At 37.5% G+C, this 55,587-nt stretch overlaps 4 protein-coding genes across 4 annotated transcripts; 2 read left to right on the top strand and 2 right to left on the bottom strand.

The window, feature by feature from the left end:
• The first annotated feature begins 10,735 nt into the window (after nucleotides 1-10,735).
• On the top strand, nucleotides 10,736-13,964 carry LOC113915834 (keratin-associated protein 6-2-like). Its single transcript, XM_027581773.2, has 2 exons — nucleotides 10,736-10,938; nucleotides 13,607-13,964. The coding sequence occupies exons 1-2, from the start codon at nucleotides 10,736-10,738 to the stop codon at nucleotides 13,962-13,964; spliced, it is 561 nt and encodes a 186-aa protein (XP_027437574.2).
• A 7,484-nt stretch (nucleotides 13,965-21,448) lies between these two features.
• Nucleotides 21,449-26,898, top strand: LOC113915835 (keratin-associated protein 21-1-like). Its single transcript, XM_035722485.1, has 3 exons — nucleotides 21,449-21,516; nucleotides 26,433-26,512; nucleotides 26,642-26,898. The coding sequence occupies exons 1-3, from the start codon at nucleotides 21,449-21,451 to the stop codon at nucleotides 26,896-26,898; spliced, it is 405 nt and encodes a 134-aa protein (XP_035578378.1).
• Nucleotides 26,899-31,300: 4,402 nt separating this feature from the next.
• On the bottom strand, nucleotides 31,301-32,941 carry LOC113917918 (dnaJ homolog subfamily A member 2-like). Its single transcript, XM_035723694.1, has one exon. The coding sequence runs from the start codon at nucleotides 32,939-32,941 to the stop codon at nucleotides 31,805-31,807; it is 1,137 nt and encodes a 378-aa protein (XP_035579587.1). The 3' UTR covers nucleotides 31,301-31,804.
• A 19,358-nt stretch (nucleotides 32,942-52,299) lies between these two features.
• LOC113915836 (keratin-associated protein 6-3-like) lies at nucleotides 52,300-55,229 on the bottom strand. Its single transcript, XM_035722473.1, has 3 exons — nucleotides 55,159-55,229; nucleotides 52,674-52,753; nucleotides 52,300-52,514 (listed from the first exon to the last, which is right to left on the bottom strand). Exons 1-3 carry the CDS (start codon nucleotides 55,227-55,229, stop codon nucleotides 52,300-52,302), a joined length of 366 nt encoding a protein of 121 aa, XP_035578366.1.
• Nucleotides 55,230-55,587: the final 358 nt, after the last annotated feature.

Here is a 55,587-nt window from a genome sequence, read left to right as displayed (position 1 = left end):
ACTTCAGTGTGTATGTCTATCACAAAATGAGCTTTTAAAAGACATATATAACTATACCATTATCACACAGATGAAATTTTTTAAAAAATTCCTTTGCATTCCCTAAAACTTAATTCATGCTCGGATTTTCTCAATTGGTTCACAAATCTGTTTTTATAGTTATTTTTTCACATTGGGACTCACATTTAGGCATAATGTCTCTTAACTCTTTTTAAAGATATAATAGTTTTTTTCCAATCTTTTTCTTCATGTGTTTGGTTTTTTTAACAAAATCATATTATTGTCCTGTAGAATTCTTAAATTTTGGATGTGGCTGATGTCTTCCTTAATTTTTCTTTTCTTATGTTCCTCTTTCCCTTATACCATCTCTATCTTGGTAGGTAGCTGTAGAGGGTTGAAGTGATTCTTCTTATTTTTTGACAAGAAAAATACTATATAGATGCTTTGTATTCTTTCTTTTCTATAATATTAGGAGGCACATGATGTCCGGTTGTCCCATTGCTTCACATTTAGTAATGTTGGGATTAATTGAGTTCATGATATAATCTTCCCCAACAATTTTTATCTATTAATTTTTGCACTTGATGATAGTTATATAGACCCATTACTGCTAGAAGTTCTATCATGTTGATTTTAAACATTCTGTCATTACATCTCAGACCACCATAACTATAGTCATGGCCACCACGATAGTAACATATGTGTTAGTAGTGCAAGGTTCAATTGAGGATCATGAAATAAGTTTCCTGAGTTTGAATGTCACCATTTGCATGGGACCTTTTATATAAATAGTAGGTATGGCAAACCACAGACAATGTTGACCTCATATTTCAGACTAATTTGCAATAAAGCTCCCTATGAATCTTTATTTCTTTCATTTATGTGAAGTGCATTCCTTAAGCCATGACTATTTATTTATAATGCCTGGTTTTTCACAATCTATTCACTTTCCTTGAATAATAGGGTTCTATTCTATTGTAGCAGGTTTGTTCACTCTGTGAACTATATAAAAATATATTTAATGTCTTGGATCAGACTCCATGTAATTCCATGAGCATATAAGACCTTATTTTTTTTTCCTATTTTTTATTTGAAGAATATTAACGTCTACTACATAATCATATATGAGGTGGGCGGTTAGAAGAGGAAAGTTACTTGGAGACACATGTCTATAAATTTTATGAATTATCTTTACTACAGCAAAAGATTTTTCATCCCTAGGTAGTGTTTCTCACTGATGAATGATGATGAGTAATTGACTAACTACAAGTACATTTCTATCCTATTATAAAGACACCTCTTTTTTCATTGATATTTACATTAATTTTTAATATTTGTGTTTGAGTATATTTGTGAAGTTGACCACTTACCTACACAACTTAGCATTTTTCTTATATTCCTTTCCATTAATGCACGATGGCTCCACAGTTAGAGAGTCTGTTATCTATTATTGGAAACTGATGGCATTTTATGCATTCCTCTGTCACAATGTGATCAAGTACCACTGATATAGATAGGAGAAATGAGGAGGCTTAGTTCACCGGTTCTGGTGGAACTGTGTTCTATTTTATCTTTCTTCCTTACCACTGCTAGGTCCCCAGGGTTTCTTTTGTTTATTATATTTTGGTGGAGAGCTTCAGAGAGTTGGTTAGCTGAATAGTGGTAGGAGACACATGTATTATAGGACAGATGTGGTTGTGCTTGGGAATCAAATGGGTGTAGTTCATGGTGCATGTAGAGAAAATTTCCTTGTCTATAGGAGACCATGCTATAGGTTTTCATTTTTAATGAACATTTAGTTTTCATAACTGAACTGGGTTTTTTTAAACCAACATTGGCTGGATCCAAGTGTGAATCATAAAGGGAACTGGTATGTATCCAACTAGCTGAAAACTACTGAAGCAATGTATGCACACAATATCACTCAAGAAAGGTATAATATATGAACATATAAGAGAATTGATGGTGTTTTTCCAATTATGTATAAAAAAGTAATTTTGCCCTATTTTAGTAGACAATTTTAAACACACAGTTGTCTAATTCTTTCATCAGAATCACCAGAGGATTTGATATCATGTACTTGTCTTCCAGGTACTCCTGGACATAGGTAAAGGATAGTGAAGTACAAACCCTTTACTTTTCATTGCTACAAAATTCATCTTCCCCTCTGAGCTTAACAGGAGAAGAGTTTGAACAGTATCAATTGGACAAAATAAAATCACTGAGGCTCTGGAGGCTCAAAATAGAATCATTTATCTGGAGGAGATGTGTATACATCTGAATAGCCATGCATTTTCACATGCTATTAATTTTTATAGTAAGCTCCTAATTTGAAAACATTTTAAAAGTTACATGAAACATTGACAAAAGATTATCAACCTTGTTCATTCATTAATTTATTTTCCATTTATTCATTAAAAAAACTCAAATTTGTAGTACTTCCAGGCACTGTCTTGGGTGCTGGAACCTTGTGAATTCTATCAGTGGCATTGTTTTCTTAGTGTAATTTAATTTTTCTCTCAAAACATAGGCTGTGGTATTTTTAAAAAGCCAAGAAAATTCCATTACATGAGATGGATACATAGATTAAAATATTTTACCTACTGAGAAAAATGAGAAATAACTTCTAATACTATATAGCAAACCATAAATGTCATTTAATCTTATGATCCAGTTTTAAAAATTAATTAATATAAATTTGAAATTCCTAAAGAATTGTTTGGCCATCTATATTATTCTTAGGGAATAATATCTGCAACCCATAACATGTTGCTATTTCATATTGATAAAATGGCTATGCCTTCTTCAATCATTTGGGGAAAAGTTTATAGTTTCAAACAAAGATCAAAATGACACAAAACATTAAGTCAAAATAAGTCTTCAATACACTGATGTTGAAATTCCATTCTTCTAACTTTTTTTCTGATAAGGTCTGATGGAAAGTTGTATTTAATATAAAAATAAATTTTGATATCTTCAAAACAGAAATTGGAAATATGAAGTTCAAAAATCACTGTTCCATGAAAGCACTGATTTAATTTCTTATGCCTGATGTGCTGATGTGGTAATGGGGTGGCACTTTCTAGAAATTCTTAAAGACAAAGATGATATACACATCCACTCTGTGGGCTACTATTAGATATGGGATATGGAGGGTCACTTAAAGGATGTGAAGTGGAACATCCAAGTACAACCACCAGGAAGCACAGTTCAAAATACACAAATGTGGGGTGTAAGGAAATAGCCCAAGACAGAGGTGTGTAGAATAAGATGACTGGAAATAGGAATGTCATTGTGGGATTTTTATCCGTTAATTAAAAACTCAGCATATGGGCTAATGTTTAAATATAATCAGGTGTTTGCTGTGATTACGGTTTTATCAAAAACAAATTTCATTTAGAAATAATTTATTCTTAGGCTTTAATTTTTTAGCATATTAAGAAAGGCAATGTTTGTCATAAAAATACACACACGTACATGCAACAGATGTAATAAAAGTGATGTAAACAAGTATTTTCAATACACCAGATTTTATTGAAAATTAAAATAAATTTTTTTTCACAGAAAGAATGTTGAACTAAAATGTATGCAGAGCATAATTGTAATGCAGTAACAAGAGAAGTTGCTTTTATAAAGCAAGACATTCCAGATGATTTTATTCAACTGAGCTGATGGATATAGAATTGCAACTATTCTCTCCTTCCCCAGTATTCTAGAATGAGACAATCACTATTTCATAAAGAGAAGAACTCAGAAAGTAGATTCAGGAAACACAAGAAGAAGAGTCTTGGAGTACCTCTCGAAGTTTTTCAGTAAAATCCATAGGACTAGTATCTGCTACAGGAAGATGGGCAGCAGCAGCCATATCCATACCCACCAGACCCACAGCCAGACCCACAGCCAAACACACAGCCCAGGCCACCAGAGTAGTTGCCCTGGTAGTACCTGGTGGCAGGAATGAGAGGTACCATTGATAATTGGAACCAGCGTCTTCAGTCGAAATGTCTACCATCTTCTCAGGGCTTTAATTTATCTTCGGTGGGGGGTAGGACAAACCACAGAAAGTACGGAACTCATAATTCACACCAATTTATGCCAGAAAAATTCCTTAAGCTCATGCTTTTTCTTTTAGGCAAAGAGACTCTCATGGGCTAGATTTTTTTTTTTTTTTCTTTCAGGTCAGAATTCTCACAATCAAACCATATGAGTCTAATAATAAATAATTGCTGTTATTTTCAAATCTGCATCAAACTAGACTAGTTAGTGAAATTTCTTTGACCAGATTTTGTAGGATTTCTAAAGAATGCTGATTCCTCACTTGAGTTTATAGTTTCATGGGTAGGTATTTTAACTAAAGTAAAAATTCTGTCAAAATGCCTATTTTTTTGGTATGATTCTTCTCCCCAAGGAGAATATTCCTTCAATTCTTTGTAGTGAGTAGATGGACAGAATGTATATTCAAATGCCCTTATAAAGACACCAGTATTTTTATATGTAATTATGTTACCTTTTATTATTTTTGGAAAATTTTATAATTTTGTTATAAAGTGAAACATTGAAAAAAAAGTGAAACATTGACTTACATATTTGTTTTTCCTATCAGGTATTAAAAGGATGTGGAGCAATTGGAATCTCTGTAAACTCTTGGTGGGAATGTAAGGTGGTGCAGCCACTATGGAAAAAAAAGTATGGTAATTCTTCAGAAATTTAAAAACAAAACTACTATATGGTCCAGCAGTTCCACTTCTGGGCATACATCCAGGTATATATCCAAAATGATTGAAATCGGGATCTCAACGAGGTATCTGCACTTACTTTCATTGCAACATTATTCACAATAGTCAATATATGGAAACAACATAAATGTTTTATTGATGGATGAATGGATTAAAAAATGTGGTAATACATATAATGGAATATTATTCAGCCTTAAAAAAGAAGGTAATTCTGTCATTTGTGACTACATAGATGAAGCTGGAGGACATTTTGATAAGTGAAATAAGTCAGTCACAGAAGGATATAGTGCATGATTCTTATGTGAGACATCTAAAATAGTCAGATTCATAGAAACAGAGAATAGAATGGTGGTAGACAAGGATTATGGGGAGGAGGAGATGGGGAGTTGCTGTTCAAAGTGTATAAAGTTTCAATGATGCAAAATAAATATGTTCTAGAGATCTCTGTACAGCATTGTGACTAGTCATACTGTACTGTGCACTTAAAATTTTGATAAGAGTGTAGATATTATGTTAAGTGCTCTTACCTCAATAACAAAAAAACCCCAAAAGAGCAGGACGAAATTTTGGAGGTGATAGATATGCCTATTACCCTGATTTTGGTGATGGTTTCATGGATGTAATAATATGTGGAAAATCATTACATTTTATACTTTAAATCTGTGCAGTTTTTTTGTGTATATCAATTACATCTCAGTCAAACTGTTAGAGAGACGGGCAGAATGGGGGGATTTTTTGCTTTTCTCTGTTACAGTGTGTCAAATTTATTTCAGTATAGTGCTCCTCTAGTCAGTCCAAGTAGATCTGGAGACTTCTCTACCCATTCATCTTCTGAGTTCCGTCCATCTTAACTGTTGCCCTGGGGGGAGGGGAGGCATCTGGAGTGAAGTATCCTCACAAAGCAGCCACGTATCAGCATAGGGGACACATGATGACTGCAGGACTTTTGAATTCTATTCTGAAGGCAACTGGAAAGGTATGTATGATGCAGACAGAGAACATTTCTTACTTATGAAAAAGCTAGATTCTCTCTTAGGAGAGGCTATGAGCCAGGTTATGCTTTAAGATGAACATTTAAATTCAGTATTTGAGGTACTTCTTACTGACGTTGGCCAGAAGAAAGAGACGAAAGAAGTTGGTCTGGAAAAAGCTAAAGGCAGAAGGCACAATGATGATGACTGAAATCTAGCTATATACAATGATATTCAAATAGAATTTTTCTTGAAAGGTAGCATAGATAAACATGGTTGAATTTTGATAAATTTATTTAATTACATATTAAACAGTTATCTTACTCTAAGAGGTGGTTTTGATCTACCCTACCTAAGTATTGAGAGTGATCTGTAATACTCATTGTCCCCAGTCTCTTAGTCATAATATAGTTGAGTGAGGGACGGAGAATGTCCCTGTTTTCTTCTTATGATAAAACTATGTTCCATTCTAAGTACTCCACCGAGAGCACATAAAAAGACAATCAATACTTTCTGAGAAAAATAACATTATTAGTGCATCAAGACCCTGGAGATATTTTATATCCCTACTTTATCATTTTTTGCTAAAGTAGAATATGAAATTCCAGGGAGACATTTTCAACATCATTCATTGTCATTAATCTTTTTGTTAAAAATATTTATTAGGCACAAACCCTGTGCCAGCAACTCTTCTCACTGCAAGGCTATGATCCTTTATCAGTGATATTGTGTGAAATATCTTTTTTATTATTCATTACTTGAATATGTGTCAGTTATACAGGGCCTTTGAGAAACACCCACCATCCCAGAGGGAAAATGGGGGGAGAATTCCTTGAATTGTCTCAGTTGCTGAGACAATGAAATAGAACTTCTTAAAATATAATGTAATATAATATAAAGTATACACGTTGCCTAAAAGTCCTTTAAATGATAATACATTTTTGAAATATCTAGAGTGCTTTCAGCCACATGTGTGGATATCTGAGAATACTGTCTGGATGTTCAGAGACATTGTTCCTCATTAGTATCTTATGGAGATTGCTTTTCCTCATTTGCTTGGGGAACAAAGCTAGAATAATTGAGAAAAGTTTTGTTTTCTTCAAATTAGAAGTTGGAAGAACAAGGTTAATATCCTTAATGCAAATGAAAGGTGATGATCCAGTTTGCTGAAACGTTGTTCACCAAGAAGGGAGCCAGATGGCTTTTTCTGATAGATCCCTAAAATGAGAACAGACCTACCAAGTATGCAGGTATCTTTTACTCTTTTGCTGTTGAACTCAGAGGGATAGGAAGAAGAAGGAGAGGCAGAATAAAGCACTTATACACATCCAAAGGCCCATATCTGAATGATATGACCTAACTGGGGTTTTAGAAAAACAACCAAAGACAAATATCTCTAGTACATGTTAATAGAAAATGGTGCTATTATTGTATGAAATGGCATTTAACTTGTTTATGTAGGAACAATAGTGCTGCCTATAGGTATATATGAAAGCAAAGTTTTAGAGGATGTTGTTATAAAGGAATGATGGTCATATCCCTCTTTTTTGGAAAATGATCATCTCAGAATAAAGACAAAGTCGAGGTCCAAAGGCAGTTCCCCACAGAGTTATACAAATCAATCTAAATAAAGTGCAATAATACGGAATACGAAAAACATTTTTTAATGAACTTAACATTTTGCATTATGAAATATATTGATCAAAAATAGAAAAGATAGGGGTGCCTGGGTGGCTCAGTTGGTTAAGCCTCTGCCTTCGGGCTCAGGTCACGATCCAGGGGTGCTGGAATCCAGCCTGCATCACGATTCCTGCTCAGTGGGGAGTCTGCTTCTCCCTCTGCCTCTGGCCCTCCCCCTACTCCTGCTCACACATACTCTCTCTCAAATAAATAAATAAAATCTTTAAAAAAATGGAAAAGATATGTTGTTAACACAATATCAAAGATAAAACTTCTTTGTAATATTTGACACATTCCTGGCTATTTTCATCCATTGAGAAGTACATCAGATCTGAACTTTGTGTTTTCCAGGTTACCAGGGATGAGCTTGTCACACTTTGTATAGGGAATAGAATTACCCTTGTGAAAAAACATGGAAGTAGAGTCAGGAAATCATAGGTGAAGGAGTCCAGTAGACTGAGCTGCTCTGGATGTTCCTTAGTAGAAGCCATAGGCCACTATCTGCCCCAGCAAGATGGGCAGCCTCAGCCATGCCCACATCCACTCTACCCACAGCCAGAGTCAGAGCCACAGGGCAGGCTGCCATAATGGTTGTTGTAATAGTGCATGGTATCAGGAGGAGAGGTTTCCATTGTGGAGCAGGGAACTATTTTCCTCAATTTGAATGTCAACATCTGCATATGGAACTTCACACACCTTCTACGGTGTATGAGGCAGTATGACCTCATATTTCAGGCAAAGTTTAATAAGAAAGCTTCATGAAACACTTGTGTCAGTAACAAGGAGATGTCCTTATAGCAAATATTATTAACTGTTTTTCTTGGAATCCAATAATCTTGTCACATGTCCTTAACTAGATTCTTGTATTTTAGGGATCTTTTTGCTCTGGTTTTGTTATTAAAGCCTACACTCAGGTTCCTTGAAATGTTGATACTCAAGCCCTTAGACCCAATTTTCCTTGTTTTTTTCTTAAAATAGTAATTTCTATGGCATATTTAGATATACAGTCAAGGAACTGAAGTATATCTATTTGAGTGAGGAAGTGATAAAAGTGAGGAATTATCTGAAGTAAAATATCTTTTAAATTATATAATTCCTTTCCATCAGGCAAATAAGTCCTCCCACCAAATAATGTTTTCTACTACTTACTGATGATGAACTGACTATATTTACATTAAAGTGCTAATGTAAAGCTGCACTTTTTTCATCCTGAGAATTTTATCTATTTGTGAACCATGACTTTCTATAGGAGTACGCCATTATATTATGCAATGAAGGATTTATTTAGAAATTCAAATATTCATGCTGGGTGTCCTCCCTCCTCTACCTTTTGGGTTCTCATATACTCAAATTGGCTTTAAAGTCATCATTGAATTTCTCAAGGAAGGTTTTCTTGAAATAGTGGCAGAAGAAACAAGGGACATGGATTTCTCATACCTGCTTCTGCATTCAGTCTGTTGTGGTCACATGTCATACATAGACCTTAGCTGGAAAACTCTAGTGTATATTAATGGGCTTATTAGATTGGAATAGGCAAATATATATATTATGAAAATAGTTTGGGGCTTATGAACCCCTTGAAAGGGTCTTTGGATCCCACAGATGTCAACAGGCCACAATTTGATAAGCCCTGGTCTAAAGCAGTGTTCTTCAAACTTTTAAGAAAGAAAGGTAGAGCAGTAAATATTTGGAGCCTGCATCCAAAATTTGAATATAACTATTTATTATTTGTTTCATGCATTAATTACTGATAAATAATAATTGAATATAAAACATATAAAATTATTTATACCAGTAAGAACTCACATTATGATAGGTTATGCTTTAACATGTTAGAAAATTTTTAAGATTTTGTCATATGGAGATTTGAAGTTTTGGTTCTAAGTTCAGTTTATTATAATTATTAGAAAAAAATGTATTATTTATTATACTCACCAAATCATTTTTTTAAAATTTTTTGAATCAATCTGAATCCCATTATCTAGTTATATATTTTTGAAATTTGACTAATAAATATATATCCTCCTTAATTTCAACAGTTTGCTTTTACAAATTATTTTGAGAAGCTTTGTTTTTATGTAAATAGGGTCAAAACCCTCTTCAACTCTTCATTTGGAAAAATTTAAAAACATTACATTATTCTATTTTCACATTTTAATATTACATAGATATCAGTGTCTTACAGATGGTACATCTATATAAAACTCAGTAACATGGGGCGCCTGGGTGTCTCAGTCCGTTAAGCATCTGCCTTTGGCTCAGGTCATGATTTGGGGTCCTGGGATGAGCCCTACATCAGGCTCCCTGCTCAGTGGGGAGCCTGCTTCTCCCTCTCTTACTGCCCCTCCCACCCACTTGTGCTCTCTCTCTGTCTCTCAAATAAATAAAATCTTTAAAAACAGCAACAACAATTCAGTAACATGACAATAGAAACAATCTCAAATAATCTTCACAAAATACTCTCTTCCCAAAACAGCAGTGTGCCTGGCATTCTTTACACACTGAGTATTGAATGAATGAAAACCTAAATGAACATATGAAATGGACTTCATAATCAAAATGATCTCACATAAAGAGATTTGCTAAAGACAGCCAGGTTCTCAGGGCTGGTACAGCACTCCCTATGTCCAATTCCAGGCTGGACCTGAATTCTAGATGAATGACATCAGGCACCTGAGAAGCTTTCTTGTGAAGCTACCAGAAAGCAGACGCCTGGAAAACTCATAGAAGCACCACTTAAAATATGGGTGTGTTTCCTCTGTGTTCTAGGGATACAAGGGCAGACAGCCAGCTCCATGCAGCTCTCAGAATTCAGGTGTGTTTTGAACTATTTGGCCTGTGAATTAAAGAGAAGCCAAATTTATTGAGGAGGAAGCAATCAGCTGTGTCGCCTGGAAGCTCAGCTTTAAATAGTATGGGAAATATGTAGAAGGACAAAAAAAAAAGAGAGAGAAGAAAAAAAACAAATGGAGGAAAATAGCATCACTCCCTTGGGAGAGTAACTACACACACATTTTTATCTTATAATCATCTGTGTGCAAAAACGACAGTGAAAATAAATAAATGTGAAAGCATATCATCTTTGCAAAAAAGATTAAATTTATTGAAAGAAGTACTTAGAGATCAAGGAGAAACTTCTGTTGCATTTTAAAAGATATTCTTTATGATCTTGCACAATGGAACCAGAGAAAGATGATATCTGTACTTCTTTCATGATAGCCTAGATTTAGATTTTTGCTATTTTGCAAAGATGGGATGGGATAAACAAGACCAGCAGCAGAATCCATGTTTCATGGGAGGACAAATCTGGTGGGTCCAGTCGTTCTAGAATTTTCCAGTAGACTCCATATGACCAATATCTTCCATAGCAAGAAGGGCGGCAGCAGCCATACCTGTAGCCACCATACCCGTGATACCTACAGTGCTGTAACCACGGCCAAGCGCACCATAGCCTTAGCCCCCACAGCCGTTGCTGTGCTAGGTCATGGTGTCAGGGAGGATGGTGCAGAAGAAGATACTTCCCTGAGTTTGAATATCACTATCTTCATAAGGTCTGTTATATATCCTTTGTAGCAGGTATGGGAAGTCACAGGCAATGTAGTCCTTATTACAAATGATTTTGCATTAACTATGAACCACGCCAACAGCAAAACTCTCATAGATCTCTTATTTCATTAAGCATAGCGAGGCCTCCATAGCCACAACGACTTTGCTGCTGTGTCAAGATTTTCACAGTCAGATCATGTATATTGAATGACAGCTCTCTGACTTGGTTTCTCATGGGGGGGCTCAAATTTAAATTCCATAATGAAATTCTATGAAATCCCAGAAACTATGCAAACTGCAATTGATTGCAATTGTTTTGCGTGTATTAATAACCTCAAATTCATCTGCCCATTGCGGTTGAAAAAGTTACTCTTGTTTAGCTTTGGAAAAATAGAAGTGTTAGGGGGTGAATTTTATTTAAAGTACGAGATATGTAATATTGCCCAATATTTCTTTTAAAGATAAAACAATTCATTTTATTTTAAATACATAATTCAGGTAACATTTTATTTTATTTTATTGGAGAGAGAGAGAGAGAGAGAGAGAGCATGAGGGGGGTGAGGAGCAGAGGGAGAGGGAGAAGCAGACTCCCCACCCAACAGGGAGCCCACTGTGGGGCTCGATCCCAGGACCCGAAGATCATGACCTGAGCCGAAGGCAGACTCTTAACCAACTGAGCCATCCAGGCACCCCTCAGGTAACATTTTTTAATAAAAAAACTTTTTAAGGGTACAAATATGCTTTATTTTCATATTTTACCAAATTCTATCTCGAGTCACCATTTCCACTAGATGGTAGAACATTTATTCTTGTCCCTTCCAGGTAAATAACAAAGTTCAATGACATTCTAGTCTGCAGAATGAAAGCTCAACTGAATTAAAGCTTTCACCACTCCTTCTCCTGAGGTGGACTCCAATGTGCAGACGGATGCTATTGATTGGAAGGGAGTACCTTCATCTGTCCCTGCGCTGACACGTGTGGCTGCATAGTGCATATTGCCATTTCCCATTAACTAAAAATCTCCTCTGGTCAATGCATTACTTGCCATTCAGTGCATGGCTCTACAGCCAGAACAATTTTTCATTGTGCTTGGGAAAATAATGAGTCTGCACTCAAATCCGTCTGAGTAGGCACCAATTGTTATATTCTCTACCTGCTTGTGTTATGTTTGTTGGGTCACTCACAGGACTTGCTCCTTCTCGGGAAAATTAGAGTGTGCTTTTCTCTACTTTTAGATGCACAACCATAAGGTAAATTTTCTCTTTCCTTCAGCTGCAGTGACCCAGGACCCCTAAATGAGGACTTAACCATGTCTGAGTTCTCCTGTTCAACTCATCCACTCTCCACTAAAGCTTATATCCAGGGGAACAGGGGATGAAATAAATAATAATAATAATAGCAAAGATTATTCTACTACTTACTATGTGCCAGACATTGTTGTAAGTGCTTGACACACACTAGCTAATGTGACCTTCGAAATTGTCTTGTGGGGTAGGTGTTATTATTCCTAACTCATTTGCAGACAGAGCAACCGAAGCACACTGTTATAGTGGTCACAAAGCTACAAGTGATAGAAGTAAGATTTGAACCCAGAGAGCCGATTTCAGAAATTTTATTCATATCTATTATGGTCTATTGACTCTCATGAAGTCATCTTACTAAGAATATAAGATTAGAGGGCTGTTTCACTTGATCGTTGAGTTAAGTTCTGAGCTGTATTGCATTGAAAAAACAAAACAAAACAAAACTGGCCATTAGTAATATGTTTGTCATAGTCCAAGATACTTTACCAAGACTTCATTGTTTGTTGGTGAAAATCTATTAGTGCCATGAAAGATACCCTTGCCAGTGTTATTATTTTAAATAAAGAAATGCCTATATATTAATCTTAGAGCCAAAGCAGAAATATTACAAATATGTCAAATTTTAAAGAAAACTTTTTCATGAAAATGCAATTTCATAAAGGAAATAAAATCTCATTTCTATTTTCTGGCTATAGATTCAGGACATAAATTTGAAACCATGAAAAAATTGATGGTTTAAAAATAGAGTCATAAAAGAAAATATTAATGTAAGTGAGAAAAAAAAGCAAAGTTTTCTCAGGCCTGGTGTTCCAGAATTTCAAACTACTGGCTTTTTGTAAATAGACTCATGAAATTGAGTGATACCTTTTGGCTTTTCCTAGTAAGCCACTTCTCATGGGAAAATAAGGAAAATCTCTAAAGGAAAAAAACGAGTTTGGAACAGAAAAGAAGAGATGGAGAATCTCAATTTAAGGCAGATTATTATGACCTGTTGAATGCCAGCCAAAAGAAGACTGGTTGTTTGGTTGTTTTGAGGTTAGACTGTCTACTACAAATGCTATTTCTTGTCATAAAGACTGGTTACAAATTGCTAACTTGAAGATCTTGTAAAAGTAGGGTTTTGAAGCTGGGACAACTGATTCTTATTAATGACTCACAAATGATTCAATGTGGCTAAACAATAGCAAATGCCATTGCCCCCAAAGCCATACCCGAAAACCAGGAGTCAACAAGTGACTCACAGAGGTCTTGCAAATTAACCAATGGGATGACTTGTGTGATGGATCCCACTCACATGGAGGGTATATAAAAGGTCTCTGCAGGGGAGTTGTCCACACTGAAGTGACACTCCTCTCCGTCTCTACCCAAGCAAAACCTCAACAACCAACACCATGTGTGGCAGCTACTACAGAGGCTGCGGCTACGGAGGCTGCGGCTACGGAGGCTGCGGTTACGGGGGCTGCGGCTACGGGGGCTGCGGCTACGGGGGCTGCGGCTACGGGGGCTGCGGCTACGGAGGCTGCGGCTACGGAGGCTGCGGCTACGGAGGCTGCGGTTACGGAGGCTGCGGCTACGGGGGACTGGGCTGTGGCTCTGGCTGTGGCTACGGCTGTGGCTCTGGCTGTGGCTACGGCTGTGGCTACGGCTGTGGCTACGGATATCGCTCCCGCTCTCTCTGTGGCTCTGGATGCGGCTCTGGCTACGGCTCTGGCTTTGGCTGCTACTAATTGAGGTCGCCCTGGGAGACTCTCACCCTCCACACCTGGACGTGGGATTCACCAGTTCTGAGCCCCACACGTTCTGAGCCTTTCCCTTGGGTGATGATATCCTGTATGATGAAAGTCTAGCAGGGTCTGTTGTTGCCTACAACCTAACCTACAGATTCCCTGAATCAACGCAGGAAGTGGGAGATGGTGAAATTCACCTGTGACCCCCACAGTTCTGCTTTCATCAGGATGATGGTGTCAGAGCAACCGCCTCGATGATATTCATGCTGGAGCTTGTTTCTGTGTTGACCTAATAAACTTGTTCAATCCCAACAGCAGCCCTGGTTTTGTGTCAGTCATTTGATGCCTAGGATTAACTTTTGTTTGTTTGTTTCTGTTTTCAAGAAAGCTAACCATTACTGTATTTGGGAGATATTTTTCTCTTATTACTTTAGGTCAGTTGTCTGGGAAAAGTAATTTTTTTCTTGTAAACTTCAGTTTCCTTCTCCTCTGATACTGAGGGAATAATGTCTTATGCTAGGTAACTGTTAACACTAAATCAACTATTACTTATATGTTAGGTTAAGCATTGCCTGACAAATAATACATGATAAGAAAAGAACTAATTTCCCAAACTTTCATATCCATGTTCCTTAAAATAAATGAACTTTGTTGCTATATCCTTTTCTTCTTTTTTTTTTTAAGATTTTATTTATTTATTTGAGAGAGAGCAGGAGAGAGAGAGAGAAAGAAAGCATGAGCAGGGGGGAAGGGTAGAGGAAGAGGGAGAAGCAGGCTCCCACTGAGCAAGAAGCCCCATGCAGGACTTGATCTTGATCTTAGGACCCTGGGATCATGATCTGAGCTGAAGGCAGACGCTTAACCAACTGAGCCACCCAGGCGCCCCTATCCTTCTCTTCTTTTAATCTTCTACTTTAAAGATATCATTTTAAAAAAGGTATACATTTTTTAAAGGTATGCATTTTAAAGGTATGAAAGACATAACCCAAGGAGTAGTTTAATAGTCTTTTACATCCCAAGCTGGTAATAAATCATAAAACTGTTTGGCATGCATGGTGGGCCATAATATTTAGTTAGATAACTCTATTTCAGCTACAGTCTGAGAAGTTTCAGGGTCTCATGAGATTCCAATTCAAGATGTTGGATGGGGCTGTGGTCACTCCTAAGGCTTAGCTCGGGAAGGATTCACTTCCAGACTCATGTTTTGTGGGCCGATCTCAGTTCATTGTATTTGTAGGAATGAAAGGTTCATTTCTTTGCTGGTTTTTGGCCAGAGGCCCTTGCCAGCTCTCTGCTGGAAGTCACCCTCAGCTGCAAATGGTTGCCCACAGTTCTTGGCTAAGTAAATTTCCAACATGGTTGCTTGTTTTCTCAGAGCCAGCAAGGAAAAAGAAAGACTCCAGTAAGATGAATGCTATGATCTTATGTGACAAAATCACACACAACCATTTATATTAGACATATTTCATTGGTTACAAAGCAAGTCACAGGTCTTCCTCACACTCATAGGGAGGGGTCCCACAAGAGCATTTGCATTAAGAGGCAGGAATCGAGGGGGCATGTGGAGAGTCTGCCCACCACAGACTCAATGTTATTCATCTTTCATCATAAGAATTAGCAAATTGTCCTTCGTTTTCAGTGCTCTTCAACAACTTAGGTAATATTAGCACCATCTCGTCCTCTAATTTGGTAGAATTCTGAGAGATCATCTGGATTTTGGCTTTTGGATGAACTATTTTGTTAATAATTTTCTTTATTACTTCCAAGGAAATTGGACTATTTTTGATTTCTAAATCTAATGGTATCCATTTTAGTAATACATATTTTCCTAGGGAATTATCTATTTCCTATAGGTTTTCAAATTTATATGCATAGAGATCTGAAAAGTTGTCTCATATGATGTTTAAAATTTCTTCTATATTAATGTTCCCTCTGGTATTTATTTTTAATATGGTTTCTGTCTCTTTTTTTTCTTCATCAAGTTAGACGTTCTGTTAATTCTTTCATTTGGTTCATTATTTAAATAACCTTTTTTTTCTGATTCTCTGCCTCATTAATTTTTGCTTTACTATTTATTATTTCTCTCTTTGTGCTTTCTTCGTTTTTTCTTAAAGTTTCCTTTGTGTTATAAAATATAATTATGAAATATTAATTTATTTCCTTTCATTTTTACTGATGAAAGTGTTCATGCTATGAATTTTTCTCTAAAAACTGCTTTAAATGTTTCTCATAGATGTTGTTATGGGCCATTTTCATTATTATTAATTATTTTAAAATCTGTAATTTCATTTGTATGACCTTTCTCACCCAAGAACTTTTTAATGGAAGGCTTTTTATTTTCCAAGTTAAAGGGTGTTTTGTTTTTGTTTTTTTTCACTGTTTGATTTTATTTTTAAAGGGCTTTCTGTTCTTTGTTTTTGTTAGCATTTATTAGTTTTTTTTAAACGATTTTATTTATTTATTTGACAGAGAGAGACACAGTGAGAGAGGGAACATGAGCAGGGGGAGTGGGAGAGGGAGAAGCAGGCTCCCTGCGGAGCAGGGAGCCCGATGTGGGGCTGGATCCCAGGACCCCGGGATCACGACCTGAGCCAAAGGCAGACGCTTAACGACTGAGCCACCCAGGTGTCTTGACTGATGTGTTTCAAAACTCAATACACTTTAATAAATTTAAAAAATGACATTTGAATGGTTTGTAGTTTTTCTAGTGATTACTTGGGTATCTTTGTATCTATAACAATTTTAATGTGGTAAGTTCTCTTTTTTGGTTCAACCTTTTATTATGTGATATACTAGTTGTATTCATATTCTTAACTTCCATTGTTGTCTACACAGCAGCAGCTTAACTGATTTTTCTCTCTCCCTGTCCTGCTACTGCCTTGTCTTTTAGTTGGTTTATTACTACTTTGTCATCACGACATATTTATATATTATTAATCTGCAAATCTAATCCCTGTGTTTGGGTTATATATTACACTAAATATATATCACAGCATGCACACACATATATAGTCACCTATATGTATATACATAAACATATCCATATGCCTCCAATATTTTGCTGCTCAGTATAACCTTTTGGGTGCAGAATTTCCTAATTTTTTCTATGCTGAAAACTGTTGTTCTAATACATTGTTACATGAAAGACAGCTTCATTAGATATAAAGTCTTAATGCTTGCTTTTATCAGTTAGTCTTTAAATGCTCTCTCTTCTGTCTTCGAATGTAACTTTTTGAAAATTCTGATTACCAGCCTAATTCTTTATCCTTTGTAAATTATTTGATTGCCTAAAAGCCTTGAGTAAGCCTTCTTTAAGACTGAAATATATTCATAGCATATATCTTATAATTAATAATTTTAAATTAATATTCTGTTACCATTAGGACCTGTCAATGAGTATTTTTAGATCAAACAAAATACAATAAACACCAAAATGCATCATAATTAAATATTTGAAAAGTAAAGGCAAAGAAAAAAGTCTTGAAAATAGAGAGACACAACAGATATCTAAGAATAACAGCAATTTGAATGACAGTTGCTTTGTCATCTGAATGGAGTAATAGAAAAAAGTATAGTAGTTTTCAAATGGTGAAAGATAAGAACTGTCATCCATGTATTTTATATCTTGGAAAACTATCTTTCAAGAACGAAGGTGAAATAAAAACATCCTTAGAAGGAAAAAAATAATTTGTCATTAGCAAACTGACATTTAAAGTTTGACTTGAAAAAGTTCTCTGAACAGAAAAGAAATGCTAAAGGAAGGGATCTTGAAACATCAAGAAGGCACAATGAAATAAAACAAGAATATGAGGACCTATAATAGACTAAACTCTTCCTCATGAGTTTTAGAAATCATATTTGGTGGTTGAAATAAAAATTATAACACTATAATCAAGGCAATAATATTAAAAGTAGACATGATAAGGGGATCTAAATAAAAGTAAATGCCCAACACTTTACTTGTGGCCATAAGTATTGATACCAGTACACTGTTATAAGTTGCATATTAATATTATAATACCCAGAGGAAGCATTATAAAAACTATGCAAATATATGCACTCAAAAAAACCATAAATAAAGATGCTCAAATGTTCAAAAAACATAGAAAGGCAAGAAAAATAAACAGAGTAACAAGAACTAGAAGAAACAAATAGAAAACAATAATAAAATGACAGACTTAAATGCTAGCATATCTGTAATTACATTGAATGTGCATGGTCTAAATACATCAGCCAAAAGAGACAGACATTGGAAAAGTGGATTAAAAAATCCAACATGACCTATCTCTATTCCGTTTACAAGAAACTCACTTCAAATTCATTAACATAGGTAGGCTGCAAGTAAGAGGATGGAAAAAGTTATGTCATGCAATCGTTAATAAACTAAAGCAGGAGGTGGTCCTTTTAACAGCAGATAAAATAGACCTCAGACCAAAGAAAATTACTAGAGACAAAGAGACATATTACATATGGTATAAGGATTAATCCACCAGGAAAAATAACAATTCTAAGTGTGCACCAAACAATAGAGTTTCAAAATATATGAATAAAAAGTGATAGAATTGAGAATAGAAATAGAGAAATTTACAATTACACTTGGGTATTTTCAACTCCCCTTCTGAGAAACTGATAGAAGTAGTATGCAGAGAATAACCTGGAGACAGATGACCTGAGCAACACAATCAGCCAAAAGAATTTTCATATGTAGAATTCTTCACCCAGCAATGAGACTATATATATTTTCAATGAAATTATATATATATTTTGAGGCCAGTCTTTAAGGTTTGCCCTGCATCCAGGAGGGCTCATCTTAGTTGTCTTTCCCCCTGGTTCTCTCTGATAAAACCAGCTAGCTTATGGGTTCGCTTACTGCTGTCACAGAACAACAAAATTCCTCTTAACTGCTTATGCTCAAAATTTCTGTTGTTTTCAAGCATACCCTTAAGCTTGAATTTCCCACACACTATTCTAAATAAACTAGTTCATTTGAGGAAAGGTTCAGAGCGCTCTGTTTTTTTGGCTTGCTTCTTGCTTTTTGCAAAATATCTGAGCAACTACTCCAGAACTGGGGATAGGAACAGTTGCTTACTTCTTCTCTCATAAAGACACATCTGCATTACTAGCAATCACTGGGCTTGGGCAGTAGCCTCTAGTTTTTTAGGCTTGATGCACTTGTGATGAAACCTCCTTCCTATGAGTAGCCTGGAGTGTTAGAAAGAAAGATAGGGCCTCAAGATTGTTAGCTTGTTGGGTGATGGATAGAGCTTGGCACTACAAGTGGGAACTGGGTAGATGAAGGGAAACACATACCTCTTGGCCATGTTCACTTGGAATTTAGCCACTGCAACATAGAACAAGAGAGCATGAATATACTAATGGCCTGCCCAAAAAGGAGAGATAATGTAGCCTTTAACAAGGGGAGGGAGTACTGTTTTTGTGGCTTCCTCTGCCCAGAGCTGAGCTTCTGCCACGTTAATTTGGGGGAGGGAGGACGGAAGGAACAGATTGTGATTTAAGTAGATCAAGACTCTCACTAAACCTAGATTGAGTTGATTGTCTTGAATGAATGTTTCTTCATTTGTTTTGTGTCTTTAGGGCAATCTCCAAAGACTTGAATTTTTTCAAGTATGTAATATATCTGAAGAAGGCCTGATATTGATGGCCACTTTTTTAAGTATGGTGGGATTGAGTCAAAAGTCATAGCTTCTTCTTCTTTTTTTTTTTTTTTTTAAGATTTTATTTATTTGTTTGACACAGAGAGAGACAGCGAGAGACGGAACACAAGCAAGGGGGAGTGGGAAAGGGAGAAGCAGGCTTCCCGCCAAGCAGGGAGCCCGATGCTGGGCTTGATCCCAGGACCCTGAGATCATGACCTGAGCCGAAGGCAGTCGCTTAACCAACAGAGACACCCAGGCACCCCAAAAGTCACAGCTTCTATATGGCTTCCACTCTGAACTTTTGACCACTGTAACACAGGGCCCTCTGCTAACCTGCCTTTTAAGACTCCTGTCCACTATGGCAGGACCAAAGCCAAGCTTATTAGAAAAGGGACTTACCTCAGTGTCTCTCCTTCCAGTTTCACTGCCTGTCAATGTTTGGAAATGTCAGGGTGGCACAGCACTGTGTTGCTTTTTTCCATTTGATGGAGGCTAAACAGACAACCTTATATTATTCCTTCCTTTGGATGCCTTCAGGAAACATGCATTTTGTAGCTGGTTAGGAGTTTAGCCAGCTTCGTGCTTTAATAGCCATTCAGAATGTAATTTTGTATGGATCTTAAAGTAGTTGTAGAAGCCCTTAATTCTAACATTAGTTACTAAAAGTTTAGAAGATAACGTTGCCTTATATCATTATTGATGTCATCAACACTTACTAAGTGCAATGAATAAAGAGATGTTATTATGAACATCTTTGCTGAACACGAACCAAGCTAGAAGGATCAAGGTTACTCTTTCCAGCCTAGAGTTTGGATTAGACTTGTGTTTGGGAATTTGGTCTACCTTAGTCACTGCTTTGTTATGAATGATAAAAGGTTGTGGGCTTGAAGGCAGGCAAATATCCACCTCTGTGAAAAATTTAGTGAAGCAGACTTAAATTTGGTCATCTCTCTGTGCCAACATGGGAATCACAAGCAGAATAGCTACCCGTGCTGCCACCATATACGGATTGAGTTCGAGGATGTATTTTGTCAGTGAGTGAAAAGAAACAGCCATAATACATGATTTAGCGGAAAACAGTAGCAGCTGCCTAGAGTCACAAATTGAACTGCTGAGTATCAAGAAAGAATGAAATTGGATGAAGTGTTAAGAAAGGGGGGGGGGGGACTGGTTTTTACCAATGATTTTAGTCAAACACTGGCTATACTGAGATGAGGCTTTGATAAGATCAAGGTATATTATAGTAGCTTTTGGATCTGCTCATGAAAACACATTTGCAAAAGTGCTGGTTGAATATAGCTTTCAGTCAGGCCTAACACATCCATATCATCAACTGTAGATTGCCAAAGGGTGAGTAAACTCTTTCTCTGTCTTTCACACATACACAGATACATACACATACAGCAACAAACATTATGTGTGTGTGTGTGTGTGTGTGTGTGTGTATACATATATATGCTGTGCATTTGCAAAATAAGATTACTTTCAATGAAAAATGAATTTGGACATTTTCCCAAATAGAAATGGTTAAGGTGGCTTATATTTAATCATGTACTAGTAACACAACACCAAGGCTTTTGTTTCAAATTGTTGGAAACTCCAGATAATTGATTAAAGAAGTTCTGATGTGGTGTTGTAGGCTAAGGTTTGGTTGTCATTGTTTGAACAGCCCATAATATCATTATTATAAATAATGGAGAAGATACACCTAGTGCCTCACAGGATAATGATCTCAAGAGATCAACAGTCTAGAATTTCCAGGAAGAATCTAGAAGACCAGACTCTTCCAGAGCAGCATGGATGGTAAGAGGCATATCCATAGCCATCATGGCCACATCCCAGGCCTCCATGGCCATACCTCAGGCTACCATAGTAGTTGCTGTAGAAGCTCATGTGTGAGGAGAAGGCTTGGAAAAGAAGAGTCAGTTTCTAGAGTTTAAAGTTTATAATCTACACAGGACCTTATAAATCAACTGAGTGGTATCTGGGGCAAACCAGAGGCACTGTTGGATTCATGTTTCAAACTAACTGGTATTAAAACCATCTCCAGAATTTCTCATAACTAATATATCCAAGACAACTTTGCTGTGTCAGGAGGCCTGTAATGAAATCATGTGCTTTTGATGAGAGGTTCTTTTACTCTGGTGACTTATTTATTCCAGATTCCAAATTTAGACTATGTTACTGCTACCATCACATCATATAACCCATGCAGATTCTACCTGTTGAAAATCCTAGTTTTATTTAATAATATCCTTCTTATACCTGCATATTTGCTGCCTTGGGAACAAAAGGGTAGTTTCAAAGGGAAAGAGAAGGAGGGAAAGATTGTGGGAGAGAAGACATGGTGCCAGGATTCACGTGTAAACACTGAATGACTAAGTGTTTTATCATTTTTTGTGGGGCCATGTTATTAGCTTTTGTTTATACTTCACATATACATGTATCTATAATCTTATACATGACCCCAAACCATGGCGGAGACCTTGAAGTTTGACCCCATTAACCCTGAATATATAGAAAAGGAAGGACTTATTTTACTAGAAATTTGAGTTTTAATGGTTTCCAGAAACTCTCAAATGATTTATTGATGTCATGCACCACTGGATATGTTGCACTGAAAAAGACACATCTCTTCTGGTATTCTTTCTCAAAATGTACAACCTCAATCTAGGTGTGATAAAACTTCAGACAAACCCAAACTGGGAAATAGTCTACAAAACACCCAACTCTTTCAAATTGTCTAGGCCATGAAGGCCATGGAAAGACAGAGGAACGGTCACTAATTAAACACACTAAAAAGGTCCTACAACTAAATGCAATGTGAATTGGATTATGGAACAAAAAAAGACATGAATGGAAAAAAATGAAATAAAATCTATAGTTTAGTTAAGAGTATCACATAAAGTTAATTTCTTCAAAAAACTTGATAAATATACTATGGTTATGAAAGACATTAACATTAGGGAACATTGAGTGTTGGGTATATAAGAATTTTCTGTCCTATTTTGGAACTTTCTCTAGGTCTAAAGTTATTCCAAAATATGACATTTAAAGGAAATATAAAAATAATCTTTCATTTTATTGATTTGATCATTTACTAATTCACTTACCAAACTTTTTTGAGAACCAATTACATACTAGGCACTACTTTTTTATTTGAAGATTTATTTATTTATTAGAGAGAGAGAGAAAACACATGGGGGGGGGAAGGTGAAGAGGGAGAAGGAGAGTGAGAATCTCAAGCAGGCTCCATGCCTAGTGTGGTGCCCTCTGAGGGGCTTGATCCCAGGAGCCTGAGATCATGACCTGAGCAGAAATCAAGAGTTGGATGATTACCCAACTGAGCCACCCAGGTGCCCCAATACCAGGCACTATTATGAGCACTGGGATGGAGCAATGGGCAGGACAGACAAGGACACTATTGTGATGGAGCTTATATTCTAGATTAAGCAGGGGCAGGAAATTCAAGACAGACAAAGACTGAGTGAATTAGATAACTTCTTACAGTGATGAGTCTGTGTAAATAATAAATCAAGATGAGCTAAGGGAAACTTAAAGGGTTACTGGTGAAGGATTACTTCAGACTGAGTGGTCAGAGACAGCCTCACTGAGAGAACCAAGAGAGAAGGATAAGCCCTTCTCGATTATTACTTCAAGAGCTCAAAGGCAGAGCCTTTAAGGTGGAAACAAATAAGCCCATCTGAAGAGCTGAGAAGCCACTGTGATCTATATATTTAATGGAGAGGAACAGGGTTACCTGATGAGCTCGTAGATGTAGTCAAGGCTGTGACATGCAGGGTCGTGTCATCTGTGTTTTCTAAGATTTGGGTTGCCAGATGTAGCAAACAAATATTGAAATTCAAATTTAATCGCATGTCTGGTACCCTAACCATCCTAATGTGGGCAGACATTGAAGGACTACGGTCAGGGAGGGTCATGATCTGATCTGTGCCATGCATGCTTTGAGGCCTAGAAGAAAAAAATGAAGAAGTCTGGGTAGTATAAGGAATCATCAACTTAATTTTGTCTTGTTAAGTTTCTACTGACAATTAATCTATGAAGATATATATATATATATACACACATTTATATATATTAAGATTGGAAATATATGAAATATTATATATATAAAATATGAATACAGTAAGATTGGAAATATAAATGAGACTGGAGAAAAGAATGTATCCAAAGTGACCCATCTAACAAGAGTTTAGGTGGAGACTAGAGACCACACGTGGGGCAAACAGCTAGCGAGGCATTCTCACGTTTGAGGGAAAAATCTGAGGAGAAAAGAGAAGGACACTTAGAAGGAGCAGCTGCTGTGGTTGGAATTCAACCAAGTGTGCATGGCAGGATGAAGGTAAAGTGTGGAGAACCTTTCAGGAATGAAGAGAGAAGTTGGTGAATCTGAACGCTGCTGAGAGGCTGAGTAAAATACTTGACCTCTAGATTTGGCAGGACTGAGGTCCTGATGATCTCTGTAAGAGGGGTCTCAGGAGAGTAGTCGAGATGAAAGATCAAAACACAGGAACAGAGAGATAAAGGTTCTTAGAATGCTGCCGTGGAAATACACTTGTGAAGTTCTGTTATGAAGCAGAATACAGAAATGGGGATTACTCTGAAGAGTGTGAAGAGTGAAAGAAAGCTTGTTTAATTTTTGATTATGGAATATATTTGAGAATTGAATATATTTAGAACAGCATACCCACCAGAAAAGATAGGAAAAAAAAAAAAAAAAAGAAAAGAATGGCATGCAGTGTGAAGCTCTCATTGCTATGATCAAAGAGAACAACTTAATTCTTCAGAAGAAACACATTAACTTTAGGAATTAATTCCTAAAATTAAGAATCTAGGGAGAAAAAAACCCTAGCAAATGTTATTAGAGACATCATTTGCACAAAATGCAATGCGTTCGATATTCTTTTAAATAAAGTACAAAAAACCCCAGGTTAATTATAGTTTTTTAAATTAACTGAAGCAATTCAGGTCTACCAAATTTAGGCAATGATCTAAGAACTTAAATATCCTTGAGGAAGAATAAAAATCATGCTATTTTACCAGTGTTTGCTAAAAACTTATTGCCCACTAGACTCTGAACTGTGAGAATTGAGTCTATTGCGATTTTCTCTATGGGAAATTTGAATATGATTTGGTGAGGATGTCCTCCACGTGTCCTCCAACTCCATCTCAATCCAGCAGATAGTGGCTAAAATTTTGCAATAGTGTGGTGCTTTACAAAAATGCACCTACCAAGAAACACACATGGAAAGCACATTCAAAGACATATGATCACTGAGTAGATGAGTATGTTGATGTGATCATTTGTATGAAAACTTTTTTTGTTTCATTAAGATTCTATTTTCTTTTGACTCATTTGAAATAGTTACCATGTAAGATGAATTGCATTATTTGAAAAACCTGTGTCCTTATTCTGATGATCTCCAGAGAGAGTTGATTAAAATGCCGTGGGTGTCTTGAGCCATCTTCCCTGTGATATAAACCAGCACCAATTCCATTCTATAAACCCAGCCTAAGGTTCCCTGAAAGAATACATAAAATGATATTTTGCCTAAGATCTATAATTAAATATCAGAAATCAGTGTGGCTGTATAGAAAATGCTGTCTTCCCACATGCATTTTCTTAAAGACACAGAAGTATATATTTAAACTATAACATAAAACTACCTCTGCTTTTCTTTGGCTACTCTATGGGGTGAGCTATCACACTGGTTTGCGTGAAGATAGTTATAATTCAAGGGTTAGGCAAGAGAGCTTAGCATGTGAGGTTACAAAGAATACCGATTGGACATTTGGAGAAAGAAACAGTTTTCTAATTTATTGTTAACAAAAATATGTCATGCTAAGCTTATTGGATAGTTACTTCAAATATAGACTAATTGCCACATATACAGTTAGGACAAGAAAAGAAATATAAAAATGGGATTGCACAGAATAACTTGTATTTTCTTGTCTTTCATAGAAGTTGGACATAAATGAGAATAAAACTCATTGGTATAAACAGGAAAGTAGAAGATGCTTTGTTCAGACCTGTTTCCCTTGATTTTTAATGAGTTAAATTATTATCAACATCATGAGCATGTAAGATACATTATGCTTTCAATATTTCAATATAGAAAAAGACATTAAATCCCTGAAGAAATTATTTGGATCAAGAGAAGAAAAACTCATGAATAAAAAGAAATGTTAAGACGAGCCATGAGAGATGATTCACTCTGAAAAACAAACTGAGGGTTCTAGAGGGGAGGGTGGGTGGGGGGATGGGTTAGCCTGGTGATGGGTATTAAAGAGGGCACGTACTGAATGGAGCACTGGGTGTTATGCACAAACAATGAATCATGGAACACTACATCAAAAACTAATGATGTAATGTATGGTGATTAACACAACAATAAAATTTTAAAAAAATGTTATTCTCTGTGAAAAGCTATACAATAATATAATTATTTGGGGGCCAAGATCCAAACAAATGCATTCTTTTTTTGAAATAAATGATGATCACAGGATGTTAAAATGAAGGTCTAATTTGGGGCAGGACTGTGTAGAGTGCATGAGTATCGCCCCTCATTCAAGCCCTAAACTGGATAAAAAGTCCAAACAAAGCAAATCACCTTAATACCTCTGAAGCTTTATCTTATGGTTGAGAAACAAACTAATGCAATTAATCATAAAATTAGCCAATGACATGACACGTGTGCTGGGTGACACCCACATTGAGAGCATATAAAAGGCCTCTGTAGGGAGAAATGTCCACACCACACTGAAGTGACACTTCTCTCCTCCAACCAAGCAAAACTTCAACAACCAGCACCATGTGTGGCAGCTACTATGGAGGCTGCGGCTACGGAGGCTGCGGCTACGGAGGCTGCGGCTACCGAGGCTGCGGCTACGGAGGCTGCGGCTACGGAGGCTGCGGCTACCGAGGCTGCGGCTACGGAGGCTGCGGCTACGGAGGCTGCGGCTACCGAGGCTGCGGCTACGGAGGCTGCGGCTACCGAGGCTGCGGCTACGGAGGCTGCGGCTACGGAGGCTGCGGCTACGGAGGCTGCGGCTACCGAGGCTGCGGCTACGGAGGCTGCGGCTACCGAGGCTGCGGCTACGGGGGCTGCGGCTACGGGGGCCTGGGCTGTGGCTCTGGCTGTGGCTACGGCTGTGGCTGTGGCTGTGGCTACGGCTGTGGCTACGGATATCGCTCCCGCTCTCTCTGTGGCTCTGGATGCGGCTCTGGCTACGGCTCTGGCTTTGGCTGCTACTAATTGAGGTCGCCCTGGGAGACTCTCACCCTCCACACCTGGACGTGGGATTCACCAGTTCTGAGCCCCACGCGTTCTGAGCCACATGGTTGAGGGCTGATTATTCTACATCACAGGTGTTTGACATGACTTTTTCTGAAGACTTGAACTCTGGTGCTCTTTGTCTGAACTGCAAGTCCTTACTTTCTTGGTTATAACTTGTGAAAAGTAGAAGAATGTGAAAATTATCCTGTGAGCTCCTGCCAGCTGTCTCATCTGGATGATGTTGTCATAGATCCTGCCTTTTGATTTTCATACAGATTATTTTTCTCCATTTTTCTAATAAACTTCTTCAATCTGGCATAACAATCTCAGTTCTATTTTCATTTAATATTAACAGCTATGTTTTGAGCTTTTTAAACATTATTTGTACTAAAGGAAACAATCGCCTTCTTTAGGGGATATCTTCTTTTCATATTTCTAATTCTGTTGCTCTACCAAGTCCTTGATTTGTGACATCAAAAAAATACCAATCTTTGCAGCTGTCAGTTTTCTACTCTGGTTAAGCTGTAATAATGTGTGATGTTGGGTTATTGTTAAGGTAAATGGGATAGTATTTGCCAATTTAGTTAAGAATTGCCTGGAAACACTATATATTCCAAGTGCTTTTGCATCAGAATCTTCATCTATTGAAATTCCTTATAAGATATGACTGTTGGAAGGAAAAATAAAATAAGGGAAAAACAGGGAGGGAGGCAAACCATAAGACACGCTTAACTATAGGGAACAAACTGAGGGTTGCTGGAGGGGAGGTGGGTGGGGGATGGGCTAAATGGGTGATGGGCCTTAAGGAGGGCACTCTGGTGATGAGCCCTGGGTGTTATATATAAATGATGAATCTCTAGATTCTACTCCTGAAGCTAATACTATACTATATGTTAACTAATTTGAATCTAAATAAAATCTTTTTTTTTAAGATTTTATTTATTTGCTTGAAAGAGAGAGAGAGCATGAGGGAGAGGGAGAGGGAGAAGCAGACTCCCTGCCGAGCAGGGAGCCTGATGCAGGACTCAATCCCAGGACCCTGAGATCATGACCTGAACCAAACACATACACTTAACCAAATGAGCCACCCAGGCATCCCTTAAATAAAATCTTGAATGAAAAACACCAAGATATGAGTGTTGACACACAATTCTGGTTTTCTCATCTTTGGTTTGGGCATATTTAAGCAAGAAGTGTTTCTTATGCTTGTTCAGCTCAAGAGGTAGAGTCGTTCAAATCCACCCCAGCCTGTTTCAACCTAACAAGTCTTGCTATGGTTTAAGAAATTATTTTTAAAAGATGACACCATCTTTAAAACCCATTGTGTGTTTATGTTTAAAGCTGCTTTGTGGCATCCTCCATACTTGTTTGTCCCGAGTCATTTCTTCCCTGTCAGGTGTATGGTTTCACAGTTGTTGTTGCAGTTGCTTACCTTTTCCACTAGTGTGTGTGTGTGTGCGTGCGTGTGTGTGTGTGTGTGTGTGTGTGTGTGACTCATATGACAAGACCCTATATGTCTTGTCAATTATCTTTTCTTGAAATGTGATTTCTCGATCTTGGACATGAATGAGTTGAAGTGTTGTATTTAAGGTAATGGATAGGCCCCAATTCATGGGGCAGGTTGTCAGGTTCAAGTTTGAAATTGTTGCCCTCACAAGAAGGATTAAGATCCCTGGAAATATCAAACCCCAAAAGAGAGCATATTTTCCTCCACGTATACCTGTATGAGCTCTTATCTTTCCTATTTATTTTTGAAGCTTAGAATTTTTGTTTAATATTAAGTAGAAATTAGTTGATCTATGCTTACACATCTAAAGAAATAGTAAATTTTACAACTATTTTGGCTTGTTTGGTAACTCATAACAGTTGGACACAAGTGATGTGTTAGATGTAGCATCACAAGCCAAGACTTTTTTTGTTTGTTTGAAGGTTTTATTTATTTATTCATGAGAGATAGAATGAGAGGGAGAGAGAAAGAGAGAGAGAGAGAGAGAGAGGTAGAGCGAGAAGCAGGCTCCCCATGGAGTAGGGAGCCCGATGTAGAACTTGATTCCAGGACCCTGGGATCATGACCTGAACTGAAGGCAGACACTTAACCGACTGAGCCAACCAAGTGCCCACAAGCCAAGACTCTTTTTGGTTATGATTTTCCATAATTTTCCCCCAACATACACTTTAATGTCACCTAGAATTGATTAACATTCTTAGCAGCTTTACTATATTGAAACTGATGTTAAATGCTACTATTATCATCCCCAAATAAATATCCTTTTTTTTTAAGATTTATTTATTCATTTGACAGAGAGAGACACAACAAGAGAGGGAACACAAGCAGGAGGAGTGGGAGAGGGAGAAACAGGCTTCCTGTGGAGCAGGGAGCCCGATGCGGGGCTTGATCCCAGGACTCTGGGATCATGACCTGAGCCGAAGGCAGACGCTTAATGACTGAGCCACCCAGGCACTGCAATAAATATCCATTTTTGTACTCACATTGGATGGTCCACTTCTTTAAAGTCTTCAAATTATGAATATCTCCAGTTGCAATTGAAATACATGGGCATCTTTTACACTTTACACTGTTCCTTATTTGTGTCTCTCTTTTTTACAGTGACAAACCTCTACCTCAGCATCATTGTGTTCACCCTATCCAACAGTATACACAAAATACTTCCTAAATTACCACCCTAAAACATAAAACATAGGTCTGCCTCTTACTGGCTCGTGATTTTTGACAAATTATGGACCCTCTTGGAAACTGGTGTTCTTATAAAAATGTTAGGTATAATGATAGAACCAGTCTTCCTGGATTGCTCTGAGAATGTTAGTATCTAGTAAATGTAACTTTTTACTATTTCCTGCATGGTTTATTTTCTGATTCTTTGCATATAAAAGAGTCATTTTCTATCAAATTTGTTCTAGGCTGCTTATGTAATTCATATTCCAAAGCTCTGGGTAATAATATATATTTATAATCTAAATAATAATAAGTAGCATTTTTTAGCTGTTTATCATAGGACAATCACTTGCCAAGTCCTTTATGCACATTATCCTACATAAGCCCCAGAACAACTCTATGATGTGTTAAAATTGCCCTGTTTTACAGCTGAATAAAAAAGGAATGAGTTAATTTTCTCACTGGCAATTTTAATGTGGCAAAGAGATGTCTCATAATTACCGGTTTGTTGTCTCTGTGCATGTGAATATAAAACGTTGTTGGTTTTTCCTGCCTGGATAATTGCAACGACTTTTTCCCCCCCACTAAATGCAAAAGAATCTCCTGGGATAAGTTTAGTTACTAGTACCACTTATTATTGACTAACATGAAATTAATGTATTAATGACCAAGTTTATTTTTAACTCTTTTTCCCCAGTAAAAAGTCTTCCATTACTTTCTTCCTTCATCCTTTTTTCTCCACCTGCCACTTTAATTATGAAATTCCAACTCTCCTTCGCTAGATTATCTAGAATCTTTGAAGTACATGATTTTCTCTACTTGGCATAATTGTTGTCTTTTTATGCTTTTGCTCCAAATTTTATCTATCTATCTATTTATTTATTTATTTATTTGAGAGAGAGAGAGAGAGAGAAAGAGAGAGAAAGAGAGATAGAGAGCACGAGAGGGAAGAGGGTCAGAGGGAGAAGCAGACTCCCCGCTGAGCGGGGAGCCTGAAGCGGGACTCGATCCCGGGACTCCAGGATCATGAGCTGAGACGAAGGCAGTTGCTTAACTGACTGAGCCACCCAGGAGCCCCTGCTTTTGCTCCAAATTTTAGGAAAGCCTGTCAGTCCTTTCCCCCATCTCAGCTTATGTTAAATTTTCTATCTTCAGTAAAGGCCGTACATTTCCCATGACAAATATATATTTCTCCTGTTTAGATTTTGCTATTTGCTTGTAACAGTGTTATCCATTCCATGTCTCTCAAACATTATGAATTTTAGAATTAAAAAAAAATCTGTTAAAGGGCTCTCCCTTCTTTTGCAATGGTGCTATTTGGACAGGTGGGCCTATTCTGAATCCTTAGATCAATTCTTTGATTTTTGATAGCATGTTCTTTTCAAACTCTTTTATCCTTTAAAAGAATAATCTACATACCCAGTACTTAGGCTTAGTACTTGTTCCATCAGAATTTATGTGTGTTCATATGCAAATCTTTCATACACAGACAACTGTAGAGAAAAATGTTTAGGTTTTTAATTTCATTTAGCCTATTTAGCAATATCTATTATTCTTTTTTAAAAAGATTTATTTTATTTTATTTTATTTTATTTATTTATTTATTTTTATACCAACTGCTTTTTATTATCACGTTTCAGAAACCTTTCGCAAGATGGTAAAAAAAAGGGGGGGAGGACTTTACAACCACAGCTAATTTTTTTTCCCCATTGTTCCCAGTCAGCTCCAAACCCATTGTGTGCAAAGCCCATTTTTCCATGCATCTAAATGATAGATAGAGGCTATGAAATTCTTTATTCTATTTGTAGCAGCTTACGCAGATGCAGCCAAACACAAAGCTTCAGGACAAATTGTACACAAACTTTACAATGTGGGATTTGGATTTAAAATGTGAAACATAAAATCTACACAAAACTGATAAAAATCAAGCGCAGATACCAGGACTGAAACTTATAACCCATGTGTGAAAGGGAGTCTTGTTTCCTTTCAAGTGCTTTATTCTGCTACAGAACAGTCAAAATGAAGATGTAAAGCTTTGTGGTTAGTTTAAATTATACACTCTGTAGATGCTATACCAATTTTAAAAGTTACACATAGACCAACAGATGTCCATCAGTTCATCTGGACTGACCAGACACTCCAGCTGGATCGCTGAAAGCAAACCGGGCAAACGTGGAAAGAAAATCCACCTGTGCAATCTGTCTGCAGAGTTTACTGATGGGCACATTGTACTCCTGGCCCATGATGGCTGCTGCTTTCTTCATCAGAGCTATTGTTATAGGCTTCATGCCTCTGACCACCTCCCGAGCCCCGAGTGCTATCAAATTCTTGAAGCTCTACCTCCTCTGTGTCTCCAATTATGTTTGGAACTTCTGGTCTAGATGGCAGAAGATCTTCTAGCTCAGAAAGCTTGTCTGGGCTGATCCAGTTGTTTTCAGGAAACTGCACATCAAACTTTATGTAGAGATCACCTTTTTCAAAGGGATTACGATACTGTGGCATTCCTTCCCCTCGAACTACACGGACACATCCTGATTCAATTACTTTTCCGGGGGGGTATTTCACCACAATCTGACGTCCATCAAGGTGCTTAAATGTGAACTGAAATCCACATAGAGCTTCCCCTCCTGGGGCCTGATCTGCTTCCCCAGTGAATGTAATTCTCTGTCCATGTTTCATGCCTTTGTCTACGTGGACTTCAAGAATCTTGACTTCTTTAATCACCTTCTTCCCCTCACATTTTTTATGGCGGTCCTTTTCATTAATTACCTCTCCTTCTCCATTACAGTCAGAACACACAGACTGCATCTGTTGTACCATTCCTGGAGCCAGCTGTCTGATCATGATGCGTACGCCTCGACCCCGACAAGCACTACACTTCTGAACAGCTCCAGACTTTCCACCTTGGCCGCTGCATGCACTACAGAGTACATTCTTGCTAAGTTGTAGTTTGGTTGTCTTGCCATTATACAGATCTTCTAAAGACACTTTAAGTGGATGCATCATGTCTTCTCTTCTTCTGCCATTTCGATTTCTACTCTGATTGCCCATGAAGCCGAACAATCCCCCACCAAAAATGTGAGAGAAAATATCATCCATGCCACCACCTCCACCGCTACCTTCCCGAAGACCTTGTTCTCCATATCTGTCATACAATTCACGCTTCTCAGGATTTGACAGTACTTCATATGCAAAACTGATTTCTTTGAATTTTTCACCAGCATTTGGATTCTTATCAGGATGGTATTCCTTGGCTAACTTTCTGTATGCCTTCTTCAGCTCGTTCTCACTGGCGCCGGGCGGGACGCCCAGGAAGTCGTATAGCTTGGTGTCGGCCACGTTTGCCATGGCGGCCGGCCTGGTAGCGCTTAGGGAAGAAGGCGACAGAGCGGACGGAGCGCAGCCAGGCCCACAGCGGCGTCGGCGGCAGCGCAGGCTGAGGGGCTCGATCCAATGACCCTGAGATCATGACCTGAGCCAAAACAAAGAGTCGCGTTCTTAACCAACTGAGGTGCCCAGGCACCCCAGCAATATCTATTATTCTTAAGGAAGACCTTATGGTGTGGGCAAGTGGAGGTAGTCATTTCTAACACTGTATAAAGTATTTTATTGCTTATGTTTATTGTGGCTGTTTTGCTGATCTATGCTAGATGTTAGTGATGTTCTACTTCAGATTCTTTCTATTTTCTCCCTAGGTGAATTTTTCTCTTTCTTTCTTATATACATAATTTTAATCTATTTACTTTTTCTTTCATTCAGTCTTATCAAATAGCATGAAGAAATACTCTCAAGATTCTTGCTAATGGATGGCAATAACTATTTACAGTAACTTCTATTGGTTTCTTGAATCATTACAGATTTTTTACAGCATTATTATCATATTCCCTTCTTTTCTGAAGATAGTAGCTTGGTGAATTGAAGTTATTTATGATCATATTTTTGATCCTAAGGTCAATATAAATGCTATGTTCTTTTTTGATTGCATATTTAGTATATATACTTTATAGCAATGTTGAATCAGTCAAGGTTGCTGATTGTCAACAATAGAAAAAATATCAGATATTGAATACATAAAGGAATTAGCTTTATCAGATTTTTTGGAAAGGCTATGGAGCCAGGAAAAATGAAATAGCAGTTTTTAACATCCCATTATGGGGCTTCTAGAAATACACCACTGTGACGGTTCTTGAGTAAAGACATTGCAGACTGCAAGGATGAAGTTTGGAAATAATTATCAGAAATTCTATGCCTTCCCCTCCTTACATGTTATATATATGCCACTACTCTCAATATATGATGATTCCTCCCATCACCTATTTGCTCATGGTTCTCCTTCCTGAATTTGGGCTCCATTGCGAAAGTGTGCTACAGTGACATAGACATATCTATCTATCTGTCTATTGACCTGTCTATCATCTGTCTATCCAACTAATTTCTTTCTAAAGGGATAAACTTCCAATTTCTTTTTGAAGGGACTTTGGGAATTTATCAGAGTAACTGAATACTAGGAAAAGAGAATATCTAACTTTTTAGAGTGGGATCTGAGCTCAGATTTGTATAGAGACCCCAAATACAAGAATTACCTCTTACTAGGTTGAAGACACACAAAGACCAGATGCCAATCAGAGTTCTGGTCCAAATATATCTCAAAATGGGATTAATGGTCCCATAAACCCAGTGTGTAGTAATTTCTGCAGTCTTGTGGGCCTAAATAGCATGGATATACACAGAAGCTAACTAAATCTTTACATGGTTCCCTCACCAGTAAATTACAGTGGGAATGTTCAAATGGGAGGCCCTGAAGAAATATATAGAAAGAGATAAGGGAGTGTTCATTACAGGAATTGTCTCACATGATTATGCAGGCTGAGAGTCCCACAGTCTGCCATCTGTAAGCGGGAGAACCAGGAAACCAGTGGTGTAATTCAGTCTGAGTCTGGAGGCCTTGAGAACCAGGAGCACCAATGTCTGGGTTCAGGAGAAGAGGGGTGTCCTGATACAGGCAGAGAAAAAATTAGCTTCTTTTCTGCTTTTTTTTCTTCTATTTCTGCCCTCAACAGATTGGAAGGTGCCCATTCATTTTGGTGAGGGTGACCTTCTCTATTTAGGTTATGATCTCAAATGTTAATCTCTTCTAGAAACATCCTCACAGACACATCCAGAAATAATGTTTTACTAGCTATCTGGGCTTCCATGAGCCCAGTCAAGTTAACACATAAAAGTAACCATCACAGCATAGAATGACAGATTATTGCCACCATTAAAGACTTAAAGGATATAGGAATTGTGATACCCATCGTATACACATTTGATTCATTACTGTTCCTCCTGCAGGATTCAGTTTTTGGCAAACACCCATGTGCGAGTTGCAGCACAGATTGCTAGGTTTCTGGAGCAAGGCCATATTGTGGCAGAATATATTCACAGCTCAAAAAGAAGCTCCTGGCATACTAATGGATCCAAGCAGAGACTGAACATCTGTCACTATGCAACATCAAATGACGATGGTGCTGACCTTCATGACTGGGTTCTCTCAGATCCACCAAGCTGTAAATTCTGGTAGACTTAGCAGCAGGAATCTAATGTTAAGTGGTAGTATAGATTCAGAGTCAGTTTGAACAGGTGCTAAGGTAATGAAGGAGTTGCACTTGTTACCTACTAAAGCCTTATCTAGCCTAAAGCCTAACTGTAGCACTAAAGCCTTTCTGTAAGCTCACTGTTATAGCCCCATGGGGATGTCCTGATGACTAAATGGCAGAGCAAGAATATACCTAGGCATGGTTCATGGATGGGTCTTCTCAATGTGTTGGAATTAGCCTGAAAACGGACTGCGTTGCACTAAGGATTGCTCTGAGAATGAATAGTAAGGGGAAATGTCCCCAGTAGGCAGAACTTTCTTGCAGTATACCCAATCATTAATTTTATGTGGAGGGAGATGTGGTCTGAGGTAAGAACATACGAAGACATCTGGACAGTTATTAATAGTTTGGCTAGTTTTTCAAGGGTCAGTTACGAATAGATTGGCTAGTTTTTCAGGGGTCAGAAAGAGTATGCTTAAACAGATCTGGGGAGGAATTGTGTAGATGGACATATCAGAGTGGATAAAAATTATGTAGATATTTGAGTTTGATGTCAATTTTCACCATAGTGTATCTATATCAGAGAAGGTTGTACAAAACAACCAGGTGGACAGTGACTCAGCTAGGAAATGTCTAACAGCTTCTGTTATCTGTAATACGAGCACATGTTCAAGTGAGGCTCAAAAACAGAATTACCATAGTAGCAGAGATGGGTCTCCTTTTACAAAACGGATTGGAGTTGGAATACCTAATTTGCAAGCATCAAAGGATTTCACTGAGCCTTTAATGGGACACCACACTTAGAGGATTCCAACCAGCTTTTGATGGCAAGTTGATTTTATCAGACTCCTTCCATATAGATGGAAGTTGCTATTTAATAAGAATGATAGATATTTAGGTATGGGCTTCCTTTACTGTCCACAGGGACATGACCATCACCAGTCTCTGAGATATGTGGTGGCTTATTTATCACCACAGAATCCTGCACAACATTGCTGTGGACTGAGACTGTTTCCGAGAAGAAGATGAAATAATGCATCCGTGGCTATGAGATCTGTTCGTCTTAGCACATATCACAGCGACCAGTTGAAACGGCTTCTTAAAATGCAGCTAATGAATGAGCTAAGGATTATACTCTGTGACATTTGGCATTACTTCTACAATGTAGAATATATTTTTAACCAATGCTACCCTGTCCCTAAAATCTAGAATATAGAGATCTGGAAAAAAAAATCTGTTGAAGAAAATTATTCTCTTTCACCATCACTCCATGGGACCCACTTAATAAATTGCTATAGAGTTTTTGCTTACCTGATAACACTGGGCTCCACATACCAGTAGATCAGCAGAGAAATTAATTACAGTATTGATTACTGTGAAGAGATATAGTTCTGCTGTATAGTGGGAGTTTGAAGAGACATGTCAGAAATTTGCAGGATTTATTGGGGTTGCTTCCATTCCCAAAGGACTGCTGCATAAGGGTGCAAGAACTGAGAGGAGGGCTCAGACTTCTCAGGGATATAGTTGTAGCTACCTAGACCAGCAGAGGTGCCAGCAAACTATGAGGACCTATGTAGAATGGGTAATAAAGGGACAGAGATGATGAATATCAATTACTGCTCAGAAACCAATTTGTAGCTGACAGTGACTTTAGTTTGTCCAGCTAATCTTTTTGCTGCTGTTTAATTTGGTTTTGTTTTTGAGAATTCATGACCAGCTATTGTCTTTAAGAAGTGGCGATAGAAGAGATTGAACATAACATGAGATATGCCTGCACCTGAGTGGTGCAAAGAGAAAACTCTAGAAGATGCTTGTTGGTGCCTCATCAGTAAAAGCTCTGCATCCATTTCAGTCATGCTGGATGGTTTCCTCTTGCAAGCTGTTCAAGTTCTCAGAATGATGCCTTTGTCCCTTCAAGTGCCAATGAAAATTCATGTTTTTGGAGCAGACTTTTGTTGATAGAAAAATAGCAGCTATGCAGCCACACACACACACACACACACCCACACACACATTCTTACACTCAGTAGTGATGAAGATAAATGAATATATGTAAAAAACATACTATACACTTGCAAATGAACTTACATTTAATAAAAAATAAACAAATAATAAATAAAATCAGAATTTTCCCAAGATTGGATTTGTGCAAACATACAAAAATGAATGGATATTTTTACCCCACAAAATCATTGGATATTCTAGATAATTCATGAGTTGGTGACTCTTTTATCACAAGTGGCCTAGGATTTAGGTATTAATGTCAGAATAGAAAATAATGCCAATATGATAGAGAATCTTTATATAAGTAACAGGAACTATTCAAGCGATCAGCCAACTAGAATAGCTCAGTAGAAGCCAGAACAACAGTATTTTCCAAAGCAGCGTGGACGATGGGCATAACCACAGCCACCACAACCACATCTATAGTCACAACCCAGGCCACTGTACCCATAGCCCAGGCCACCATAATAGTTGTCATAGTAGCACATGGCGTCAGGAGTGGAGGGTTCAGTTAAGGAGCAGAATCAGTTCCTTGAGTTTGAATTTCATAATCTCCACAGGGCCTTTTATACAACCTGAGTGGTATGTGGGAAGACCACCGGCAGGATTGACTCATTTCCAAACAAACGGATATTTTTAAAAAAATCTGAAGAATTCTTTGTAACCAATGTATTCAGGACTCTGTTGGTGTAGTGCCATGTGCCTCTAAAACAGAACTTATTTCCTAATTACAGTGTATGCTTACTTAAGAACCCAGCTTCCATAAGAGCTTATGAACAATACAAACTTCATCTCTACTTGTTATTATTATTATTGTTGTTGGTTTGATTTGAATTTTTTGAAGTTTTTATTTAAATTCCAGTTAGTTGGGTGCCTGGGTGGCTCAGTTGGTTAAGCGACTGCCTTCGGCTCAGGTCATGATCCTGGAGTCCCGGGATCGAGTCCCACATCGGGCTCCCTGCTCGGCAGGGAGTCTGCTTCTCCCTCTGACCCTCTTCCCTCTCGTGTTCTCTATCTCTCATTCTCTCTCTCTCAAATAAAAAAATAAAATCTTTAAAAAAATAAATAAATAAATTCCAGTTAGTTAACATACAGTGTACTATGAGTTTTAGGTGTACAATAGAGTGATTCAACTCTTCCATATATCGCCCAGTGCTCATCACAAGTGTGTTCCTTAATTTCTGTTTTACCCATCTCCCCTCTGGTAACCATTGATTTGGTTTCTTAAAGATATGATAGGTAATTCCTTTTTTTAAACTTTATTGAAGAATAATTGACAAATATAATGGTATACATTTAAAGTGTAGAATATGATGATTTGATGTACATATTCATTGTGGAAGAGATCAAGATAAACAGCATGTCTATCACCTGACATGGTTAACTTTTTTACATGTGTGTGGTAATGAAACCACTATGGAAACATAAAGATGGATGGACACAGTAGTGCTTCAGCAAGCCTTGACTTTAAACTGAACAAACTTTTCTCTTCCTTATTCTTGAAGTTTGCCCCTCCCCTTCACTTGTTTATCTGAAAATCCTTTGTTCCAGAAACTTACTCTTGATACATTTCACTGACCCCGATGTATACTTAGTAAGGAGATTCAGATGGCCAGTGCCAGTGCTAGTCATGAAACCACCTCGAAGTCATGACATGTGCATTTGGCAGCACCTACCAGATTCCTATCGAAACCACCCAGGTCCTGTATTTTCCTACAAAACCCCTCAGCCTGTTACCCCAGTGGGTCTGCAGTTTTGAAGGCATTAGCCTGCTGCAGCCTCCTTTGCCTAGTGGCAAAGTAATAAAACTATTGTTCCTCTTATTTTTTTTAAAGATTTTATTTATTTATTTGAGAGAGAGAGCATGAATGGGGGTGGGGTGGGGAGGGCAGAGGGAGAGGGAAAAGCAGACTCCCAGCTGAGCAGGGGCCCAAGGCGGGGCTCCATCTCAGGACCCTGAGATCATGACCTGAGCTAAAGGCAGATGCTTAACCCACTGAGCCACCAGGTGCCCCTCTGTTTTTCCTCTTAATCCTCAAACTCCTTATATTATATATAATATACATATATGTTATAACAATCTTATATTTCAGCTCTGGAGCACAGAGGTTGGTTTTGACAACAGCAAGAGTGTATAAGATCTTCTCTCAACAACTTTAAAGCATACAACTGTTATTGACTATAGTCACCATGTTGTACATTAGTTCCTCAGAACTTATAAATGAAAATTTGTACCCTTTGAACCAACCACGTCACTCCATTTTTCCCTTTTTTGCAGCCCCTGGCCAACACCATTCTATTGTCTGTTTCTATGAAATTGCCTTTTGTTTTGTTTTAGCTTCCACACATGTGTGATACCATTTATTTTTCTCTGTCTGGTTTATCTCACTTAGCATAATGCCCTCTAAGTTGATTTATTTTTTTGCAAATGACAGAGTTGCCTTCTTTTTTTTATGGCTGAGTTTGTGCCATTTATCTTTATGGTCCTTAGACATAGAGAGGAAATATATATTCTACCAGAAATCTCAGTTTAGAAAGCTATTCTACTTTGTTGGTTTTTTTTTCATTTTTTTCACTTTTTTTTGTGACAGACACACAATAGCAATTAAATTCTGAAATAAATATATTAAATTCTGATAATGAATACTTGAAAAACAATAAAAATCAATAAGTTGAATAAACCTATTTGTTAATTGGGGGAGTTAATTTTATTTTTAAAAAAATTTTATTTAGTTGAGAGAAAGAGAGAAAGAGAGAGTGCGTTAGCAGGGGGGAGGAGGCAGAGGGAGAGGGAGAAGCAGACTCCCTGCTCAGCAGGGAGCCCAATCTCAGGACACTGAGATCATGACCCGAGCTGAAGGCAGGTGCCTAATCAACTTAGCCACCCAGGAGCCCCTGGGGGAGTTAATTTTAAATTGAGTGGTCAGAGAAGACATCTGAGGAGATGGCACTTTCATTAAAACCTGAATGAAGAGAAGGATTCAAGCATTCCCGCTGCAATTTCCAGAAAGAGGCATCAGCAGTACAACGGCAAAGGTCTTAAGGAGGGAGACAACTTGGTCTGAGTGCTGAAGAGTCACTGTATTTGGAATATGGAAAATGAGAAAGAAAATGGTAGGAAATGATGTCAGAGAGAATAGTTTATTGCAGGATATTCTAAATGCAATGGGAAGCCTATGGAGATATGCTCCAGGGGAAGGGTGTAATTTAATTTTTCTTGAGCCATGAGATTGGGATATTGGAAGAGAATACATTTGGTGTCAGGAGGGGTCATGGACTCTTTTGTGGGGAATACTAAATTTCTGGTGACTATTAAAGATAAAAATTGAATTATCAGGTAGACAGTTGACTAGACATCAATAAAAGGGTGAAGACAAAGAACATAGGAAGGTCAAAAACAATGCTCTGAGATTGGGGTCAAATTATGGAGAAGATAATACAAAAATTCCTGGAAAGGTGAAGTTGGAGGCAAAGTAAGTGAGTATAGTGTATTGCATTCAGAGAGAGAGAATGTATCAAGAAAGAAGAGTTCAACTGATCTGAATTTTCAGAGCTCTGGTAAAATGAATACAGAGAAACCATATTTAGATTTGGCAAGACATGACAGGTACACTTCAGTGGAGTGGTGGGTCAAGAGTCTAAATGTTTGAGGGAAAAGAACATGAGACAGTGGAAGCAGTAGTCTTAGAAATACATTTTTGAAATGTCTATGAAGAAGAATAGTGAATTAAGGAGTTACCTTGGGAAACTCAAGGGAATTATCTTGGGGAAAGATTTGTTTGACATTTTCTTTGTTTTCCACAAGAGATAATTAGCATTAATTATATTTCAGAGCATTAGGGCAGCAACACTTAAAAAATAATTGGAATACCATGGTACATACATAGGCAGAGCACAGAGGATTTTTAAGGCAGTGAGGCTATTCTATATGATATTTACAATGGTGGCTACATGTCATTATACATTTGTCAAGAACCATAGAATGTGCAACATCAAGAATGAACCCTAATTTAAACTATAGCCTTCGGGTGATAATAATGTGTCAATGTAGGTCCATCATTTGTAATGACTGTACGTACCATTCTGGTTCCAGATGTTGATAGTTATGGGAGAGATGAGACCTTCACAATCATTTTAACTAGCTGCAAAAGTACCTGCTAAATAATTATTTTGTTAACTAATAGTATTTAGTCATACACCTTTCTGGCCCATGAATTTATTCAGTGTATAGGACTTAAGTCTAAAAAAATGACAATCACATTATTTAAACTAGTGTTCATTAAAAAAAAATGATTCTTAATTGAATGATAACTGATTGATGGAATCTAAAGTATGATAATTTGAAACAAGTATCTGATGTAGTTGAGATATTCCAACAGTTATTATCTCAGTGAAGGAGGGACTGAGATGATATGCAACCATAATAATGTCTCTAGTTTGTGGAAATACACTTATCAATAAAAATAAATAGAAAATACACTAAAATGCATGGTAAATGGATAAGTGATTGTGTTTAACCTGATTATTTGTATAAAAACATTGCTCTGTTCTATTTAGAGGCTGTTTTCCCTTGACTAATCTGTATTACTTATCAAAACAGATGAACTGAATGAATTACAAAGATCTTGATTACTGAATTCCAGAGAAAGGTTAACTGAAGTTTAAATGGTTTCCAATCTTGAACAGTCTTCCCTACTGGATAACACAATCTTTACACTCTTTGGTTATGCTTTAAGGTTATATGAAGGGATATGTACTAAAATTCTTTAAACACGGAACATCATTGTATTGTGACCACCTTGGTCACTGATTATGGATTTATGTGCATAATCATACTTCCTTTCTAAATCTTCCCAAAGACATAAAATCTAGCTGTTTTCAGACAATAGCAAAATTCTCTTGGCTTTTCTGTATGTCCTAATAGCCTGGATTATCATCCTGGGACAACAATGAAGTAAAAACAAAAAATCAATGATTATTTAAGAGAGTTCCTTGTGCCTGATTAAAAATTGATTACCTGTTTAACATTGTATGCCTTTACAAATGAACTTTCCTTTCTATAATGGAAAAAATCAAGTATCTGAAGGTAAAAAAATTCACTCAGAATATTAGCTGATAATTGTATATCCCCAAATGTGTACAGATCTCCCTGTTGACCAGTGAGGAATTAAAAAAAAAAAAAAAAAAAAGGGAGGCACTGACATTACAGATATAGTAAAGCCCATAAGCATGTAACTAGCAAAAATTCTTAAATTTCTCAAAAGTTAAAAAATGGTATCAATTGAAAATGTCAGTTGATAGAAGTCTAATTAAAATGGGATCCATTATTATCACTCTCTCTGGTGGTAGGTTCTGATCAGAAATTGCAATCCATAGGATAAACTGTTTTTAGTGTCCTGAAGAAGAATTAGGCATAAAAAATAAAACAATAATTTGTATAAGTAAAAAAACAGATACACAGTTGGCTCAGAGTGGTTCTTCAAGACATGTGAATAAGCTGGCTCTTTGTTAATTGTATTACAGAGATGATCAATCATTGCAATTTTTTGTGCTGCATCCTTTCAAAGGTGGAGAGACAGCTGAAACACTGAAGAGGAAAAAAATGTTTTGAAACAAAGTAGAGGCAAGACTCATTGGCCAAAAATGAGTGCTATTGGTTTTTAGAAAGACAGGGAGAAGACTATAGATTTTATTTTGTGCCAAGAGCAAGTCAAAATTGGCCTGCTGCAAATGCTACTTCTTGAAATGATGCATGTTTATTGAGGTTAAAATGAGATTTGGTGTAATGCAGGGATTTGTATGTATGACTCTCTCCTGTCATTATTGACATTGAATTGTTTTGGGGGAGTCCTGAGTCACCAAATAAAACAAACTTCTTTAATTCTTCTGAGGTTTTATCTTACGGTTAACAAACTAATTAGATTAGTCATAAGATTAGCCAGTGGCCTGACTTGTGTGGTGGATCGCACCCACATCAAGGATATATACAAGGTTTCTGCAGGGGTATTGTCCACAGTAAAGTGACACTTCTCCTCTCCTTCTCTACCCAAGCACAACCTCAATAACCAACAACCATGTGTGGCAGCTACTACGGAGGCTGCAGCTATGAAGGCTGTGGTTATGGAGGCTGTGGCTATGGATGTGGCTCTGGTTGTGGTTCTGGCTTTGGCTATTACTATTGAGGATGCCATGGGAGACTTTCTTCTCCCACACATGTAGCATCATGATTTACCAGCCTTGAGTCCCATGCCCTTGTGTTCCTACACTAGGTTGGGATAATTCTGATTTTCAGAATGGGGTGGTCCCTGTCTATCTAAAACCCATAGTTATTTATTCCCAACCTTTGCTTCCTGAAAAGCAGAATGTGATATTCATCTTGTGAAACCAGTTACCTCTTTTTACCAGTCACTGATACTGCCTTAATAATTTTCCTGCATCATTTTGTTTCCCAGTGTTCCCTAATAAATTTGGCTAACCTGAAAGAAAAACCTTGGTTTTCTTTCTATTTATTACAAGTAATAAAATTTATTGTATTTATTTATCTTAAAAGATTTATTTGTTTGAGAGAGAGTGCAAGCAAGAGTGGGGGGAGGGGCAGAGGGGGAGAGAATCGTCAAGCAGATTCCTGGCTGAGTGCGGAGCCTGATTTGGGCTCCATTCCAGGACCCTGAGATCATGACCTGAGCTGAAATCAAGAGTCGGAGGCTTAACCCACTGAGCCACCCAGGTGCCCCAGAATTTATTTATTTATTTATTTATTTATTTATTTATTTATTTTAAAGATTTTATTTATTTATTTGAAAGAGAGAGTGAGAGAGCACATGGGAGGGGGGAGGGTCAGAGGGAGAAGCAGACTCCCCGCCGAACAGGGAGCCCGATGCGGGACTCGATTCCGGGACTCCAGGATCATCACCTGAGCCACCTGAGGCACCTGAGGCAGTCACTCAACCAACTGAGCCACCCAGGTACCCCGCAATTTATTTTATTAAAAAAATTGTATTTGCTTGATTCCAAGAAAGGTTGCAATTACCTGTTTTTGACATATATATATATTTTTTATTTTTATATATATATATTTTTAAAGATTTTTATTTAATTGACAGAGAGAGAGAGAGAGAGACAGAGAGAGAGGGAACACAAGCAGGGGGAGTGGGAGAGGGAGAAGCAGGCTTCCCGCTGAGCAGGGAGCCCAATGTGGGGCTCAATCCCAGGACCCTGGGATCATGACCTGAGCCGAAGGCAGTCGCTTAACCAACTGAGCCACCCAGGCGCCCCTGACATATATTCTTTTGCTGTTTCTACATCAGTTGCTCTACTAGTTCTATTATGTCTCTGTTGATGGGAGTTTTTAGACTAAATGAGGTAGCATTTGTCAATTAGTTTATTGTTGCTTAACTCACGGTAAATATTCTGCATATCTTTTCCCTTCACAAACCATCATCTGCAAAGTTCCATGCCTCCCCAAATCTTTTTTTTAATCTTTTATTTTTAAATTACAGACAGAAAAATTCACTCCCTTGATGTAAAGCTCTGTGATTTTGAAAAATGCATGGTGTTGTGGTACAACCATCAAAATCAAGATATAAAACAGTGCCATCATTCTCCCACAAATCCCTCATGCTTTTTTTTTTTAGTAATTTCAAGTTTTTATTTAAATTCCAGTTAGCTAACATATAGTGTAATATTAGTTTCAGGAGTAGAATTTAGTGATTCATCACTTACATATAACACCCAGTGCTCATCACAAGTGCCCTCCTTAATACCCATCACCTATTTAACCCATCCCCTGTCCCCATCCCTTCCCGCAGCTCTCAGTTTATTCTCTGTAGTTAAGAGTCTGTTTTATGGTTTGCCTCTCACTTTCTCTCCCCCCTCTGTTCATTTGTTTGTTTCTTGAATTCCACATATGAGTGAAATCGTATGGTATTTGTCTTTCTCTGATTGACTTATTTCACTTAGCATAATACACCCAGTTCATCCATACCATTGCAAATGGCAAGAAAAGATGCTCAACATCACTCGCATCAGGGAAATACAAATGAAAACTACAAGGAAGTATCACCTCACACCTATCAGAACGGCTAATATTAAAAACACAGGAAACAGATATTGATGAGGATGTGGAGAAAGGGGAACCCTCTTACACAGTTGGTGGGAGTGCAAACTGGTGCAGCTACTCTGGAAAACACTATGGAAGTCCCTCATGCTTTTTCCAAACCCCTTTGCAATCAAGCCTTCCTCATACTCCTAAACCCTATAAACGACTAATTCTTCAATCTCTCTATACTTTTGCTTTTTCCAGAAGGCCATATTGTGTTGGAAGTCCCCAAGACTGCCCACAGTTTTGGAAATTTGCTAGAAGGATTCATGGGCTCAACATATACGTGTGCTCTTGGCTAAGATTTATTACAGCAAAGTAGAAATGATACATAGATAAGGGAAAAAGAACCAGGCAGATTCTGGAGGTGTCCATGTGAAGATGTTATGCTTTCTCCCTCCAGGAGGGGCCACACAGAGCTTGCTCTTCCCCCAGCAACAGAAATGAAGCATTCTATGGGTGATATTTCTGCTCACGGAAGCCCATTAGATCAAGCCCTGTATCAGGCTCTGCGCTGAGTATGGAGCCTGCTTAAGATTCTCTCCCTCCCTCTCCCTCTGCCCCTCCCCCGTTCATGTGTACTCTCTGTCAAAAACAACAACAACAACAACAACAACAATAACAACAACTTAGGATTCTTTGTATAAAAAAAAATCTCACTTAGGAGAGAAGGAAGACCTGAGCTGAAATCAAGAGTTGGATGCTTAACCAACTAAGCCATCCAGATGCCCCTAGGGTCTCAGTTTCTTGCCGTCTATTGGCCAGAGGCCACTTTCAATTCCTTCCCAAGTGGGCCTCCATTAGGCAGCACACGACATAGCTGTTACCTTAATCATAGCCTGCAAAGAAAGTATGTAAGAAAGATGGACATTATGGTCTTATGTAACATTATCATGGAAGTCATATTCTATTACCCTTTTACACTTTATTGATTAGAAGATGCCACAGGTCCTGTCACCCAGAAGTGGGAGGGTTAATACAAGGGTGTGACTATCAGTAGGTGGGGAAAATGTGGGCCATCTTAGTATATATGCCAGAGTGGGGCTTGTCTCAGTTTTCTTCCCCCTTAAGAACTGATCACAATTACTAGGTCTTTGTACACCATATGCTTTTTGACAAAATTCTATATATCCTGTCGAAGCACAATAAATGAAAATTATTGACAATATCAGCATTCATAGATCTCTGGCCACGTAAGGGAAGTCAACTTGTCCCTATTGAAATTGGAGGCAGCCTGAAGTACCAATTAAAAAATTGTAGAAATCTATAGAGCAAGAAACATAAAGAGCTAAAATCATTATAAGAAAAAAATATGTTTCCCGCTCTTTACCAGACAAGAAACTAAGGTTTACAAAGGTCACAGATTTTTCTTCAGTCACAAATATTGGAATCAGTACAGCAGAGACAAGATGAATACTGAGGAAAATTATTTCCCAAAGAAAAGTAATTGTTACCCTATTAATAACCCAAAAAAACAAAGTCAAACTTAATTTTAAAAAACTTTCTCTTTCACATTTATGAAGAAATTCAAAATTTATTAGGAAAGCAGAGAAGCAAATTTAGCATAAAATTACAAAAATAAGAACAATTCCAACATCATCTTGTTGGAACATGAGTTCACAGGTTGAATTTCATATTCTTCCAGACACCAGTGGTAACAGTTCCAGATATTAGACTCTTACCAAATCATATTAGAAGTTTGCAGTGTAGGGTAGAATAAACGTCACTTGGGGGTCAGGCAAAAAATTTGTGTGACTCAGAACTGCTGAGTCATTAAGTCATTAAGTGAAGGTGTAGAGGGTGAGAGTCTCCAACGGCATCCTCAATTAGTAGCAACCAAAGCCAGAGCCACAGCCAGATCCATATCTGAAAAGAAAAAATACATATTTGTCATGAAAGAGTTGACTTCCAAATGTAATACATTTCCCCTTTTCTGAGGAAAATATTACGTAGGCAGGAAAAATATTTTCTATTTATACATAAAGAGACAAAAATCCTGTAGTTATGAGAACTGCCACTTGAGTACATTTCTTCATCACTACTTTTTCGCAGTTGTAAAACGGCAATAGTTTTACCACATCTCAGACTTGTTCTGAAGATGATGTGAGATAATGCACGTAAGGGTTTTCACATAGTAACTGCTCTGTTGTAAACAGCTTGTAAATGCTATTTAATTGTTATTATTATTAAAATAACAATTATAAATTGTACACAGAGTTCTGACATAAGAATTCCATGAACAGCACCAGACAAGATAAACAAAGAATATTCCTATATATAGGAAGAAGCAGAAAGAAACCATGTGTATAATAGTACATGATAACACATATACAACATTTATTAAATTCCAGGCATGGTTTAAATGCTTTACATATCTTAACACATTTAATTCTCATAAAAGCACCAAACTGTAGGTGGTGATTTTTATGTAAGAATAACAAGGCCTAAGAATTTACATAATTTGCCCAATGTTATAGGCAGCTAAGTGGCAGAATCTAAATCTCACACAGTGCAATATATTTATACATACTTTTTGCCTCGTGAGAGAGCCTAGGAGTTGCTATCCCTGTTATAATAATGGATTATTTATAATAGAAATCCATGAATTTAGACTGATGTAAATAAATGAACAATGAAGTGGAAAAACTTCCTTGCAGGATGCCAACTAATATATTTGGGAAAAAAAGATGAAAATCAGAAAAATCAACATTTGCAATCCATCATCATAATAAATAATTCAGGCAAGAAAGAAAAATGAGTGCTAAGACTAATGATAAATTTGTGGATTTGAATGGAATATTTATATAGTCACAAAATATCTCTACCAAAATACTTCTTAATGGCTAAAAGAATAATAAAAGTAGCTTTCAGGTAGAGAAATTTGGTACTCACCATATTGATCAAGTATAAAATTATCCCCATCATAATGGAAGAAATCAACCTCAAGTGCCGACCAATAGAGCCCAACAAAAAGCAAACATCAACACTTCTTTTATTCACTTGACAAAATGTATAACCCTGTTCTGATCACAAGGAAACATTAGGGAAGTCAGAACTGAGGAATATTCTAAAAGAAAATATCTCCTATAATTTGTACAAATATTAAAGTCAGGGAAGAGGCTTTAGATAGTGTGACAACTGGGTGCATTTGTGACCTCAGATTAGATTATTTTTCTATAAGAGCATTATTACAGCAATTAATTCTTGGAATGAATATTCCAAGGAGAAGAAGAGGCAGATTGGGGTAGGGAGGAGAGCTGAGTTGGCAGTAGACTCAGTGGAAGGCTCAGGAAACAATATGGGAGGTTCTAAAGCCGGGCAAGAAGGTGTGTCATTATACCCTCCAATGATCAATCATGGGAGGCTGGTTTGCAGGAAATGGGCGCTGTCTTGCGTTAAGGGCACTCTTCAACTGAAGGTACTCTGCCTGTAACATCCCCAGCAACTAGAGAGTCATTTCTTCATTGCTGAAGAGAAATAGAGTACAATTGTACAAAATAATCCCAGAAGACGGGGACTAAAGGTGAATGCACAACATTTAAACTTACATATGTTAGGGGTGGTCCTGTTACAAATATAAAATATTTAGTATAAAGCTCTTAAGTAATCCACCTATTACCCAGGATTCTCAGTGATACAATTTTGACACTTCATATATTGAATTTTGTTCTCAGAATTTATTGTAGAACACAAAGTTGCCCCCTCCAAAAAGAGCACAAAGTTGCCTTATATTCACTCAATGCTTGCTTGATCTAATTTTGGCATATCTAATGATCTTAATCTCTGGCTTAAAAATATTGGTTTTGGAAATATATGATTATTATAATTGATACAGTCAGAAAAAATAGATTGTGGTATATTTTAGTAAATGATTATCTTGCAACGTTAAAAATGTATTAATGTATTAATATCATGAAATAATAAGAGGCTGGAAAGTGCTTTAGATTTCATGAAATGCTAGATTATAACAGACAATAAATTGCAAAGTATGATAGTTTTCACTCATTGGATTCTATATCAGAAATAAAAGCTATAAAAGACACTTAAAAAATTGACCATGGACTATGAATTACATAATAGTATTGTTCAGGAATAATTGTGTGTGTGTGAGTGTATGTGTGTGTATCTGTGCATGTGTGTGTGTGTGTGTGTGTGGTGAGAGACAGACAGATGCAGAAAGAGAGAGACAGACAAAGAGCAGACAGACAGACAAAAGAGTATGTAAAAAAACCCAACAATTTCCAAATTTACATGAAGAGTATTTAGCTGTTCATTACAACTCTTTTCCAACTTAATTGAGGGTTTGAAATTTTTCCAAAAGTAAATGCTGGGAGAAATGAATTGATACAGAGAAAAACATTATTTTTTTTGCAGTACTAAAATCTGCAGTGAGTCATTTCTTTAATGCCTAAATGTACATGACTCCTGTTTGAAAGCTTGAATATGAGCATAAAGGGTAAAAGAAATAAAAGGGAAAATAAAAAACATAAAAAATAAAAATGCAAGAGTGTAAAAAGTAGGCAACCTCTAGGTAACACAGAGCGAAAATAAGAATACATAAACATGATATGTACGCTTGCTTCTGTATTAAGAAAGCAGAAGAAAATGAAAATACTTATAAACGGGGTGACTGAGAATGGGTGAAGGGATAAATACGGGAGTGAGACTATTTCTGAGTATATCTTTTTATATAGTTTGCTTTTCTGAACCATGGAAATACTCAATATATTTTAGAAACAGAAAAAATACACCTGAAATCGAATATAAATGGAAACAAAAGAACTCTATCCATAAAATGAATAGAATAACTACTCAGGAAGAAAATTAATTCATATAAATGTTGAGCACAATATTCTGTCCATTCTTAGTGGGACCCCTTTTAATGCTAAAAACGCTGCTAAGAAATTTTAGCAGGTTGCTTGGGAGTATTGCTTTCAGTGTGCAATTCAGAGAGTATATTGTGCACAGGTTTGAATAGAGTTAACACAGTGATGTCGTTGGGGTCCAGAGTTTTCACTGTAAGAAAGAAAGAAGCAACAGTGGAATGGGGTAAAATGTAAAAGAATCTTACGTTTTTCAGTTTCAGTTGGAGTTATTCATAATTTGAAGCCTTTAAAGAAGTGAACACGCCAATGTGAATACAAAGTAGATGCTTGTTTGGGGCTGTTAGCGGTGGCATTTCACTTGAAGTGAAATATTTAGAGAAGCTAACATGTCAACCAAATATGCTCATGCTAAGACAGTGTAAGCAGCAGATCTTGGAAAATCTATTCTCTAACTCGAGTCAATATCCATTTTCTTTGTGTTTGATTGCTATGACCTACCAGGTAGGCCAAAATAGTTTTTAAAAAATCTACCATTGCTTGAGATGGACAAACATAAACCATCTAAATTTTGCATAATATTAAATAGAAAATTCTAAGCTTGCAGAATAAATAGAAAAGAAGTTGTCATAAAATAATGGTTTTAAAGGAAAAAAGGGCTCTCTTCTGGGTTATGATTTTTCCAGGGATCTTAATTCCTTCCATGGCTTCAACTTTTTTACTATCTTGGACTAGTCAGAATGAATTGGGACATATCCATTATCTTATACTAAAATGCTACTTAAACTCATTCATGTCTAACACAAAGGCTTGAAATACTCTACCAAGAGACGATAATTGCCAAGTTTACAGATACATTAGTCACAGAAAATTGGTGGAGAAACAAATGATTATGGCTACAACTGTGAAATCACATAAATCACAGGAAAAAGAAATCTCAAGAAAACCATCAAGTGCCTCTAAACTTAAATACCTAAAGGATGGTAGAAAAGGTGTCACTTAAAAAAAGCTATATATTTCCAGGGGTGCCTGGGTGGCTCAGTCATTAAGCACCTGCCTTTGGCTCAGGTCATGATCCCAGGGTCCTGGGATCGAGCCCCGTGTTGGGCTCCCTGCTCGACGGGGAGTCTGCTTCTCCCTCTCCCACTCCCCCTGCTTGTGTTCCCTCTCTCGCTGTCTCTCTCCATCAAAAACTAAATAAAATCTAAAAAAAAAAAAAAAAGCTATATATTTCCAGACACATAGAAGTTAGGTATAAGAGTATGTTTAAACTTCTCTAACTCTTGCATTGAGCAAGCATAGGAAATGCTTCTTCTTTAAATATGCCCCAAAACATTGGGGTGCCTGGGTGGCTCAGTTGGTTAAGCATCTGACTCTTGATTTCAGCTCAGGTCATGATCTCAAGGTCATGAGATCAGCGTAGAGTCTGCTTGGGATTCTCTTTCTCCTTGTCCTCTGTCCCTCTCCTGCTTATGGTTTTTTTTTCTCTCTCTCTTTCTCATAAATAAATAAATAAATAAATAAGCCTCCAAACAGACTAGAATTGGAAAATTCTGTGCCAACTTTCGCATCTTCTAAAGGATTTCACGATTAAGGTTTTGGTGTAAAAGTACTTGGAATACATAGTATTTCCAGACAATGCTTAACTAAATCGACAAATTACCTGTTTTCATCCTCCCAACACACCAGCATAACACATGATATCAGTGCCTTACCAAAGCAGAAAAATGAGGGCTTCAAGTTTGTTACTTCCATAATGTTGCAAATCAAGGATTTGGTAAAACCACTGAAGTAGGAATATTAAACAAGATGTCTCCCCAATAAGGCAATTGTTTCCTTTAATTCATCCAGGGGAAAAAAAGCCAAAATGACAAATACTGGACTTTAAATGACAAGAAGGCCAGGTTTATTATTCCAGACTGAATAAGTTTATTAGGAAATTAGAGAAATGGCTCCTGCATGAACATCAAAAGGGAGGATCTGTGGCAGTATCATTCCAACGAGAGACCACACAGTTCTCAGGATGAGTTTCACATGCTCCCACTTCTCATGAGTTAAATACAGGAAGAAAGAAGATTGCTGTATCCGACCCAAAGGGCTCCAGAATGCAAGTCTTCAGCAAAGTTCAGAACGTGTGGGGCTCAGAACTGGTGAATCCCACGTCCAGGTGTGGAGGGTGAGAGTCTCCCCTGGTGACCTCCATTAGTAGCAACCAAAGCCAGAGCCGCATCCATAGCCACAGAGAGAGCGGGAGCGATATCCGTAGCCACAGCCGTAGCCACAGCCACAGCCACAGCCGTAGCCACAGCCAGAGCCACAGCCCAGGCCTCCGTAGCCGCAGCCTCCGTAGCCGCAGCCTCGGTAGCCGCAGCCTCCGTAGCCGCAGCCTCCGTAACCGCAGCCTCCGTAGCCGCAGCCTCCGTAGCCGCAGCCTCGGTAGCCGCAGCCTCCGTAGCCGCAGCCTCGGTAGCCGCAGCCTCCGTAGCCGCAGCCTCCGTAGCCGCAGCCTCGGTAGCCGCAGCCTCCGTAGCCGCAGCCTCCGTAGCCGCAGCCTCGGTAGCCGCAGCCTCCGTAGCCGCAGCCTCGGTAGCCGCAGCCTCCGTAGCCGCAGCCTCCGTAGTAGCTGCCACACATGGTGCTGGTTGTTGAGGTTTTGCTTGGGTAGAGGAGGAGAGGAGAAGTGTCACTTCAGTGTGGACAACTCCCCCCTGCAGAGACCTTTTATATACCCTCCATGTGGGTGTAACCCACCATATATGCCATGCCATTGGTTAATTTTATGACTAATCTAATTAGCTTGTTGTTCCTCAACCACGAAATAAGTCTTTAGAGGTATTTGGGAGACTTGCTGTGTTTGGCTCTCAGTTTGGACTCCCCCTTATCCAACCAAGGGCTTCAATGAGAGGAGACACACGCTCACACCAATGCAGCCCAGCCCCAAATTAGAATTTCACTTTAGCCTCCCATAACCATTCTTTATATCAAGAAAGAATACATTAGTCTCAATCTTATTTGCTCTTCGCACAAGTTAGTTTCACTAATATTTTTAATATTTCATAAGAATAATACTACTTTTGACTCTTTCTTTTGATCCAAGTTAATCGTTTTCTGCAGGGATTCAGTTCCTTTTTATACTAAAACCATAATGTATCTTTCATCCCCATGATGTTTATAATAATCCAGTTAAATTTTCCAAAATACCAAGTCTGAGCAAGATGCATTACCCTTTTCTATGTGTACCAGTGAGTCTAATTTCCATTTATATTCAATTTCTACTGAAGAACTACAAAATAAGTTATTCCTTGGAATCCAGTTGCTTTGCTTTTCTCTCTCTACATTGAGCATACAATTATAAAAATAAGTATTCTCATTAATATGAGAATTATATTTTAAGGAACTATCCAATAGATTTAACATCACATATTTACATTTATCAGTGTATTATACAGAGGTCTGTTCCTTTATCAAAATACCCAGTCATTATTCTCTTTGTAACCGATCATACTGCATTCTCCTGCATGGCCCTACCATTATTAGTCTTTATTCAAATTAATGTGATAATTCTTCCCATTGGGAGGCACTGGAAAAGTGAAAATAGTTTCATGTGACAGTTAAAAAAATGTACATTTGTGTCTTTATAAGAATGTATGTGGGGGGGTGTCATTATCCACACATCATGTGTAATCTGTCAGTGTATTTCTGTTATTCTAATGATATTTTTGAATCAAACTATTATTTTTATGTATCCCCTCATAACCATAGGCAGAGACAGGGAGTAAAAGATGATGGACACTCTCTGTATTTTAGTTAACTCTTCATAGATTATAAGAATGAAGACACAAGATTCTTAAAATTTTCCAATTCATCTGTCTTTTTAAGTATATCTAAGGAGTCAAAAATGCCTCTTAATAAAATAGAATGTTTTCGTACTAAGGATCTGATCAAACACATTCAACCTTTCATTTACTGTGTGTTTTGAATCTTCTTTCCATGTGTGTCTTTTGGCAGGTTCATTTTTGTAAAATGGGCATAATATTGTGTCATTTTATTCACCATTTACTCAACTGATATCTTAGAAGCAGAGGACATCTTCACTATATCGTTTTCAGATTTTCCATACAGAAATTAAAAGTAGCCTCAACTATTACATTCAATCAAGTAATAAGTTAGAATAAGTTTTCAGTAAAAACTAATTTAAATAACATGCTGATCAGTCTTCCTGTAGGCTAAGTTCTTAGAACATCACCTGTAATTGTATTACTAAATTGCATCAGTCAATTAAAAAAACTGTAAGTAACTTTTTTTTGGTATTTGATTAATGTAGCTATAGAAGGTATTATTTTTTGTGCAATACAATGTCCCTGATAATAACATTTATGGGGTTATTTCTCTATAGAATTTACTTCCTGGAGCTAATTTGTTTCTTTTGAAGAACCAAGTTTTCTCTGATCATAACTGAGGCTTGCACCCAAGGAGATTCCATTAACAATTTGTTTTCTGCTGCGAATTTCTTTAAATTTTTTATTATGTTAATCACCATCCATTACACCATTAGTTTTTGATGTAGTGTTCCATGATTCATTGTTTGTGCATAACACCCAGTGCTCCACGCAGAACGTGCCCTCTTTAATACCCATCACCAGGCTAACCCATCCCCCCACCCCCCTCCCCTCCAGAACCCTCAGTTTGTTTTTCAGAGTCCATCGTCTCTCATGGTTTGTCTCCCCCTCCGATTTCCCCCCTTCATTCTTCCCCTCCTGCTATCTTCTTTTTTTTTTTTCTTAACATATATTGCATTATTTGTTTCAGAGGTACAGGTCTGGGATTCATCAGTCTTGCACAATTCACAGCGCTCACCATTCTGCTGTGATTTTCTGAACCATATTTAGTTCTGTACTACATTCCATGATCAAAAGCAGAATGAAACAACCCCCCTTGTGTCATTGGTCCTTTCCAGCTACTCTCCCATTTTCTTCTGTTTCATTGCAAAACTTCACATCTATTTCCATGATAGCTTTCTCTTTACATCTTTCCTCACACCTTTTGGTCTTTGGTCCTCACCACACCACCAAAACCGCTCCTGCAGGGATCACCAACACTCCAATCTTGTCAAAGTTAGAGCCAGTCTTCATTTTACTAAGATTCTGAGTAGCATTCAGATTCACCAGTTTCTCTTTTCATTCCTGAAAGACTCCCGGACACTTATGTACACCCTACTGCACACATTGGATTTAAATCCTGTAGCGTCAGCTGCTCCTTTTTCTTTTCTCTCCTTCAGATCTTGTTTTCAAATGTGAGGATGCCCAGCTATGTGCTTGCCCTGCCTATAGTTTCCATTTAAACTCTTTTTTTTTTAATTGTTTTTTTCTTTTAAGTCCAGTGCAGATAACACACAGTCTGTGTTATATTAGTTTTGTAGTGTTCTATATAATATTTAAACTTTCTTTCAGAATTAGTTTGGATACACTATTTTAGCCAATTCATTTCCAT

The sequence above is a fragment of the Zalophus californianus genome, chromosome 1 (assembly GCF_009762305.2).
Source record: "Zalophus californianus isolate mZalCal1 chromosome 1, mZalCal1.pri.v2, whole genome shotgun sequence".
NCBI lineage: Eukaryota > Metazoa > Chordata > Mammalia > Carnivora > Otariidae > Zalophus > Zalophus californianus.
The sequence above is the reverse complement of the archived record's forward strand: the minus strand, read 5'-3'. Positions and strand labels throughout refer to the sequence as shown.

Excerpts from the sequence above, each read along its gene's own strand:
- LOC113917918 (XM_035723694.1), bottom strand. The coding sequence starts at position 32,941 with ATGGCAAACGTGGCCGACACCAAGCTATACGACTTCCTGGGCGTCCCG.
- LOC113915836 (XM_035722473.1), bottom strand. The coding sequence starts at position 55,229 with ATGAAGACTGGCTCTAACTTTGACAAGATTGGAGTGTTGGTGATCCCT. Across the intron at positions 52,754-55,158 it reads GGAGCGGTTTTGGTGGTGTG|CAAAACCTCAACAACCAGCA; the intron begins GTGAGGACCAAA and ends CCTCTACCCAAG. Across the intron at positions 52,515-52,673 it reads CTGCGGCTACCGAGGCTGCG|GCTGCGGCTACGGAGGCTGC; the intron begins GCTACGGAGGCT and ends GCGGCTACGGAG.
- LOC113915834 (XM_027581773.2), top strand. The coding sequence starts at position 10,736 with ATGACCAATATCTTCCATAGCAAGAAGGGCGGCAGCAGCCATACCTGT. Across the intron at positions 10,939-13,606 it reads AATATCACTATCTTCATAAG|CAAAACCTCAACAACCAACA; the intron begins GTCTGTTATATA and ends TCTCTACCCAAG.
- LOC113915835 (XM_035722485.1), top strand. The coding sequence starts at position 21,449 with ATGGCCACATCCCAGGCCTCCATGGCCATACCTCAGGCTACCATAGTA. Across the intron at positions 21,517-26,432 it reads GTTGCTGTAGAAGCTCATGT|CAAAACTTCAACAACCAGCA; the intron begins GTGAGGAGAAGG and ends CCTCCAACCAAG. Across the intron at positions 26,513-26,641 it reads CTGCGGCTACGGAGGCTGCG|GCTGCGGCTACGGAGGCTGC; the intron begins GCTACCGAGGCT and ends GCGGCTACCGAG.